At 41.4% G+C, this 70,285-nt stretch overlaps 7 protein-coding genes, 1 non-coding gene and 1 pseudogene across 14 annotated transcripts in view; 4 read left to right on the top strand and 5 right to left on the bottom strand.

The window, feature by feature from the left end:
* Positions 1–27, top strand: part of LOC4347161 (20 kDa chaperonin, chloroplastic) — a 4,297-nt gene extending 4,270 nt beyond the window's left edge. The window contains exon 5 of the mRNA XM_015795685.3: positions 1–27. This exon is cut by the window's left edge and continues 467 nt beyond it. The gene's annotated coding sequence lies outside the window, so the exon portion shown is untranslated.
* Positions 28–5,239: 5,212 nt separating this feature from the next.
* Positions 5,240–6,982, top strand: LOC107278099 (uncharacterized). The gene has a single exon (XM_015755721.3). It carries the CDS (start codon positions 5,480–5,482, stop codon positions 6,545–6,547), a length of 1,068 nt encoding a protein of 355 aa, XP_015611207.2. The 5' UTR covers positions 5,240–5,479; the 3' UTR covers positions 6,548–6,982.
* A 217-nt stretch (positions 6,983–7,199) lies between these two features.
* On the bottom strand, positions 7,200–11,610 carry LOC4347160 (probable ethanolamine kinase). The gene is made up of 11 exons (XM_015795663.3): positions 11,210–11,610; positions 10,869–10,960; positions 10,340–10,446; positions 9,860–9,965; positions 9,479–9,601; positions 9,064–9,155; positions 8,741–8,825; positions 8,518–8,623; positions 8,370–8,436; positions 7,786–7,878; positions 7,200–7,647 (listed from the first exon to the last, which is right to left on the bottom strand). The coding sequence occupies exons 1-11, from the start codon at positions 11,374–11,376 to the stop codon at positions 7,519–7,521; spliced, it is 1,167 nt and encodes a 388-aa protein (XP_015651149.1). The 5' UTR covers positions 11,377–11,610; the 3' UTR covers positions 7,200–7,518.
* Positions 11,611–22,307: 10,697 nt separating this feature from the next.
* LOC136351715 (uncharacterized) lies at positions 22,308–24,947 on the top strand (annotated as a pseudogene).
* Positions 24,948–25,478: 531 nt separating this feature from the next.
* Positions 25,479–32,347, bottom strand: LOC107278859 (uncharacterized). The gene is made up of 7 exons (XM_015755719.3): positions 31,660–32,347; positions 31,328–31,584; positions 30,552–31,233; positions 30,275–30,478; positions 29,452–30,186; positions 29,154–29,368; positions 25,479–25,721 (listed from the first exon to the last, which is right to left on the bottom strand). Exons 1-7 carry the CDS (start codon positions 32,345–32,347, stop codon positions 25,479–25,481), a joined length of 3,024 nt encoding a protein of 1,007 aa, XP_015611205.3.
* A 2,191-nt stretch (positions 32,348–34,538) lies between these two features.
* LOC4347159 (uncharacterized) lies at positions 34,539–35,641 on the top strand. Its single transcript, XM_015755529.3, has one exon. It carries the CDS (start codon positions 34,741–34,743, stop codon positions 35,434–35,436), a length of 696 nt encoding a protein of 231 aa, XP_015611015.1. The 5' UTR covers positions 34,539–34,740; the 3' UTR covers positions 35,437–35,641.
* Positions 35,642–39,432: 3,791 nt separating this feature from the next.
* On the bottom strand, positions 39,433–50,378 carry LOC4347158 (respiratory burst oxidase homolog protein E). Its single transcript, XM_015756954.3, has 14 exons — positions 49,528–50,378; positions 49,235–49,394; positions 49,011–49,059; positions 48,732–48,845; positions 48,045–48,569; positions 46,034–46,465; positions 42,378–42,473; positions 41,278–41,393; positions 41,011–41,181; positions 40,764–40,923; positions 40,490–40,675; positions 40,251–40,379; positions 40,088–40,166; positions 39,433–39,969 (listed from the first exon to the last, which is right to left on the bottom strand). Exons 1-14 carry the CDS (start codon positions 50,222–50,224, stop codon positions 39,860–39,862), a joined length of 3,024 nt encoding a protein of 1,007 aa, XP_015612440.1. The 5' UTR covers positions 50,225–50,378; the 3' UTR covers positions 39,433–39,859.
* A 2,704-nt stretch (positions 50,379–53,082) lies between these two features.
* On the bottom strand, positions 53,083–65,542 carry LOC4347157 (uncharacterized). Of its 7 annotated transcripts, XR_001540187.3 has the most exons (11): positions 65,344–65,542; positions 64,757–64,821; positions 64,352–64,419; positions 61,877–61,983; positions 61,537–61,586; positions 61,381–61,463; positions 61,215–61,307; positions 59,024–59,239; positions 55,516–55,593; positions 54,751–54,805; positions 53,083–54,668 (listed from the first exon to the last, which is right to left on the bottom strand). XR_001540187.3 is itself a non-coding variant. In XM_015757212.3 (8 exons), the coding sequence occupies exons 1-8, from the start codon at positions 65,399–65,401 to the stop codon at positions 59,146–59,148; spliced, it is 618 nt and encodes a 205-aa protein (XP_015612698.1). In that variant the 5' UTR covers positions 65,402–65,542; the 3' UTR covers positions 58,288–59,145. The 7 variants fall into 7 exon arrangements, 3 of the variants coding, with proteins under 3 accessions (XP_015612698.1, XP_015612700.1, XP_015612701.1); XR_010734861.1 differs by having other exon boundaries at positions 53,083–54,805; positions 55,516–55,849; XR_010734862.1 differs by having other exon boundaries at positions 53,083–54,805; positions 59,024–59,209.
* Positions 65,543–66,942: 1,400 nt separating this feature from the next.
* Positions 66,943–67,015, bottom strand: TRNAA-CGC (transfer RNA alanine (anticodon CGC)). Its single transcript has one exon. It is a non-coding gene; the product is annotated as a tRNA-Ala (tRNA).
* Positions 67,016–70,285: the final 3,270 nt, after the last annotated feature.

The following is a 70,285-nucleotide window of genomic DNA, read 5'->3' as shown; positions in this document are numbered from 1 at the left end:
AATTTGCAGCAATTGGTGTTGCCCTCATCAGGTCGGTTGGTGAAAAATTACTCCATTGTAGATAATGCTAAAGAGTTTTGGTAAACAAAGTTGTCTCATAAACAAAACGGCTATATGGAATGTTTATGCTGTATCACCCAACTTGAGCTCGAGTTGACGAGCCTAACTCGTCTTTGCAGCAGCAGTGGTAAGTGAATCTGAACGACAGAGTCCAACCAAGACGATGTTATCTAATAGCACGCACAAACAACAGGTTAGAGTCAAAATTCTCTGCTCATACCTGACGACCTTGGCACTAAGTCGGAATTTATCAAAGGACTGCGAGCCATCTTGCCAGTCCGTTTTCACACAGGACCGTGCATGAATAAATTTAAGGCCTACAAGACACATAAAATTTGTTGATAGAAATTATAAAAACGTGTCATAGCTAAAAAAAACATTCTAAGAAAATTAGTAATTCGCTTGAGGATACTTTATACTCAATTGGAGTGAGAAATTATTCCAAAATACAATAATGCCCTTTTTTAAGATAATGGAAGCTTTATTTAGACTCAGTTAATTACATCAAAATGATACAATCAAATTGAGTCACCCCCGGCCTCTGCATAAAAAGTACACAGCCAAAAAAGAAGAAAGAAACAACTAGAACATCTCCCAAGCACAAAAGTTTAACAGAAACATATATCTTAGTGGCTATCAATCCGTAGACTAGACCGCCACCCATGCTCCTGGGTAAAAAAAACTCCTGTGCCGCCTGTCGAGATACCACCGTATATCTTAGTGGCTATCAATCCGTAGACTAGACCGCTACCCATGCTCCTGGGTAAAAAACTCCTGTACCACCTGGTCCAAACGTCGAGATACCACCATAATAGTATCCCGCAGTTCCGGTTGGAGGAGGATAGCCCAGGTACGTAGCCACTAGGTAACTAAGGTGATAACCTGCAAAGAAGAAGACACCATCTTGTTATAAAAAATTACTCCATTCCTGCTTAGCCAAATGGACCAACACAGAGCTGTTGCACCCATCAAAAGCAGATTCCTCATTTCTTTGGGGGACATATGATAGCCAACTCCCAAACATATGACCAACATTGCGAGGAGGTTTCAGATTAGAAGCCAAATGAATTACAGACAACACCAAGCGAGATAAGAGGCATTGAAAGAATAAATGTTGGATAGTTTCATCCTTGTGACAGAAACAACATGTCTTGCTGCCTTTCCATTTTCTCTTAGCAAGGTTGTCCTTGGTGAGGATTACGCCCCGGCGTAAATACCAAAGGAAGATTATAACTTTTAGGGGTACTTTCACCTTCCAAATCTGTCTATTGATATTCGGAACCCCAGTATGTGTTAGAGCTAGATAATGAGATTTGACCGAGAAGACCCCATTCGGGGTGAGGTTCTAGTGAAACTCATCTTGCTCCTGTACCAGAACCAAATCAGCTATGCGAGGCAATAGGTTATGCCAAGCAGCTAGTTTTGCACCAATTAAATCCCGTCGCCATGAAAGGCACGGAGGATTGGTTTGGAAAATCTGTGCGATAGTCGACTGTTTATGCCTAACTATGTTATATAGACAAGGATACTGTTCTCTTAACGAGGCATTACCCAACCATTTGTCTTCCCAGAACCTAACTTGGGAGCCGTCCCTAATCTTGAAGGATCCAAAACGGAAAAAGTCCTGTTTAACCTTCATAAGACTAGCCCAAAAATGTGAATCCCCCGCTTTCCAATAGGCTTGAGATAAAGGTTGTGATCCCAAATATTTATTGCGTAGCAGTTGTTGCCATATTCCATCGGTGGTAAGTAGTTTGTATAACCACTTACTAATCAACTCTTTATTCTTTATCTCGAGGTCATGAATTCCTAGCCCCCCTGTTCTTTGGGACGGCAAATAATGTCCCACTTAGCAAGCCAGTATTTCTTCTTATGTCCATCCCCTTGCCAATAAAACCTAGATCGAAGGTAATCAAGTTTTTTAAGTACCCCACTAGGAATTGCAAGGAATGACATCATATACATTGGGAGACTGCTAAGTACTGAGTTAATCAAAGTAAGTCGTCCTCCCAACGAAAGAAGTTTTCCTTTCCAGCTACTCAATTTCTTCTCAAATCTCTCGACCACTTCTTTCCATTCCACATTTCTCAACTTCCTATAATGGATCGGAATGCCCAGATAACGGAATGGGAAGTTGCCGACCTGGCAGCCAAAGAGCTGGTTGTATTGATCACTATAATCAAGTACTTCACCAAAACAATACAGTTCACTTTTATGAAAATTGATCTTAAGACCCGACAACTGCTCGAAAGCTAGAAGCACTAACTTCATGTTCGGAGCTTTTTCAAGGTCATGATTCATAAACAGCACCGTGGCATCGGCATATTGTAGAATGGAGAGTCCCCCCATCAATCAAATGTGGTATGACTCCATCAATTTGCCCTTGTGTTTTGGCTCTGTTTATCAATGTGGCTAGCATATCAGCGATAAAGTTGAATAGGATTGGGGAGAGAGGGTCTCCTTGCCGAAGGCCCTTTTTAGTCTGAAAAAAAGGCCTGACGTCATCATTGACTTTGACTGCCACGCTTCCCCCGGAAATGAAAGACTCAATCCAATATATCCACTTGGGCGAAAAACCTTTCATACGCAGAGTTTATAGCAGAAAAGGCCATTTAACCTTGTCATACGCCTTTTCGAAGTCAATTTTGAATATCACCCCACTCAACTTCTTCCTATGTAGTTCATGAACTGTTTCATGTATGATGACGACTCCATCTAAAATGTTTCGTCCACGCATGAAAGCTGTTTGGGTCGGGTTCACTAAATGGTCAGCAACCGAGCTAATTCGGTTTGTAGCCACCTTAGTGAATATTTTATAGCTGACATTTAACAAGCATATGGGTCTGTATTGTTGGATTTGATTTGCTTCTTTGACTTTTGGAACTAGAGTAAGTACCCCAAAATTTAGTCCGAAAATTGGGAGGCTACCAGTATGGAATTCATTAAAAAGGTTCATCAGGTCATGCTTAATAACGTCCCAAAATTTTTGGTAAAATTCAGCTGGGAAACCATCTGGTCCAGGAGCTTTATTATGCTCCATCGCAAAGATGGCTTCTTTCACTTCTTCTTCCGAAAAAGGAGCAGTAAGAAAATCATTTTCAGCTTGTGAAACTTGAGCCATATCACCAATTATGGACTCATCAAGCGAAAACGAGTTCTCCTCTGGTGGTCCAAAAAGTTTCCTATAAAAACTTGTAATATAAGTTTTCAAGGCCTCAACCCCCTCAATTTTCCCTTCATCCTGGTCTAGGAAAAAGATCCTCTTCTTCCTATGTTTACCGTTGGCTATCAAGTTAAAATATTTTGTGTTGTTATCTCGTAAGAGTACGTCCGAGACTTTCGAGCGTTGGTACCATTTAATCTCCTCCTCACGGAGTAGACTTGCCAAAGAATCCCTCGATTGATCAAGAAGAATTCTTTCTTGATCCGAAAGGAGTCGTACCTCTGCTGCGATGTCTAGAGAATCAATTGTGTTTTGCAAATTTGCCTTTTTCTGCTTAAAGACGCCATTGGTATGAGTAGCCCAACCTCTAAGATGGCGACGTAAAGCGCTCATCTTGTTATTCCATCTTTGGACCGCATTACGACCCTTGACTGGTTTGTTCCATATCTCGAGAACACGATCATAGAAGTCATCACGTAGAAACCAACTCAGTTCCAATTTAAACTGTTTAATGTTTCCCGTGAAGGTCGCTTCCCCTGTGTCAAGGAGCAAAGGCGTGTGGTCTGATACCCCTCTGTCAAGAGCATGAACCGAAACTAGGGGGTACTTGGATTCCCATTCCGTTGATGTGAGGACATTGTCTAGTTTCTCATAAGTAGGAATGGGAAGCGAATTTGCCCATGTAAATTGCCTACCCGAAAGAGCGAAGGTCAAAAGCTTATGATATGAGGATGCTGTGAAGATAGAAGATGATGTATACTAACGACGTACTTAGGGTAATGGTAGACTTAGAGCTGTATAATTTCCAAATTTTCAATACAATGTCATGTTTGAAGCCTATGGTTTTAGTGGTATTTACGGATATTAGAAGAATTTTTCTCCCCAAGTAAGTCGAAAGAGTGCTTCAGTAAATTATTATTTTTTTAGCGTGTCTTTTAGCCATGATACATTTTTACGATGTTTATCAGCAATTACATAAAATTTAGGTGTCTTGCAGCAAAACTTTTCTAAATTTAATTACCACAAGAATCGGTTGTACTATGATATTTTGCAACTCATGTATTTTCCAATCTATTAATAGAGGTTGAGATCGAGATATCCCCTTTACTTGCTTCAAAGATCTAGGAATTATCACGTTAATTAAAGAAAAATAAAAATAATAAAAGGACATGCATGTTTTGATCGATTATAACAGTGTATAGTGATCTTATATAGTTGTATTTACCGAAACAGAAATAAAAAGTTGTATATCAAATTCAGTTGTACTTTTTTGAATCCTAGTTTCATGCAAAAGTGTGCCCCAAGCTCGACTACAAGGAAGTCCTGAACGTCCCAATCAGTCAATGCGATTATGCGATGCTGCTTGTGATACAGTAAAGAACAAAAACTCGCTCTTCAAGCCAGTGCAGCAGGAGGGAGCATCATGTCGAGCAAGGTGCCGCAGGAGTGACAAAAATCTGACTAGTCGAGACGCCGGAGCTTGGCCAAGTCGACGCGACGCACGCCGCCAACTTTGCTGCCAATCAACGGATCGACCAACCCGGTCAAGCCCCCAACGTCATCCCCATCGGCGACCGGATCAAAAGGCCACCAAACAACCAAACTCACACGCCCGCTCTCTTTTAAGATTCATATTTTATATTTTATGTTGTCATATTTTGAACTGTCAAATGATACATTTTATTTAAAAAACATTATGTATGGAAGTAAATCTATTTTCAATATTTATAACAATTAAGATTTAATTAATCATATGTTAAAGATTTCTTTGTTTTTTATTTCCTAATGTTGTTTTCATCTTTATTTTCATTTTCAGTAGAAACTAATACTAGACTTGAAAATGGTCACGGAAATTCTCGATGGACCGAACGCCGTTTCCGTATAAGGGGTACCATTTCCAACGGTACCTTTTTAGTAATTTTTAAATTTTGTTTTTTCTAATTTCTTTCTACATCATATTAATATTGACACTAGGTAATTTAAATAATAAATATGATCAATTATTGGCTGATCGAACGTTGTTTACGAAGAGATGCTACCGATTCTAACCGTTTTCCCCCATCTAACACCAGTACACCACTGCCGCGTACCAAAATCCCACCGGTTTTATTGCTCGCCGCACACAGCCGCGTATAAGAGGCAAAGGGTCCTCGCGGCGCGGCTCCACACGGCTCGGGCACGGGTGATCTGCTCGTTTTTTTTTTTTACGGGTGTGTTTGTTTCCCTCTGCTTTTCGCGCGCGCGCGCGAGAGAGAGATGGCGGGACGCGGGCACGCCGCGCTGTGGGTGAAGCTGTACGAGCTTGAGCTGCAGCTCAGGCTCATGCGCGCCGCGCGCGGGGAGGAGGGCGCGGCGGCTGCGGCGGACGACGACGACGAGGTCGGCGACGTCGCGTCGCGCGCGGGCGCGGAGGGCGCGTGCCGCGGCAGGCAGTACGATGCCTACATGCGCCGCCGCGACGCCAGGCGCCACACGACGGGTGGCGTCGCCGCGGCGGCGTCGGAGCGGCAGACGACCCGGCCGCGGGGCGGCGCTCGAGCCGCCGGCGGCGGCGGCGGCGGTAGGTTGAGCCCGCTTGCTCTCAACTGCGCCGCCGCTCAGGTGAAGAGGTCGCCGCCGGGGGTGTCTACTCCGACCACCCCGAGGAAGGAGAGTTCGGCCGTGGTGCTGCCCAGGGCGAGGACGGTGAACACCGGCGCGGCCGCGGCGAAGCCGGCGCACCGGAGGCGGAGCAGCCTCGGGGCGGTGCCGTCCGACTTCGGCGACTGCGTCACGCCGCGGCCGTTCCTCCGGCGCGGCAGCGGCACGGGCGGCGCCACGACGACGACGTCGACGACGCCGCGGCTGCGTGCGCCGCCGACGCCGAGGGTGCACGACGTCCCACCGATCAGCGACGCGGCCACGGCCAGCCCGAGGCGACCTCCTCCTCCGCGAGACCAGCTCGCGCAGGCGGCGGCGCGTCGCCGCCACCACTCCCGGTCCGTGTCGGAGCTTCCACTCCACCACCACCACACGGCGGCGCTGGACTCCCCGAGGTCGGCGGTGGAGCTGCCATCGCCGCAGCCGCTACGGGCGAGGAAGCAGTGGGGAAGCCCGGAGACGACGACGACGCCGCCGACGCCGCGGGCGATCCTCTCCTCCGCCGGCGGCGACTCGCACAAGGATTTCGCCAAGGGGATCAAGAAGCTGCTCAGCTTCGTGAGGAAGAGCAGCAGCAAGAACGGCGGCGACCAGCAGCATTCCCCGGCGCGTCCGGCCGCCGGAAAGCCCGTGATGGGCACGGGATGGCCCGCCGCCGCGGCGGCGCCAGCGGTGACAGCTTAGCTCAGCTTGCTCCCGTATTGATGGCGCCATGGCTGCGGCTAGCTTGGAGGTGGTTCGCCATGACGCAGCCAGCTGGCATCTTCGGATGAGGCGTACGTGGCGCGCGTAGGCCACGCGACCCGTGACAAACGCCATGGAAGGCATCACCGCATCACGCATTGAGGTGGATCGAGGAAGCTGATCAGTGGCTACGTTTTCCGCTTGATCTACGAATTACGATGAAGAGTGCCCGTTGATCGTTGAGTGATCTGTGTTTTGCTCAAGAAAGTTTGTTTTTTTGGTTGTTTGTTGTTGTGTGTGGTTTTGCACTCCGCTGGTTAATTTGTACATAATGTTGCTTGGAAGAATCTTTTGGTAAATCTACTATCACGGCCAATGTTTCTTGGTACTGATCATGTGAATTTAAAAATTAGCACTGTGAATCTTAAGTTTGCAGTTGCATGGTGGTAATTATATCCCCAAATCCCTCATTTCAAAAAAAAAAAGGGGAAAGAAAAAAGATATCCTCAAATCAGTCCCGGTCACGGTCAGCTGCCGTGCAAACGAAAAGCACCATCGAAATTAAGTGCACCACTCCAGTGGCGGTGGAGATCGCGCACAGTAATGTACGGCGACAACCGGTGCATTGCTGTACAAAGCCAAGATGCAAAAATAGCCAAACACGAGGCAACGATCGCATTGCCATCGGCATGTCAGGTGAATGCCCAATAGGCACACAACAAATGCTTACTACTACATGATGTACGAAAGGGGCCAAAGGGCTTATGTTTATTACAAACAACCAGTTGTCTACTACGATCATACTATATTTTTTTTCTACCGGGCGAAGCATATGCCTCCTGCAGGAACAAAAAAACTAAACAGGAAGAATTTCAGAACGAGATTAACTACCATGATACGAGTTTTGACAACAACAGCTGATCAGAGTGTTCTCCATGAATAAGCTGGGGGCGGTAGCTCCAAAGCTCGATCTAGCCATTTTTCAATGCGGAGAGGGAGCTTTCTGCCAAGGAGAGGCATGACTCCCTCTGTTTCTTGTATTCGTCGTACCGTAGAAAAAAGTATCCAAGATAGTCGAAATCAATGGGGGATACCTTTGCCTGCATCCAAATGGCAATTATATGTTCCAAGTTCCATTATAATGGGGTGCATGGCAGTAAAGTCAATTGCTACAAGAACAACTTGAAAAGACTTGAAACTGAATGTTGTGTCTGTAGCAAAAGGAGGGTAGTGCTCACCTGAATAAGAGCCCACAACGCCCAGTAAATGTGTGATGCTAATCTATAGGTGTTTGTTTCCACATAAAGGGCATCCAGATCTTGCAGTTGGACCTTCCAGTTAGAAATAAACCAAATAAGAATTTTAAATACAACAAGTGCATTGTGGTGAGATAACATCAGATAAAAAATTGCACGATGTTCTTCTACATTCAAAAGAATACACATATTTTCTTAAAGCAATACTTCAAATGTTTTCCAACCACCTTTAACGCTAAGCATCATACAATCCTTTCAGAAAAGTAATATGAGCAGTTCACGTTAATTAGACAAGTATAAATGGCAATTACATGTAGCACGTAAGCATGTGTTACTGATTTTAATTTAAACAAGCAATGACACTACTTATAGCATGGCTCGACACTACTTATGACTAACACCAAATTTACAATGGGTTCACCATATGACTCGACACTACTTATGACTAACACCAAATTTACAATGGGTTCACCATATGACTCGACCTTGTAAGAAAAGCTAGCAACACCATGTATTAATTCCGTTTGTTTTGCTTCACAAGAGGACAACCTATCATATTAACATACCTCACTTGGCCTATCAGGTTGAAGATAGTTCCTGAAGAAGTGGTATTGAGAATTTTTATCTGGATACCTAGAACAGGCAACAAAATACTGAGCAACATGATGACAATAAGTTTTATTGGAGAATTCAACCAGTAAGAAGATAACTTACAAGCTATAGTCGCAATCATAGCCTGCATATTCATTGAAATGGTTTGCAATATCATAACCACGGTAGCTGTACGACCCATACTCGAAATCAATGAAGTAGAGCTTTTCTGGCAAAAAGACAAACACATATAGCCACCTATTCAGTTTTGCAAGTATAGAATATAAAATGAAAAAAATATATTAAATATCGAAATATAAACAATGCAAGTGAACTCGGTGCTTGCCTTCCAAATCATTCAACATCAAATTGCCTGAAAGCAAGTCATTGTGTGAAAAAACTACAGGAGCATGCAGAAGGTCTGACAGATCCTATAAGAAAAGAAAGACGTATTTTATACATGGACAACAAAGCCATAAAATTTGATATACACATGTATCGTATTATAAAGTATTGCCTTATGAATATGAGCCCTTCTATGGTGAAGGAAAAATATGAACAAAAGTGGCTCTTTGAATAAGATGAAACTGATTGCTCCAAGCATCCATAGTACCTAACAGTAAAAATAAAATAAAAACAACACAAAATCTAGATTCATTTGCAAGGTACCTTAAGTTCTTTAACTTCATCTTGTATTTTTCTAAAAGAGATTGTTTCATATCTCTTCTGCTTCTCCTTATCCTCAAACTCCAATATCGAAGCTGTGAGAAGTATTTGACAGAACGTAAGAACATAGATGCCATAGAAGCAGCTAGATGGTAGCATTATGTTAGCACCTAGTTTGGATTTTGTCTGATCCATTTGTCACGTGATGTTTCAAATTGGTAAACCCAGATTTTCTTTTGTTTCTCTGTTTATTTTTACTTTGCTCTGAAAATTATACCCTTATTTCTTTCTTTGTTTATTTTTACTTCGCTCTGAACATTATACACTTTCAACAGAAGCAAGGAGTATCTCCTTTATCAAAAAAAAAAAGCTAACTAAGTAACAAACTTGAATGTATGATATATCATTGGAAGGGTACCTTTTTTCATGAACTTGAATATATCATCCCATAGCTGTGGTTCTTTTGATCCTGGTATATCAACTTGATGGAATCTGCGAATCTCTTTGGCAATCTCAGCTGCTATTCTAGGTTCCTTCATGTCTAGAAAACAAAGTAATGAATATTTACAAGCAAATTGCAAGAAGCATTTTTCAAGACTTTTGCAAATCTAAAGTGTAAAATAACTTAGCAAACTATGTATAATTCCAACTAAAAACCCACAAAACCTTTTGAACTAGCATTTCAGATCACTAGTTTACAATATTCTAGGTAATAAATGAAAAAAGAGAAAGATGATATTAGACAATATAACAGTGAGAAAGAGCCCACCCCATCCACGAATAACAATAATATGCTTACCTGAAGGAGTTAATGTTCGTGCATAGATGAATGACTGGACCATTCCATTTTCAAATGTTCCAAGTAGCTGAGCCCCAAACCCTGCAGCTGAGAGATGTGGTATAGCCTAAACATGACGGTAATAGATGTATGCATTAGGGAACAATTTACACCAGAAAATAGTGGGTATTTCTTTGACATAATGGATGTTGTGCTGGTCGCAGTATAAGATAACATTTGTTTATAATTGATGTTGCTTTTCTATATCAAATCACTGTAGAAGACGCTGTGGAAAATACAAAGTTTAATAATACATTAAAAACCCTTACAAGCCCCCTTGAATATTTGAAAAAACAATGAGGTGCTTTGAGCTTGCTGTAAAAAAATGCACCAAATAAAATAAAGCAGGACTAACAGATGAACCAATTGCACAGCCATGAAGGAACATTATAGGACATGATATGCACGCATCATCAATAATCACACTATTCAAATGCTCACCTGCAATTCCCTCTTCCGATCAATCACCAAGTCTGTATTTGGGCCATACAAACGAACTGTCACAGAAGACTTGTTACCCTTGCCATCTTCTGCGGACACCTTCAGCACTGCAAGCAGTAAATTACAGTTGTGGTTTCCACTAAGTTTTTGGTAAATTGGTAGTATTTTCAGTGACAGAAGGTTATATAATTTTCTATAGCAAACAACATAAGATAAGATGATTTAGGCATTAGAAAAAAAATGCAAGTAATGGTAAAAGAGTTTCTTGATCCCACAAAAGTTCAGAAATGCAATTAAGTTTTCAGAATTCAGAAATGCAATCAAGTTCTGTTGATGGCCATAATGTTATGTCTGCCGCTATCCAAATTACTTTAAAATGTGCCTAACACCAAATTTCCCTTGTTTGTGCAGCAGCCCTGGCCTATGTTTTCCTCTACTTACAACGAGTTGCTCAGGTGAAACAGGAAGAAGAAAAAAAAATTCAGGACAACGCGACAAGCCATGAAACTGCCAAGGAGCAGGGACTCACACATATTCGTGATGCCGCCAGACACCGTCTCGATCGAGAAGCGCGAGCTGTCCAGCGATGACCACCCCCTCACCAATTCCTTGCAGATACCTCTGCACAATCGCGCGAACATTCCTCGCGTGAGAAACAAAAACCAAATTGAAGACAGACAACGAACTCCCGCGATTCCCTTGAGCCTTTTCTCTAAAAAAAAATAAAATAAAATAAAAACACCCGCGATTCCTCCAACTCAGCGCCCGCACCGCACCGCACCCACTCACTCACGAACGCATCAATCAGAACGAAACGAAACAAAATCCCAGAAGCAAATTCGAAGAGAGGGGGGGATCAGGGGTACTCGCATGATGCGGGGCGTCATCTCCGGGAGCGGCAGCGCTATGTCCACGGACGCGCCCGACGCCGGCACGTCCCCCGGCGCAGGCGCCACCACCGCCGCGATCGCCGCCTCCCCTTCCACGCCGCCCCCCACCGCCGCCGCCCCGCTCCAGCTCCGCCCCTCCGATCCCATGCCCCCCCTCCCCCGCGCGACCCGCTCCTTCCCTCGCGCGTGGCGTGGCGGAAGCTCGAGCTATTCCTGGACACCCGAGGCGAAGGCGTCACTCGAGTACTCGACTCGATTCGATTTCGGATATCTTTTTGCTGCTTCAAATCGGGGGCGTTTCGATTCGATTCGAGGAGGAGTCCGGCTCGGCGGCTCGCTCGATGTGGTCCGAGACGAGACGAGGCCAAGAGGTGTGGGAGTGGGAGAAGGAAGGGATCCAAAACACGGGACACCTTTATACTGTCCACTAGCCGCACCCCGCGTGGTGGGGGGAAGGGATCCACGTCAGCTCTGGCCCCTCGCACCACGCGTGCCGCCGACCTACTACTACCGGGTTGGCGTGCGCGTGTGTCCCACTGGAGGGTGGGGCCCGATCCCGTGTGGGGCCCACATGACGGTGGGAGAGGGATGAGGACGGTTGTGTGTGTTTTTGGGGTGGGGGGGGGGGGGGGATCTGCTCACGTTTCGTGTGGGCCCGCGGTCTGATCCCCTCTTCCCTCTCCCCGTCTTGTTCGTCCAACTTGCTGTCTGTATAGTTTTGGTATTCAGGAGTGGTGGGTAGAGAAAATTGATTTGTTAGTGTCATAATATATCTATTGGTGTTACAGTATACTAGTTATATTAAAATTATGGTGTTATAATATATGGATAAGCAGTTTTGCTATAGGTTTTACTAAAAGTCGTCGGTGTCGCCTGACACCGGTCATTACTCTATAGATCCGTCCATGGTGTTCAAGATTTTTTTTCATTGCATGAACACCAGTATACGACACCATGTGCACTGTGCACCCACGTCACACGTACTCTCTTCCCTCCGTTAAAAAAAATCCAATCTATAACCCCTAATACAATAAATCTGAACAACTCTTTGTCCAGATTCGTTGTAGGTTAAATTCTTTCCTAGGTTGGTGTTTTTGGGACGAAGAGTGATAAATATATATACTCCCTGTTATGAAATATAAACAATTATGTAGGAAAAATTCTCTTTTACACATACTTTAGGCTGTGTTTGAGGAGAAGGAGAGAGAAGATTAGGAAGATACGCAAAACGAGATGAGCCATTAGCGTATGATTAATTGAGTATTAGCTATTTTAAACTTCAAAAATGGATTAATATGATTTTTTTAAGCAACTTTTCTATAGAAACTTTTTATAAAAAATACACCGTTTAGTAGTTTAGGAAGCGTGCGCGCGGAAAACGAAATAAACAAACTCCCTATCACCCCAGAACGAACGCAGCCTAGTGGTCACAATTTTGAATTTCAATTTGCTTAGATTCTCTTACCAAATAGTATCCCGTTGGTTAAAAATATATGGGTTTTCATGCATTGGAAACAATATCTTAAAATTATTTATATGTGGTATGAATTTTGAATGCTATAAATACTTATACTTCAGAAAATGGGTGAGTAGTTGAGTGTCTATATGACACCATGGATAACAAATGGTGATATATATTTAATTTATATTTATAATCGTGACTTATCTACAATGATTCGGTCAAAAATCTATTGCAAACTGGATATGTTATCCGTGTTTATGGATAACATATGATGACGCGGCTTGAATGCTGAACCTTTCTAAGAACAATTTGTGGCTAGAAACTGCCTAGCTAAATGCTACTACCTTCATCCCATAATAATTATATTTTTATTATCCAAATTTATCCTAAAATAATTATTGCGATAGAGTACCAATTGCCATCAGTCACCTCTCATTCAAAAAAAATTCTATATTTTACCCTCAACTATCTTCATACTCTTATATATAAACCATTCAATGAGGACATCATACTCCTTCTTCTTAAAATTTAATATATGCTAAACAATCTAAAATTATAATTATTTTGGGACGGGGTAATTGAATTTAATTCCATCGTCTGAAAAAATCTAATCTATTAGGATACGGAGTAATTCCTCCGTTTTTTAAAATATGACGCCGTTGACTTTTTAAGAGACGTTTAAACCATTCATCTTATTAAAAATTTATGTAATTATCATTTATTTTAATTGTGATTTGATTTATTGTCAAATGTTCTTTAAGCACAACTTAAATTATTTTTATATTTATTTTTTTTAAGTAAGACGAATGGTCAAACGTATATAAATAAAAAAAAACTTAACGGTGTTATATATTGAAAACCAGAGGTAGTGATAGATTACAAGGATTCGAGTAGGCATAAGGACCCGAGTAGGCATACGACGAAAACAACAAGCCACAAACTTGGACGCCATGCATGATGCTAATTAACCCAAAAACGTCGTTGTCTTATTCAGTTGCTTGTGTGATAGTTCCATCGATTTTTTTTTAAAAGAAATTTAAGACTATCGTCAAAACATTCTAACATCATCGGAAAGGTTATTGGATCATCCAACCAACTTACGTGCTTTTCAACGTTTCGGGCGTTTTGGCCGGCACGCTAATACGCTATACGTCCCTCTCAACTAAAAAGATCGATTTCCACGGATACTTTGATGAAATCAACAAGCAAGTCAATGTTAATTAGGCCGGAAAATATTGTACGGTGCAGTACGGAACTAGAGGTTCAACTCACCAAGCAAAATTGCATGCCAGATATATTACCAGGACAGTGATGACTAACGAGGCTTTGTTAATTAGGTCGCCAGATTTCCGGCCTCTCCTCAGGCGACATGCATCAGTCAACGGTTGCCGAATTTTTTATTTATAATAATTAATAATATTTAAATTAAATAATTAGTAATTCCTTGTGAGTATTTACCAAAATAAGAAGGACGCTATTCTAAACAGCTTCCGCATCAGGACGCTCGTGTAAACAGCGTCCGCGGATGGACGCTAATCCAAACGACGTCCAGACCGGTGTAGCCACTTCAAATGCAGCGAACCGAGCGAAAGAAAAAAAAGGAAGAAAATTACGGCGGCGCTAGGGTAGGTTGCCGCCGCCGCCGTTGCCTCCTTCCACCGTTTGCCTCAACAGTGGGAGGCTGTAGCAGACGCCCGCCCCCGGGAGGCCCTCACGACCGCCCGCATCGATTCCAGATGACGCTGCCATTGGCGGCTTCCAATTTGGGAGGCCGAAGGTTGTTGTCCTCCCCGGAGGCTGCTGCTGCTATCTGCTCGACTCCTAGGAGACCGTTGAATTCCATTATCCTAATAAAGTACGAATGAACACAATGTATACAGCAGCTGATCAATGGTAATTAGCTAAACGTATGCATGGGCACCTGTTGCCTCCCACCGAAAGATATAAGTAGATCAATGTGAAAGACATGCATGTCTTGCAGTTCACCTGTCGCCGGCGAGCAGCCAACGAACTTGCCGCTCAAGACGTTGTGGCTGGATTGATGGCGCTGAGTAATGGACAAATCCAAGGCGCCGGCGTCGACAAGGACAGTAACAGTGGCGACGTGGTTTGCAGGGTGAAGTGCACGGAATACAGCCCCGATCGAAGGCGAATACGACGACACCGGTGATCCCTGACCCTAGCTAGGTTGAACAACTTTTGTTTCAACTAGAAAGATAGCCCGCGCACATGCGCGGACACCTTCTTATATAATGAGTGAAATTTTATTATGAATATTTATGTGTGGGTGTTTTTTATTAAAATATTTTTTATTATATTATAAAGCTAAATGTATTTTGTGTGATTTGAGTGCTGATTATTTTCTTATAATTACCCTTGTAACATTTAAATTCTAAAATAAAATTACTTGAGAACATGTGGTTTTGAATTGATGAGAAAATATTGTGTCGAAACAAAGGAGGTGGTTCCTATAAGAAAATTCAGGATATTTAACTCCTCAGTAGGATATCTTACAACCAAAGATATCCAATAATATCAATTTTTTGATTGATTGTATTATATATATATATATATATATATATATATATATATATATATATATATATTCATTCAAACAGAACTCGTAAAATGTTTGAATTTTTCTATTTACAGTGGGTTTTAAATCTAGCAACATTTGCTCAATTTCCAATTGTAAAGGCCGCCTCAAGGTTGTTTCAGTGTTAAGATTCCTAGGTGCAACCCACATGCTTATTGGTATGATGTTCAACTGGCCACACATTTATTTTTAACCTATTGTCTATATTGCTAGATGAATACCTATTATGATTAGTGACTTCATAGATCATATGTGTAATTGGGATGCTATGATCATCTTTCTTATGAATATTTATTTATCTCCTAATAAGATCGTTTTAAAAGTATCAAGGTCAATTTGTATAGGTACATAGCCCTCATAGGCATGTTAAGAGAAATTAATTAAGTTAGTAGAAAGTCGTTAGACGCCTGACAGGATATAAGTAATAGATGGAGGTCCATTTGTGTCTTTTTTACATATAGATAATTTTAATTTCAGTTGATAAGGAGATAAAAAATAGAGAGAAAAGAATGGCGCACGCTGTATGCGAGCAGGGAGGAAGGGAGATTTCGGATGTTCTTTTTCTAAATGATTAATCTAACAAACTAAAATTATGTGTTAGATGTTTAAGTCGAAGCTGATGGTCGAATGTTTTGTTTTCTTGTCAGAATTTTTACGATTTTCTCTTATTTAAGAGAACGGCGTAATATCTTAATAGAGTATTTTCTCCGATTTAAGAGAACGATATAATATCTTAGAAGCATTTATAAGATGCGTACTTTTTACTGTGTTACAATGTGGGGGGGGCTATTTTTTTAATATTACTCATATATCTGTTCATTTTACTTTTATTAGATATAATTTAATTATTATCAAGTTATATACGATAACAAAAATATATATCATTAATTTTTATAGTTTTAAAATTGCTTAAATGACACGCAAAAGTCAGAAAATGTAGCCCCAATTAATGTGACATTTCTCTCTTTACAGTTGAATTAAAGAGGACATGAGTTTTAAAATGTAAAATATCTAAAGACATAAAGCAGATCAAATATTAGCATTATAATTTAGATGCTGCATTTGCTTAATTGTTTGGCATACAATTTTTGCTTTTCTAAAAGAATGAAAATAGGAGAAAAAGTAGGTGAAAAAAGGGGTGAAAGAATTAGGAGGGGGGGTTGAGCAGACGTACGTACGTACGTACATGCAATTGCCAACAGGCCGAGGTGGGCCTAGGGATAAGGATATGTTTTTTTTCTAATAAATCTAATGGTTACAAATAATGGTCCACAAAATTTAATAAAAATCAACGGTTATACGTTGTGTCCTTTTAAGAATTTCTCTAATTTATAGGATGCCACGTGGCGGCTTAGGAGCATTTATAGGATGCCACGTGGAGGCTTAGGAGCGTTTGTAGGAAGTTTAGTGTTGATTAATTTTTTATTGTAAATCCTTATGTGGAAGACTTTTAAGGAAAAAGTCTGAATTACACCCTTAAATAATAAGAACGGTACGAATTGTCCCGGTTATATATAATCTGATCTCTCACCATCGTTCGCAAACATATAAACTAATATATTTTTTGTTTTGTTTTTTATTTTATTATACATCTGATTTACCTATGTATGTTCATGGGTAATATACGATAGAATAATCTATATTGTCAAAATTATTTGTCCTAATTATTAACATTATATAGATGAGAATGACATAATTAAAAAGATATAATGTGGTTCTATGCGGCATTTTCGATGATATGTGTATATGTTTTTTCTAGCAAATACTAAGCACATACTTTTTCCTTTTTTTGGAGACAAATATTTTTTCTCTTAGGGTAGGTGTGTGTATGTGTATTTATATGATGGGTGAGCACACGTTTATATATGCGCTCGTGATTGCTTTTTTTTTAAGGAAACATGATTGCCTTATACATCATTAGTAAAAAAATACTTTCAAAAAATTTAGCGAGATGGCGTGAAGCGGTGCTGCGGCCGCGTGAATTCTTTGACAAACTTGCCAAGGGTGGTTGCTACTCATATGCACAATTTAAGGAAAATCTCAGAGCCACAAAGAAAGAAAGAAAAAACTACTCGATGGAGCTGATCTTGTACACATTCTTCTTTTTTTTCCTTTATGACATCTCTTGCGTAGATATAGATATAAAATAATGGTTGAAAATAATATATCCACGGGTTATGTATAAATAAGTAGCTAGATTTTATTTTTTATATATAGGATGACCCTTATATATATACAGTACGTACTCATGGGTGTATACAACCATTTTTCTATATATTTTTTCTTAGATAAGCACGGGATATGCAATATTTGATACTTAATTAATCTTGCGCTGATGGCATGCTTTGTTTCGCGTGTCCTAGATAAGCTCATCCAATGAGATAGACCGAATGAAGCTTAAGAGATAAAAGGGCATCCACATGGTGTAAAAAATATATATGGTTGTTAATTTTCCAAAAAAAAATATGAATACAGAAACATAGAATATATGAAAATACATTATTGATAAATTTAATAATGTCATTTGGATATATCAGTATTACACAATAGGGAGTGAGTAAATTTTTAAAATGCTACTCAAAATTTAAATTGTTTTTTAATTATAAGTCCAATTTAATTGTGATATACAATCATATAGTCTATAATGTTAATTATTAATATTTTTTATGGATGTTTCAATGAGATGCGCTATTTACAATAAAACTTAAAATAATATATATTTTTACAACTTAAAACATATGGTTAACATGAACTTTTTAGTTTTTCATCTAATCTAAGTATATAAGAAGGAAAAAGAAAAGGACATAGAGGGGATATGTACATACATCGGACATACGGACGTACAGGTCCAGGGGACACGGCCGAGTAACGTGGGATTAATTTTAGATATATTGATTTGTTTTTTTAAAATAAAGATCTAGTGGTTAAAAATAATGGGTCCACCAGATTAAATGAAAACCGATGGTTGGATGTTAAAGCTCCATGTGCCGATCTAGGAGCGTTTGTAGGAGCGCCACGTGGCGGCTTAAGAGCGTTTGTAGAAAGTTTAATGGACTTTTAGTATATAATAGATAGATAATAGATAGATATATGCTTCTCTTAGTGTATTGGTGTGTATTGGTGGCGTAGTGATGGTCTGACTGCACCAGGAAGGTGGACGTTGTTTCTAGTAGCGTCCATGTGTGGACGCTGTTTGAATGAGCGTCCAAGTCTGGACGCTGTTTCTACCCGTATCCATCCTATTTTGGTTAATCCTCCTAGAGAATTACTAATTATTTAATTTAAATATTACTTATTATTATAAATAAAAAATTCGGCAACGGTTGAGACCTCTATAGTCTCATCTTTTCGCTATACTTATATTTATAAGTCAAAATTTGTTTTTTTAAAAAAAAACTTTAAATTTGAGTTGATTTTAAAGGTTTTTTTATCTTAGTTCATTTTTCAGCCTTTACTTTTACTTTTAGATCGCTAATCTATTCATAAATTATTTTTCGTTTGCAAATATACCGTTAAACGATGACACCCATATTTCTCGATTTATATATGTATATTAATTAAAATTAACTTAGAGTTCGACGTGTATGTATACATAGGATATTTAATACTTCCTCCGTTTCACAATGTAAGTCATTCTAGCATTTGTCTAGATTCATTAACATCAATATGAATGTGGAAAATGCTAGAATGACTTACATTGTGAAACAGAGGGAGTATCACTTATGGCAAAGCTTTTATAACACTACAAGGTACGTTTCGTTTTCTTTTCTCTCTTTCATTTATATTTCTCGTACATTTTGGGTTCAAATTGCACAAAATCTTATGAGTTTTGACGTGTTGCAAATAACCACACAAGTATTGCACTTCTATAGTTTTGTAAAATCATATTGTTAAGTCATTTTTCTTTGAGTTACTACACATATAAATTCTAAACTTAGATCCGAAACTTATGACTTATGATGTATCGTCTATATTTGCAGAGTAGTCATCTAAGGTGGTGTTAACGTAAAACGAGGTGGTATTAACGTATGATTGATTGAGTTTTAATTATTACAAACTTGAAAAATATATTAATATGATATTTTAGAGTAACTTTTATATAGAAAGTTTTCGCACGAAACACACCGTTTAACAGGTTGAAAAGCGTGTCATGAAAAATCTAAAATTTCATCCAACTATTGTTGGAGAAATGAATGGGACCTAAGTTTATTATTTTGTATTGTGCTATAATAATTAGTTAACTTATTTATTAATGGTATGGTTTTGTGAAATCATAAGATCATGATACCTAGGGTTATATACTACTGCGAAAACGATTTTGCTATCCATCTCCCGTGTGATTTTTTCTATGGCATTTCACACTTTTTTTTTGGCCGCACGCTATGCACCACTTGTGATGTGAGCTGCAGCTCACGGTCACGGCCTGTGTCAGCTAGCCCACGCGTGCACCATGATAGAGAAACATGGTGGTAAGGTGGCCTCTGACCGGCGAGCCGGCCGCCGGCAGTACGACCAACGCTATTCGGCGAGCGACACCGTCCCTCTCGTCGTCGTGAAATATAAATTACAATCCTATATAACTAAATTTACATTTATAAATTTAGTTGATATGACATATAAGTGCACTGTAATTTTGATAAAACTAATGTGTAAGTAAATATGTATTTGTTATTTTCTTTAAAATATAAAATTACAGTTCTATATAACTAAAATTACATTTGTAATTTCGGTTGATATGACATGTAAGTGCACTGTAATTTTGGTATAAGTAAATATGTATTTGTTATTTTTTAAAAAATATAAAATTACAGTCTTATATAACTAAAATTACATTTTAAAATATAAAATTACAGTCCTACGTAACTAAAATTACATTTGTAAATTCAGTTGATATGACATGTAAGTGCACTGTAATTTTTGATAAAAATAATGTGTAAGTAAATATGTATTTTTTTTTATTTTCTTTTGTAGTTCGTTGGATGTAAATATAAAGGTAGAAAAAATATGGGTGATTTTTTTTTATAAATCACACGACAAATGGATAGACAGACCCCTGCGAAAATTACTGTGATTTTATCTAATTCAAACCATAATACACCGATCGAGTTCTATGAAATTTAATTGAAAAAGAAGTGCTTTGAGGCAGCTCACTAGTCAGCGGGCCTGGCACGTACGGCGGCATGATGGGCTATTGGGCCGTAGGGCGGCCAGATTCGGGTCTGTTGAGCTTTACTTATTGGGCTTAAGTGACACCCTGCTGCATTGGGCTTGTACAACCTTTACTCAGTTCAAGGGCTGATTTGGTTTGAGACCTAAATTAGGCTTACAAATATTTGGTAATTTCAATAGTGTTTAGTGTCTATTTGGCTTGAAGTCAAATTTTGGCATGCCTAAGAAAATAGACCATTTCAGTAGTGAATTTAGGCTATTTTGGCTTCAATCCAAACACAACTTTATCTTACCAAAATTAGTCATGTCAAAACTTGTCAAAATTTGACATTGACAAAATTTGGTAAGGTCTATTTAAGCCACAAACCAAACCAACCCTTAGATACTTTTGGGTCTTTAGCAAATTCAGATCTTTTATAACGTTCAGGTAGATTGTTGTAAAACTACTACTACTATTAATGCATCACTGGATCCATTTCTCCATCTCAAAAGTTGAATCGTAAGAAGATGTAGTAGAACATTCATGCTCTTCTCTTTATTCTAAAACAGTCACATAAGTAGGTAATGGACAAAGACGGAATAATATATAAGGTAGTAGACCTCAATCTATTTCCATCGTACAAAATGTCCCACCCTCTTTAGTGGTGTTCATTCTAACACACAAAACAAGAGAATCATTAGCACATGATTAATTGAATATTAATTATTATAAATTTAAAAATGAATTTTTTTGATATTTTAAAGCAACCTCTACTTAGAAAGTTTTCCGTACCGTTTTAGCAGTTTAAAAAACGTGTTAACAAAAATCGAGGTAAACTCGATTTGTATCTTAATAAGAAAAATAACGCCAACTTAGATGTCTCTGCTTTGATTGGGATTGGAAAATAAAAGTATTTCGTACTTCTGTATGATCAGTACTCCCTTTGTAAATTAAAAAGAAAAATCAATTTTTAGGGACGGATCCGACAGAAGTTTTTTTTTTAAAAAAAAAAACATAGGAAGTGTTTGTTTCACAACAGTGACGAGCTGCTCCGTGTACCTCCCGGCATGAGCACGACGCTGCTGACTCACACGTCCATTCGTTGCCTGGCGACTGGCGTTTCCAACTACTGGCAAGACCCGGCAGAGGAAGGCAGTTGAACGTTTGGCATCGGACCATCCGACGATCCCTGTCACTACTCCCACCCCGCCCCCCTCCAAAAAAAAAAAAAAAGATAAACTCTGGGTTTTCGTGTCCAACGTTTGATTGTCCGTCTTATATGAAAATTTTTTATAATTACTATTTTCATTGTTGTTAGATGATAAAATATGATTAATACTTTATACGTGACTTGTCTTTTTTTATAATTTTTTAAAATAAGACGGACGGTCAAACGTTGGACACGGAAATCCAGGGTTTTTCTTTTTTTTTGGACGGAGGGAGTATGTATCAATGTCAACGTCACGGTGTCAGCTCTCCATTTGAAAACGAAAAAATGGACATTAAGCCACGTTCAAAACTGGGCTTCGCCGGAATGCCATCCCGAAAACGGGATTCGCTAAAATGCCAGGATGAAGCGCGCCGCACTCGCCACTTTGCCATTTTCCTCCTTTTGCTCATTTTCGAAATGATTTTCCCTTCTATGCGAGTTGACATGACGAAATTGCCCCTGCGGTCGGGTAGAAAGGGGATCGAGATCCAGAGGTGGGTTTTTGGCCGTCTCTCTCTTCCTCCGCCGCTCCATCCTTTCTGCTCGTTGGCGAAGAAATCGATCTGGCCGTGGAGACGGCTCGTCGCGGAAGGAGTTCACCGTCGACACACCGCATGTAGGCGCCGCCGTCTCACTGCATCCCGGGGTGAGGGTGGCGAATATGGAGTGTATGTGGCAGGAACTCGTCGCCGGGTAAGTGAATCCATTCTCAAACCTTTGGCGATTTGAATGTTGTTGATGTTGCGAGTGTGGGCGAGTTCGTTGTAGTTTGCGCATCATTTAACTTGCGTACTTTTCTCTATCTTACTAGGCTCGAGGAGGAGCCTGAGCGTAGTTTAGATGTTGTAGTTGGTGATGCGGGAGCGGTAGATGCTGATGCAGGAGTTGAAACCATTTTCTATGTCGCATCTGATGGAGTTGTCGAAACAGCGCCACCTCAAGGGCCAGCTGTTGATGCACCTCCTGCAGTGGATTGGGATAGCCTAGAGGTTTTGGCCCAAAATGAGGAAGAAGGGAGGCTAGAAATAGTGGATGATGACAAGTTTTATGAGTTGTTGGGATTGAGGGCTGAGGATGAGCAAGCTGATAGGAATAGGCAGGCTGCTGGTGGAGAAGCAGCCCCAAATGCAGCTCAAAATGTTGAAGGAGGAGCCCCTGATGTCAATGTTGCTGGAGTAGGAGGCCCAGATGACATGGATGCTGCACTTCCAGTGGATGATTCAATTCCTGGTGAAAATGTGATGGCATATGACCCTGACAACCCTTGCATGGATCTTGGAACTGCATACCCCAGCATGGAGGAGTTTAGATTGGCAATGAGACAGTTTGCTATTAACAAAGAATTTGAATTGGATGTGGTGAAGACTGACCCAACAAGATATATAGGAGGTTGTAAAGTGGATGGTTGTGTTTGGCATATTGTTGGAAGTAGGCAGGCTGACTTGAAGACAATTAAGGTTAATTTGAATTTTGTTATTTATATTACTTTTATGGTTTGGTTTATAATGGATTTGTTCAATTAATTGGCAGGTGACTGTGTTGACAGATTTTCATACCTGTACATCTAGCAGCAGAAGGAGGACCACTACACCAACTACCAAATGGGTTGCTTCAAAGGCTGTGAAGATCTTAAAGACTAATCCAGGTATGGGCCCTAAAAGCTTGATGATAAGGTTGCAAGAGGATCACAAGTGTACAATTAAGTATGACACAGTTTGTAAGGGTAGACAGAGAGCTTTGTTAGAGTTGTATGGGTCATGGGAAGAAAGCTTCCACATGTTGTATAGGTGGAGAGCACAGGTCTTAAGGACTTGTCCTGGTAGTGTTGTAGAGATTGGCACCAAGGAGGTTGATGGCCGTGTGCACTTCCATAGATTTTTTTGTGCCCTTAAGCCTTGGATAGATGGTTTCTTAGAGGGTTGCAGACCATATATTAGTATAGATTCCACTGCTCTCAATGGAAGTTGGAATGGTCATATGGCTGCTGCAACAGGTATAGATGGACACAATTGGATGTACCCCTTAGCATTTGGTTTCATAGATGCTGAGACTGAGGATAACTGGGTATGGTTCATGCAACAATTGAAGACAGCTATAGGAGATGTTGATCCCTTAGCAATTTGTACTGATGCATGTAAAGGGCTAGAGAAAGCTGTGCATGATGTATTTAAAAAAGCTGAGCAGAGGGAGTGTTTTTGGCACCTAATGAAAAATTTTGTTAAAAGATTTGGTAGTGATGGCCACTCCCATATGTACCCAGCTGCTAGAACCTATAGGAAAACAGTGTGGCAAGAACACATGAAACATGTAATATCATGTCCTGGTGTGCTAGAGTGGCTTGAGACCTACCATCCTTTAAAGTGGATGAGAAGTGCATTCAACCCTGAAATCAAGTGTGATTATGTCACCAACAACCTTGCAGAGAGCTTCAATAACTAGATTAAGGATTATAAGGACCTACCTGTCTGTGTGTTAGCTGACAAGTATAGAGAAAAAGTGATGGTGCTATGGAATAAGAGAAGGAGGATAGCAGAGAGGATGACAGGGAAAATTTTACCTGCTGTCAACAAGCAACTGGTAGCAATGACAAGGGGATTAGGTTACCTCTCAGTTGTTAAAGCTGATAGTTTCACTGCTGAAGTTGTTGATAACAGCAGCATACATGGGAAGTACATTGTGAAAGCATGCCTGTAATATTGCTCTTGTGAGGAGTGGCAGCATACAGGGAAGCCCTGCCAGCATATACTGGCTTTGATTACTTCACAGCAGAGCAGAGATGTGCACATTGAAGATTTTGTTGATAGGTACTACACTGTGCAGATGTTTAGGAATGCATATAAGAGGGTAATTGAGCCTTTAGGTGACAGATCACACTGGCCAGAGGTTGATTTACCATGGGTCTTGGGTGCACCACTACCAAGGAAGACATCTGGTAGAAACAGAAAACTTAGGTTCAAGAGTTGTCTTGAAGGTGGAGGCAAGAAGAAAGCTAAGGTTACAGCTGAACCAACTGCTGCTGATAAGGGCAAGAGGCAACTGCTTAGAGGAAATAGGAGGTGCAAAGGTTGTGGAGAGTTGGGTCATACACAAAACAGCTACAAATGTGCACTCAATGGAACTAAGAAAATGTATAAATAAGTTTGCATCTTTAGTTCATTGTGCTCCACTGTTTGCTAACTTTTAATTTGTATGCAGGAAAAGGAAGCCTAGAAGGAATACTACCAAGTATGGCCACACATCTGAAATTCCAGGACCACCAAGAAGATCTCCAAGGAAGAAGCAGCCTATGCATTTGCAATGACAATCTGTAATAGCTTAGCTTGGCTTTTGGTTAAGACTTATCTGACAATATGTGACAGCCTATGCATTTGCAATGACTATGTTGTTGGAGATATTATGTCATTGTGCCCATTTACACAGCCTGGAATTGTTTTACTGCCTAGAATTGTTACACTGCATCATTTACTGCCTGAATGCACCACTGGCTATATACTGCCTGATTGTGCTGCTTGTGCTGCCAAAATACTGCCTGCCTGACATTGTGTTGTTTGATTCACATTTGCCAAACACATATTTTGAACACACAGCCAAAACACTGCACAAATTATATAACAATGCAACACCACATATTTTCTCCACATTCTCAAATAGCCATAAAGACTTGACATATATTAAACAGAAGGGTTTACAGCACATATATTACCAAATCAATCCATGGTTCTAGTACAGTAGGGTTGACAGCACAAATATTACCAAAATCAACACATCAAGCATTCCTACTACATCAAGTTTGCTTCACTGCGTTCCTATTACATCCATCATTTCAATTACATCATTTCATAAGCAAAACAAACACTCCCATCAGAACTAATATGCCTTGCCCTATGTTGATCAACACAAGAAGTTGCATCCACTTAGTTAGTTTATCCATCTTCCCTTCATCAACCCTGTCAGCTTCACCTGCTGCTGCTATTGCAACTGGGGTTGCAACTTCTTCATTGAAATCTAATTCCATTCCTTCTACCATTCTTTGGTAACTATCATACCACTTGAAAAACGTGCAAGCATCTGGAACCTATGAAAACAACAATACCAAATAAAATTAACTATGCATTCTGAAATTCCAACCATCTCATCTGAAATCAAATTAAGAGAATTCACTTACATATTGTTCATTCTTCTCGCATTTGAAAAACACCCGACCACCTTGCCTCCAGGATTTGCACTCCACTACTGCATTCCCACATCTTGGGCACTTCACAAGAGAAAGTCCACTGGGACCAAGAAGAAAACGAGAGAGTTGGCGCCCAGGACTACGAAAGGAACTACCTTGGGACATGTCCTCGCTACCTTAAGCAATTCTTCTCTCTGATGCCCGCGACGAGCTTCGGGGCCTGGGGATGGACGGCGGCTTTGTGCGTCAACTCCTCCTCGACCTGCCAGCTAGCCTCGACTAGCCGGACCAAAGATGCACGGCACGGCGGCGGCGCTCTGCAACGGCAAGGAGAGAGAGAGAGAGGCGACCGAGCGCACACGGCGAACACACGGGCTGGCTCAACCCCCTCTTGCTTTCAAGACCCGACCGCAGGGGCAATTCCGTCAGGTCAACTCGCATAGAAGGGAAAATCATTTCGAAAATAAGCAAAAGGAGGAAAATGGCAAAGTGGCAAGTGCGGCGCGCTTCATCCTGGCATTTTAGCGAATCCTGTTTTCGGGATGGCATTCTGGCGAAGCCCAGTTTTGAACGTGGCTTAATGTCCATTTTCTCTTTGAAAACAAGGCTTCGTTCGTTCCTGGGCGATGCAGGGGATTGAGAGAGAAAAGTATCTCGTTTTCCGCGCGCACGCTTCTCAAACTACTAAACGGTGTGTTTTTTTAAAAAAAAATTCTATAGGAAAGTTGTTTAAAAAAATCATATTAATCCATTTTTAAAGTTTAAAATAGTTAATACTTAATTAATCATGTGCTAATGGCTCACCTCATTTTGCGTATCTTCCCAATCCCCTTCTCCTCAAACACACCCAAAGTTGCCAATGTGACAATTCTGAAAATAGTTCGACCGCACATTCATGGTTAGATCTGAATATCTGATATCTTTCTCAAGAAACAATGCCTGGAACTGGAACCTGAACATATAAAAATTTACTAGTAAGGGTGAGATATATATATATATATATATATATATATATATATATATATATATATATATATATATATATATACACACACACACAGAGTGAGGGGGGTGTTTAGATGTCACATCGGATGTTTGGACCCTAATTTAGAGTATTAAATATAGACTAATAAAAAAACTAATTTCATAAATGAGAGCTAATCCGCGAGACGATTTTTTTAAGACTAATTAATCCATAATTATCAAAAGTTTACTGTAGCATCACATTGTCAAAATCATGGCGTAATTAGACTCAAAAGATTCGTCTCGCGAATTAGTTCAAGCTTATGGAATGGATTTTGTAATTAGTATATGTTTAATATTCCAAATTAATGTCTAAATATCCGATATGACAGGGACTTGAAATAAGTCCCTGAAAACCAAACAGCCCCAAGAAGGAATTCGAAGACAGGAGACACTGAAGTCTGAACCTACCTGCATGCCATACACAGCTATCTATCAGATCGATTTGGTAGCTTGCCTACCGGCCACCTCGACGAACGCTGTTGATCTTACGGGGTAATTTCGATACTATATGGGCAAATATATGTTACAAGTACTATCAATCGATCTGGTAGGTTAATATGACTTTGTTAGTTTGTTAGGCTTGTGGATGAAAGGATAATGGATGCAAGCAACCAAGTACTAAATCTTCTCAATAAAAGAAAAGAATTGCTACATAATATTGCCCCATTCTAAGCAGAAGGATGCATGGAAGACATCAGAATCTTATGCCGTAAAAATTCAGAAAATTTTTAGATCAAGCCATCAAATGCCTAGTTTATTTTTAAGACTATAAACATACCTGCTGCATACACACCGGCGATTGCACATTCTTCTTTTTCTTTTCTTTTTTTTTTTTGAACCGAAGCCAGGGTTAGCTGGTTTATATTAAGCAGGGTTTTACAGTTTGAAATAGATAAAACCAAAAAGAACTAAAAAAAGAACGAAAGTATCAAGAAAAAACGAGTAGTCCCGCAGATGTTGATCTATCGGGATATTCTCACGATATTGGTGCCGCACATAATCTACACATTTATCTCATCTGTTATTTTGGTCATTAGTTGAGGCAATTGAGTCTTCTGATTACGGAACGCTTTTTGTTTCGTTGGCACCAGATTCCCCAAGCCACCATCATATAAACTAATTTCATTGCCTCAGTTTTATGTTCCCCCCTTGGATGTCCCATTGATCCACCAGTCAAGGAGTGGCTCATCACCATCATGTTATTTAGTACCTCACATCCTAGCCATCATGAGATCTCCTTCCATACTTGCGTACGAAGGTGCAATCCTTGAAAAAAAAAACTCTTGTCCAGTTACAAGGTTTAATTACATAGTAAATTTGACCTAAAAAAAAAGTTGTCTGGTCATTGATGGATTTGCAGCCGATCTGCTATCCAGATTTTGTTTGTAAGAGAAGCCATGCAAAGTTTTTGTATTTTGATGGTGTCCATACTTTCCATATCAGCTTTGCAGTTGCTGAAACAATCCTCCCATTGAATTGTGCCATGTATGCCGATTTTGCTCTCTAAATATCGTTATTCGTCCATCGCCATTTTATGGTGTCTTCAACTCCTTCAACTAAGATGAAGTTGCTTCTTCATATATGTAGGAACATGCAGGGTTCACCTTACCGTTTTGGGGGGGGGGGGGGTTACCGACCCCCCGCGGTATGGTGGTTACCGCGGTAACCGTGCGGTTACCACGAAAAACCGCACAAATTTCGTTTCCAAATTTTTGAATTCAAAATCCACGGTATGGACACGGTAACCGCACGGTTTGGTACGGTAACCGCGGTAAGAGGACGGTAACCGCGATATGTTGGAACTGAAATAAGAAAAATGAAAAAAATAATAGAAAAAAACTAAAATGTGAGTATTTTAGTTAATTAAGATGTGGTTATACAACAGAAAAATTCGGCATGACCTACTCTATATTGTGGAGTTCAAATCAATACAATAATTCATAACATTATAACAACAATAACAATCATCAATCTCACATTTCAAAGCATAACGATGTCCACATGTAGGTCCAGAATAACAATACAGTCCAGAATAACAATATAGTCCACAATAACAATAGAGTCCACAGTATAATGTCCACGATTACAATTCTAGTTCGAATGAAAGGAAATAAACAAGGACATGCATAGCTACGCATTCCACTGATTATATGCCATATTGTACTCCTCTGTGGACATGAGCATCAAGCCATGTGAATGTAGCAACCCCGCCTTGTATTCCTCCCAACTTTGACCTGTCCATGATGATGTTGTTTGCCACTGAGCGTACAATTGAGCATACCACTAAGGCTCTTGCCATTCATACACCCATGTAGTAGCAGGATAATCAGAAGCTTGGGGACGGTTGTACACATACGTTGGATAGCCACTTTCAAAGCTAGAGGCACTGAATGAGCTAGAGCTATCCTGTTGTATGTCACTGAATTGTTGCTGTTGTCGGACTCCCGGTGCAATGGTAGTTCGTTGAGAGCTTGGAGCACCATGATCCTGGTCCTGAGTAGCATGAGTGAAGTCGCCCTCACCTGCAAATCAAAAAATTGAAAGAAAATTATCCAGTACTGAATTGGAAGATGAAGGTTGAAATTGCAACTGAATTATATCACACCAGTGAATTGAACGGGGCTGTGGTGATCTGATTGTTGGGTGTGACCCCTAGGAGGCATATTAGTAGTGCCTTGGCCTCCTTGACCATCGTCGTCGCCGTCATCTGTTTCAGTTCTTGAGCTACTATCATTGGACTCTTGGTACTCTGGGCTTCCTTGGGTCTCTTCATCGCTATCAACACTAGTCGATCGTGGACCCTTGCCCTTTACCTTTTTAGATGGACGTGCTTTTGGCGGCTTTCGAGTCTTCCTTTTCCCAATATGAGTGTCACCTACATTCGTATCAGCCCACTCAGCAATACTAGAAGCTCCCGTGGTCCTTCGCAGGTCATCCAAGTTGACTAGGTCAGACACAAGTTGACTAGGCAGGGGAGCGTCACTCTCAGCTGAATCTTCATCTAGTTCGGGGCAAGCATTAGAGCGAGCATTGTCCATCCAGGCACTGATATGATTGTTAGTTTCATAGAATGAGAGGTCCGCTAATCTTTGAAGGGGATCATCGTCCTCCACCCTAATTTGGGCATTTGCTTGCTGAATTCGAAGGCGAAGGTTGTAGTTCACGTACACTAGCTTGTTGAGCTTCTTGTGGGTAAGTCTATTACGGACCTTCGTATGTACGAATGCGAATGTGCTCCAATTCCTTTCACATCCACTGGAGGAGCAACATTGACCAACCAAACGCAACGCAAGCTTCTTCAAATTCGGCGTGTCTGAGGCGAACATAGACCACCATTGTGCTGCAAAAGCCAAGTAACATGTCATTTCATAATTCTGAATACATCAAGATCAATTAGATATATCATAGTTCCATGATTAGAAACATACCAGGTGAAGTTTTCCCATCTATGGCCATCCTTCTTGCTAGTACCCTCCCAAATTCACCCGTCTTACGTCGGTACATCTCAACCTCCAGCAAAGCGGCGGCAGCCGTATCGATATCCATCATCCACTCGAATGCCTGTCGGAGGTCTTGGAAGACAGTAGCACTTGGAGAATACGCGTAGTGCGTCCTAGGGTTCAATGCGGCAGCTACAAAACATGGCACAGGTTAAGTAAGAGTTACATAATATGCCATGTGGATTATGTTATGACCAATATTTACCGGCATTGATGAGATTCTCATTGGTTAGGTCGTGCATCCTTCTGTTCACGATCTCCATGTATGCTTCAAACTTGTCCCTTTGATTCGCAAAAAGACTGTCGTACTCCATTTTGAGCAACTGATATCTCAAAAGTACCTCACTCAAATTGGGGTTCTTGTCCTCGTCAGCAAACCGAAGGAATGAGTACATAGGTTGGACAGAATTCACTACTGCCTCTAAGTTCTCCCACCAAGACAGACTAGATAGACATGCATGTGCATATCTACCTTCCAAAGTCCCACTAAATTTGCTTTGCATGAAGACAGAGGAAGCCATCCATTGCATGAAAAGATCTCGCTTCCTAAGGAAACTCTGGAGAAACATGTAGTTTGTTCCGAACCTTGTAGCATTCCACTTAACCAGTTCACCACCTATAGCTAAGACCATCATAGCATGCAACTTGTTATGATTGTATAGCCATCTGCAAATTTTCCTAGCACTCTCAATCACCATTTCGTGGTCTGGCATTTTCCCAACCTCCTTAAGCATCAAGTTAACTGTGTGTGCCACACAAGGTTGCCACACAATTGTCTTGTATTCTTGCCGTAGTAGTCTGCACGCCTTCTTGTAGTTAGAGCCATTGTCAGTGATAATTTGAACAACATGCTCCGAGCCTATTTCGCGTACCACCTTCCTTATCTCCTGCATTGGTAGATAACATAATAAAAATTAGTCCATGCCCCTAACACTGACGATAACAGGTGATGAAGTAATTTGTTGCATGAACCATACATACCTTCAGCACAAAGTTAGCATCCTGGCTTTGCCCGGTTGCATCAATGGACTTGTGGAAAAACATTATTCCATTGCAGTATATCAGAAAATTGATGACCGACATACTCGTCGGACCTGTCCAAGAATCACACATTATAGTAACACCGTACTCATCCCAATCCTTCTTGAACCTATCAAATTGCTTCTTCGCATCCTTCTCTGTAGAATCAAGATATTTTCCATCTATCTCGTTACCAGTTGGAGAAGGTACACTTTCACCTACAATTGACGTATGAAATAAGTAGTGCGCAATGAGTTAGAAAAAAAGAAGTTCCTTAATAGATGCATACGTACCCCACTTTTGTGTCTCCCGAACGGCGCTCACAAAGTATGGATTATCGGCGTTTCTACCAGGAATGCCGGCGGTAAAGAAGAACCTTGCCCATGACTCACCAATGGCTTGCCTAGCTTGCTTCCCTTTCTTTGTGAAGAATCCTGTGTCAATGCGTGGCTGCACAGGGGCCTTGGCAGATGCTAGGTTGTAATCTCTCACAGCAGGTGACTCCCTATGAGACGTAGCCCTTCGTAGCATATTGGTAATTGGGTTACTTCTACCTTTCCGTGCCTCCGGCTGAGCGGATCCACTCCCACCGCCATGCTCATAAGTGCCACCACGCTCCTCAACATCCCTCCTAAAGTTTTCGTCTTGTCGTGAGGCTGCAATGGCTGCTTCCATTTGTTCCTCCTCGTCGGCATCACCTGTTAGGTCATAATAGTTGACCCTTGCTGCTTCAACCCTTCTTCCGCTATCACTCTTACGCTGGTCACCTGCATCTTTTATCCTGTCCAACTCACGGCAGAAGAACTCACGGACATCCGGAGGCACTGAATTGCAATATGTAACCCCCTTCCCTCTTGCAGCCAAGTGTTGCTTTAGTCTTGTTGCCCCACCACCGCCCCTCTTTGTATGGCAATACTTACAGCGCCATCCAGGTGGGATATTCTCCCCGTGCTCCCACACAGGGTCCCTACTATCTGACATCTCCACCCTGTATCAAATGCATGAGAAATTATCACTGCTAATTATAAACATACCTCCCATTATGCAATAATACGACGTAATTATATGTACACTGGTAAGCATGCATCCAAATTCTTCCATACTATGACGTATTTAATTTAACCTATATGTACATAGACCAAAGCAATCAAATATACTTCACATGCATGGTTTTAGCCAAGCACGGGCAACCAAATGCCGAAATAAACTCATATTCCCAATGTATTTCACATGCATATTGGTAAAAATATGTTCTATTGACCTAAATCCCTAAATATGTCCATGCATATCACAGTAAAAAATACCATACCACGGTTCAAGCCACGGTAACCACGGTAGGGTGGACGGTTACCACGGTTTTCACACGATTACCGCGCATACGTATATCGTCTCATAGATTACGAAGCCGACGATAACCGTACAAAACCGCACGGTTACCGCTCCTAACCGCGCGAAAACCTTCAAAACGGAGGGATTACCTCTTGCCCGTCGACCCAGGCGGTTACCGTCGCGTACCGCGCGGTTACCGCCGCTTACCGCGCGGGAACCGGCCTCGCCGGCGCAGAGGCGGCGGATCTGGCGCGGAGGCGGCGGATCTGGCGCGGGCGCACGCCGTCGCCCCTTCGGTCCTGAGCGCAGCTACGCGAGAGAGGGGAAAAACGGTGGGATTCGCCAGAGAAACGAAGCAGAGGCTTCCAAAGATATTTTCCTCCCATTGTGGGCCTTATTGGGCCTCGTGAAGAGTGCATACTTGGCCCATTCCATTTAATCTTTTTTCTTTTTTATAATTCACAATAGGTTTTGCGCTCAAATTTGAATTTACCTGCATCTTTTTGATGAAATTTTTTCACCATAACAACATACAAAACAAGCTTTACATCCATGATTTTTTTTTATTTTTTTCGATTATTTTTCAAATTTTTGAATTTGAGCAAAATTTGCCCAAACCCTACCGCCGGTTTTCGTTACCGACCCTCCACGGTAAGCCCGGTAACCGCGGTTACCGCGCGGTTACCGGCGAGAAAGTGAACCCTGGGAACATGTCGAAGGGTGCACCTTCTAACCCACATTTAAAAAGATGTATACCAAAGGCAGCTCACTAGCCTGACTAAAACGGCAAGAATCTGACACTACGAACATCAAACTTTTTACAGCATATAGTATTTTTCAGCTTTTCAGGTCCTCACTATACAAACGATGAAGTCGACATGTTCTAATCTGTCAATGCTATCATGATTTGATTAATTCCATGACTGTTGCATGGCATCTAATCAATTAGGGGAGTTAATGAGGTCTGCTTTAAGATTTATGGTCCTGTAGAGAGGGAGATGAGGTCTTTGCAATATAATTTCGTTCCAAACAACGTAACCAAACTCCTGGCTAAAACAACTCTATTTGCACAGTAACCCCACTGCCACACATCACAGATTTACATATCTCGACGGATGGATACATATGCCTCGGCGATCTTAGCCCACAGAAACCGGGAAGTATAGATCTCAGAGCCCCGGGAAAATCTGGGCCATCCACGTGTCCTCCCGTCGACCACGAGCCGAAAACGACGCTCTCACGCTGGTGTCATGTAGCTTTTTTTTTTCCCATTTGGAGAAACGGTATCTCAAAAAGCATCTCCCGACGTCGATTCCCAGCATCTCCTTGTTTGATCCCCAATGATGCCACTCCTGTAGGATCTCTGCCTGCCCTGTTACGGTTGACAGCTAATTACCTTGATTCGTTTGTGTGTTTTACAAGTACAAACCTGAAACCTCATGTTTTGTGTAGCTAATTAAGTAAGGGATAGCTTTAATAGCTCGATTTTGAGCTATATGATGCTTTGCTATATGTTCAAGAAAACCAGTGGCAAACACTTCATTAATGCCATGCTAAAAGACACTAAACATAAGCTATTACTAGTTTACTATTATTACCTCATTCCAAAATATAACAAGTTTTAATTATATATCTGAATAAGTGTAGTTGTTTGATAGCCATCTATAACACGGTCTTTACCTACTTTTTTTGGTTTTATCACTAACATGTCTACAAAACACTTAAATGGCCGTTGCTTAAAACAGAGTCATCATCCTGTGTTCAATAATCAACTTTATAGGTCTAATTTTGAACTAAAAACTTGTTTATAATCCCAAGTACCTGCTTACAAAAACTAATAAATCGCCGTGCAACTTTTTTAAAAAAATATAGTTAAAACAAAATGAATGGCTCAATGCGTGCACTTCCATTCGGAGACCTATATATAAACACACGCACACACTTATCAGTTCTCACCCAAGCCTACCCTCCTCAAAGACCAAATCCTCCTCTCGAACAACCGCCGGAGCCAACCACCGCCGCCGCGCCACCGCGCGCCGGAGAATATGGAGCTCCTCGACATGGTGCCCGCGGACGCCATCGCGCTCCGCCTCTACTCCCTCCCGGCGGCGGCGGCGGCCGTCGGCTCGCTCTGGGCGTGGCTCGTCGCCGCCCTCGCCGCCGCCGTCGGCCTGTGGCGCATCCGCGCCGCCGCCGGTGTCCGTAGCGCCCTCGTGGACGACGACGACTACAAGCAGCGCAAGGCGAAGCAGCCGCGCGGTGCTCTGCGGCCTGCCGGCGTCGGCGAGGCACGGCCGGCTCGCGCCGAGGCGGCGGAGTCGGAGGCGACGACGCCGACCTCCCCGAGCGAGCCGAGCACGCCTTCCAAGGTCCGGTTCACGGCGTACTACGGCGGCGAGGGGGACGGCGCCGACGAGGGAGTCGTGGACAGCGTCAGGAGATGCGTGGACAACGACGGCGACGGCGAGGGGGAGACGCCGACGGCGCCGGTGAGGCGGACGGCGTCGGGGAGGAGGAGGTGGTCGACGACGACGACGACGACGACGGCGCCATTCATGGCGACGCCGTGGGAGGAGAGGGAGATGGCCGTGAGGAGGAGGGGAGACCTGGGGTGGTACCGCCACCTCGACATGGCGGCGCTCGACGGAAGCGTCGTCCGGCTGTGGGACGGCGAGGTCACGGCGGCGTCGCCGGGGCGGCGCGGCCGGAGGGCATTATCGGAATTGCACCTCTCATTGTAGAGACATGGCTCAGTGTGTATATTGTGGTGTAGGACTATTGGATGGTTATTACCATGGTTGGTGTATATGACAATTTTGCCCCTGGGCTTGTCATACCCTAGCAGTATGGCTGAGGGGTAATGGCCCCTCGTATGAGGACATAAATGGAAATTTGGCAAATGCCACTGGTTATCCTTTGCTTCTGAATTCCAATTCCAAATTTTTACACTCTGCCACTTAATCCTCATTCCTTTTCTTTCTCTGAATGTTTATCTGATAACTGAAGCTATCCTTCTTAATGCATTCATGGTTTAGCTTCTTTTCTTAATTATTTATCACCAATTAGTTATTCCCTATTGATGATCATTTTTAATGAAGTCTGCTGATAGAGAATGGTTAGACTATGCATGTAGATGAACTTGCCAAATGATATAATCTGCTTATAGATTCAGATAAGACTGTACTCTACTCTAAGAGGAAAAAAATTATTTGGATCAATTAACATAAGCATCATGGTTGTTTGGTAAGGACACCAGTTGACACGGCATGATTTGCAGATAATATTATACAATTATGGTGATGTGTGGACCAAGCCGGCTTATTAGTTCCGCAATTAAAGTTGCTAAACAAATTGGCTGCCTTTTCCCAACTGATCAACTCTGAATGAATTTAGTGAACCACCTTGGAAGATGGTAGTGGCAGGCAATGCTCCATGCTTTTCTCTGATCATCTCTAGAATAATAAAACATTTTAAAGAGCGAAATAACAATGTAGCACCAGACAGAAGTACAGTCCAAGACACGCATATTATTGTGTTCGAGAGAAATGTGGCTATGATTTTTTGAGGTTAATTGTCCTTATTTGGTGTTAAGCTATGTAAGCACTTCTTTTCTACAAGAAAAAGACAAGTAGATAAAAATCAGTGATAATTGCATTAGTACTAGAAACACTAACTTTATGCCTATATTCCAAATTAGATATGAAATCCGACAGGTATTAATTCCATTTTGCTGATATCCCGGCACAATCTATAGCAGGTATCACCTTGATTTTGCCATACCCTCTCAAGGCTCAAGCCTCAATTACTCATAATTTTGGTGGTGGAGGACAAAACAACAACATGGGTTGCTTTCCATTGGATATAAAAGTTTCGATAATAAAGTAAATGATTTAGTAATAGTGGTCTGAACTATTCTAGCATGGATTCATAATTAACTGATAACGACGGGCTTGGAACCTGGGCTATAATTTAAATTGATGTTCTCCGATTGATAGTGATATATGTTACAACGAGTAATACCACGAGAATATGCTTCACATATACTTGGAAGTTTAACTCAACAAAATGATTGTTCAGACTCGGGTTTAGGTTTATTCTAGTGAAGATGCAAAGCATCTTTCAGATTCAGTGTACATTGCAGGAGGCAAATTGAACTTGGATTCACTGAACAAATGTGGCATATCTACCACTTCTATTGACTGTCCAAGAAAACTTTGATCCTGAAAATTGTTCGGACTTGGAAGTTGGGACCCAAAACCTTTTTAAGTTGCAAAGCTAAAGTTAGCAACAATGATAGATATACATCGGTCAGAATACTGCCAGGATAATCCGCAAAAGTTAGCAACATTAATGATAAATATACTATTAGAATTTGGAGCAGTTGAACGTCAGGTGAGGATTATTTTTTTCTGAAAGAAGTCATCAGACGAGGATAATAACTTTTCTCAAGTATATGGGTGCAAACAAACTAAAGCCATATACAACATCATACTGCCATTTCTTCAGGCAACAAACTAAAGCTATGCATTGGCTTCAGAAGAAGAAGAAGATCAAAGGAGAGGCAGAGTTCAGTTGCCGAGTTGCTTTCGTCTCTCGTATCATATCATTCCAGTGGACAAATCGATCGGCAAACTGCCGGTATGGCGCCCGGACGACGTCGGTGTCTCGTAGCAGATGTGTGGTCACCGGCTCAAAAAAAAAAAAAAATTGTGTGTAGTGCACTGTTCTTCAAAAATCTGAATAGCAACAAGCCAAACACGCCTCGTAGTTTTTGAGAGACAAACTTCCATTATTCGCCGCATCGTTGCCTACTCCAGATAGCAACTTCTAATGGGCATGTTTGGTCAGGGGAAATTTGGAGAGAATTATATTCCAACATTTTACTATTTACTGTGGATTTCCTATGTTGGAAAGAAATATCGGAGGAGATTTTTTTCAAAAATTTCCCAAATAGGAGAAATTTGCATTCATTGGTATAGATGGCCAAAAGGCCCGCCCGGCACGGCCCGGCCCAGGCACGGCCAAGCACGGCCCACCAGCCATCGGGCCAGCACGGCCCGATCGTCACTTCGTGCCGGGCCGTGCCAGCCCATGGGCTGCGCCTCCCGCCCAGGCACGGCCCACCAGCCGTCGGGCCGTGCCGGGCCGGCCTGAAGGCGCGGGTGGCCTATTGTGTCTTTTTCTAAATAAGTCTATTTTTCCGTCCCTCCTTTTTGGGCTGACATATATATATATATATATATATATATATATATATATATATATATATATATATATATATATATATATATATATATATATATATATATATATATATATATATATATATATATATATATATATATATATATATATATATATATATATATATATATAGTGAAAATAAGTCTATTTTTCATCCCTCCTCTTTGGGCTGACATATATATAGCTAAATAAGTCTATTTTACATCCCTATTCTTTCGACCGTGGCATACAATATATCTATTTTTACTCCCCAATGTTTATGTCTAGGGCCTGGCTTGCGGCCCATCGTGCCGTGCCGACCCGGCCCAACGTGCCGGTGGAGAGGCCTAGGCACGGCCCGGTGGTCGGGACGGGCAGGCACGGGCCCGACCCCTGACGGGCCGTGCCGTGCTTGGGCCAGGCCAAAACGCCGTGCCGTGGGCCGGGCCATCGGGCCTCGGGCCTTTTGGCCATCTATATTCATTGGCGACTCGTGTTGTTTTTATTAAAACAAAGATGAGCTTATGTCCTTAAAAGTCTTCTCTTTTCTTTTACTATCTAAAAATTGCCACAAGTTTTTGAGCGAAAAACTTTCAAATGTAATAATATTGTTCTACCATAACTATACTACAACTAAAATATAGCTTGTATATAAGTATTTTTTAAAAATATGCAACTTCTTATGCATAAATCATAGAAGTTATAATGTACAATTATGACTACTACGTTGTAACTCATTGTAACTACGTAATATAGTTATTGTAACTCACAATAACTAAAATGTGTCTAGTGTAGCACAAATCTTGGCGCATCATCGTACGGTCGAAAATTCGAAAACCAGGGAAGGAAAAAAATTGTAATTTTTCTAGCAAATCCGTCTTTTTTTTTCTTTTCCGTATCAGGAAGCCCAACCCAGTTTGGGCTTAGACGTCATATCTCCGGACGAGGCCGCGAAAGCGAACAGGCGTGCAGCCCAAGAGAGCTCGGAACATGTAGACCCAATGAACCGGAGGTATTACGATGAACGTACATCCCACAATGTCCTGTACAAGAGTATGAATCTTCGGCCACGAAATCTCCCCAACGTACCAGAGGACATGGAGAGAGGGGGAGGTTAGAGGAAGAAGAAATAGCCCTGACATGTAGGGTTCACATGGGTCTCACTCGCCATGTCGGCTGAAACCGAACACTATACTGCTTAGGACCTCAGGTACATCGGTTTTACAAGTTGAAGGACACGTTATATCTGGTATTGCTGTTCGGGAACGTAATTTAAACTCGGTGTCAAGATAAGGGACCAAAGTGAACTTATTCCACGTGCGGCCCATTGAGCCCAGGAACGGTATTGCTGGGCACGTGTGGCCCAAGAACCTTTTTCCGTTGTGGGCCCACTGGAACACTTCGCGTGGCTGGCCCACATTGTGCAACTTCCTCCATCCCTGCGACGCACATGGGCCGGGCCGAAATCACATAGGCCCACATCGCAGGGAAGAAGATTCACACAGGCTTTCACATCACTGGTAATGGTTGCTGCCGAATTTTATTGCCAACTGGAGCTTATTAGCTGCTGAATACTAGCTGATAGAGAGGATGTTTTTTTGAACGGTGCATGGTACTGTAAACTATAATTGTAAACTAAACTATACTGTGTAGTGTATATATCTGTATGATGATGTCTATAGCGAAAATTAGCAACGCTTTTTTACCCTGCATTTTCCCCTGCTTGTTAATTATATATAAATCGCTATTACCTACCCTGTATACTGTGTGCTCCTTTATATATACTATATGTACAGTTCCAGATCAGGAAGAGAGGTCAGCTTTGCTTTGCTTCTGTGCAAAAAATTTTCTTCTTCGTCTTCGTCTTCTTTAGTTACCGTACCTAATGCTATGGAGATCAGGAGAAGCTATATCCTTTTTCTTTTTACTTCTATGAGAAATTCAGAAGTACTCCTTGTGGAAATGGAAGCGAGTCCCCGTCCTGTGGCTCATCTCGTGGGACAGGGTCTTCAGCTCCTTGGCTAGCGTCGGCGCGCCGCAGTAGAAAACTCCTGCGTTTTTCGTCAGAAAACCAAACCATTCGTGTCAGAGAATTTTCGAGGAACACATGCATATTGATCATGCCAGCAATTGATGCAATTGGATAGGTTTACTGGGAGAGAGATTTACCAACTGTTGAATTGGGGTGCTTGGAGGCAATCCTGGTGAAGACTTCTTTCCAGTTTGGTCTTGCAAAATGTGTCCTCACCTGTTGAGTACAGAGTGGATGTTCAGTTAACAGAATCTACTTGTAAGAGGAGACTCTGTATCTACTTCTCCTTTAGATCTTTACCCTTGTGCCTGAGACGATGTCAACACCATGCTTGGCATGGTTCAGAGCTTGCACCATGGACAGCAGAGTTGTCCGCGCATCGCGCTCCTCGTAAACGCTCGTCAGATAATTGTGCAGCTCTATCACACCCTGGTTCAAATTGAATAACGAGTTGATCATGAACACTGTCAATATACTGCTGGCCTATCAGTAGTCTGAAAATACGGATTGATAGCAGTATTTCTCCCTGCATTTCCTACCTTCTTGTCCATTTCAGCAACCTCATTCATCACTCCTTTGAACCACTCAAATGACAATGGCTCCCGGGTAACCCAGTAAAAATGTGCGCGGCTTGTTCTGTATGCCCTCTTCTTGTTGCTACTTGCTGTTGACACACTGAAGCTGTTGGCACTGTCCTCAGATCTACTGGTCTCCATTGCCAAGTCCTAATAGTTGTGCAAAAACAATGTGAGCTGGTATGAAGCAGAAGCATGTTAGTGGTAGAAATGGCAACAGCATAGGATGGAGTAATACCATCAGCTCTTCAGCTAGCTTAATATTGTTAAGTAGGTCCCTCAGGATGCTGATGAATGGTGTCGCCCCGATCCCGAGGCCGACAAGAAGCAGCACGTCGTAGTTTCTGAAATCCTGTGCAGGGGCGCCATAGGGACCGTCGACGAGCAATCTTGGTAAGCTGTGATATATAGAACCAAAAACAATTTTCAGTTTATTGTCTTTCAGGAATATAAGGAAGATGTCATGGAAATGGTGATGGGCTGACCTTCTTGGTTCTGTGGCGCCTAGCTCGCTGAATGAAGCTCTTCTGTTAAGGTGTGGCGAGAAGTAGTTCTCGACGAATATGCGCTTCAGCTCCTGTGTCCAGTCTCCGTTTGTTCGGATGTGAACACTGAGGTAGTCATCTCCAGGAGCTGAAGTGATGGAGAAGGGATGCCTGAAACAAACACAGTGAATCAGCACTTGAATTACTATACTATAAGCTGTGAGTAACTCGATGAGAACCGGTGAATTAATGGAGAGTTGTACAAACCATTCGAAGGGAGAAATTGTGGGACACTGAAGAAATATGTACTGTCCACTTCTATATCGAAATCCGTAGGGCTTTGACATTGTTATGGTCAATACATTTCCAGGTAGAAGGCAGACCTGAGCGAATCAATTTACATAAGAAAATATGTCTTTAGATTGGTTTCATGTAGTAAACATTATGGTAAATGAAAAAAAAAATACTGTGCACAGTATTTTCTCTTTAATCGTGATAACTTTCAATTATAAGGTTAATATGCTTAAATATTCCTTTATTTTACATTACTAAAATGATTGTAGCACTCTCGAGAAATGTTTCTTGCAACACAACGTTTTAGGATACCTTGGGTCAAAATTTCAAAAGTTTAGCTGCCTATATTATTATTCTAAATATTTATATGTGACATAGGAAAATGACATGTTAATATTTGTCTTGAAATTAATATTATAGCTTACCCTAGGTTTAAGAAAAGCATTAAAATAGGATCAGTAGTAAAATCATGTGTTGGGGATTGGGTATGTAACACAACCCTTTGTGACCAGAATCTCCGTAGAACAGAGCCTAACAAAAAGTTGCTACTATGTTCCTATACATGGGAGCACTGAAGACAGAATAGACTAATCGACAATTAAGCAAAACCGTGGACCTCAAAGACATGAAAGTCTTTAGAGAGCGACATGCATTTTCTGAAGGACCGAAATGTTCAAGTAAGGTCTATTTTTATTGTTGGTGAACTAGTAGTGGCAATATGACTTGTATCCCACAATGGCACAACATTCTCCATTTCTCCTTTACTTTCAACAAACAAAAAACCATTCTACTGCTATCACCAAACCTGCACTCTCCACTCCATGTTATTACAATGATGGATCCAAGACTTTGGAACTCGTAATGGATCTCTAATTAGGATCTGTGCAAGTTGTCTATGACAGCTCCTTTTTCTATTTTAATATTTACACTGGTCGATTAATCATGTACTAGGCAGTAAAGTAGATCAATCAGCACTAATGAAATAGCATAAAACTTTTTAGAGGTGCAGAAAAGTCAATCAATTAGTATTAGAAACTACAAAAAGTTTATGCCATTTACAGTTACCAAATTACCTTCAAGATTTTGACAGCATAAGCATTTGACCGCAAGGCTCGTAGCATCCTTTCACCGACATACAGCATCAATGGAACAGAAATGTACATCCATGTCTGAAAAAAATGCAACAAGATTCCTCAATGTTAAAGCTCTGCGTTGTTCCTAACCTGAACTTCGCCTTTTATTACACAAAATTGTTTGAAAAGAAAATTTTCCCACATGATATCATTCCAAAAGAGATAAGAGAAAGATAAGCTGCATTAAAATAACAAATTGAACCACTCGTTTTGGCACTTGGCAGCTGTCAGATTCTTTGGTGCTTCGAGAATTGCACAATAAAATGTGTTTACATCGAATATAATATATAAAATTATACTGATAAACATGTGGACCGACTACCATGTGCGTTCTGGAGACCAGTGTGTACTTTCTGACAAATGAACCTTCTGTATTGTGCAAATAGTACTAGGCATTCTGTTAATCTACAGCAGAACATACATGTTTGTCAAATAGGCCAAGCTGGCTCTTGACTATACTAGCAAAACAATTTTAAAAATTCGAGAATGCACCTAATCAAGAGGATTTCGAACAGCCTTTCCTCATGGATAACTGCATATATATATGACACCTCAATTCAGCAACCATCACAAAAAAAAAGAGACAAATTGGAACCATGAAAAACGCACCATAAAACGCCCATTCCTCTTGAATGCCAGGTGGTCCTCCTCCCATCCAACAAAAAGAAAAGTTTCATAAAAGAACTCAAAAAAAAAAAAAAAGTTCATGCCACAAGCTGCCATGAACTGCACGGGAAGTTTCACTGTCAAATTCTAGGGGCAGAGATGAGATGGCGACCAGTGCAGGTCACTCTTTCGCCTTTCACTAGCTAGACAGCCTCTTTAATCGGATCCGATCCCCTATAGATGCCACTGCCACCACCCCATGATCTCCTTTACAACTAAGAGCCTCTTGGCCCCTCCTAGATCAACATAGCACGGCAATAATTCTCGCCGTCTCGTACGTCTCATCACCACATGTGACAAGGGACACGAACGCATTAAGCTTCACATTTTTAGTCGTTGTTAAGTGGTGGTCACTGATCAAGAAAGCTAAGTAACACTACTACTGCTGCTGCTGCTAATGCTGCTTAATTAACTCAGGGAGTTTGGTGAGATGGCAATGGGCACCAAGCTAGGCCGGCCATAAAATTTAGTGGCCATGATAGATAGATAAAAAGTCTTCGAGGCATGGCATGCATCCACATGTAGAAGCAGCCAGGAGAGTAGTAGCAATGGAGGTGACGAGTTCGTGGCAAAATGTGAGAAAGCTAGCTGCATTAGGCCGGTTGCAGTAGGTGAGCTGGATTATACTAATCGTGGGGGGCATGTGATTAAGGGTCAAAGACTCAAAGCACAGTGGCAAAGAAAGGTAGTAGTACTACTAGCACCAGCAGTAGTATACTGTTAGAGTAGAAACAATCAAGCAAGCAACCAAACAGGAGAAGTTTCATGCTGAATCCATCATTGTAACCTTCATGGTTAAGGCAAGAACTGAAAGCTCGTCGCTTGCAGATTTGGGCTGTCTCCTGACGAAAGATCATGATGTGACCTAGTGGTAAAAATCATTGTAACCGCCTACCTCATGTAAATGTGGGGTAAAGTTTGCTGGCTTTTGAGCTTTGGATGATACTACTACTATCCATTAATTATTCAGACATTCAGTGAAACAATATTGTTCAGATTTCAGAGATGGATGACTAACATCGGTGCTCCATTCTGTAAAGCAGGAAGCATTCACAGCCATTCATGGCATTTAATAGATCTAGCCTGTCTATGATGATTATATTGATTAGTCTTAGCGATCCCCACCTATTTTATCAACACCCAAATCCAAATGAAAATGCCCTGTAAAGCAGTGGCAACTAGATCCACCAACAAATGTAGGACCATGATCAATAAAAATCCGTTAGTAAAAGTGTTTCATCATCGTCTACTACGTCCAGTGTTGGATTAAGCTTACGCAGAACTGACGCCACCTCTCAGCAAGTGCGTAGTAAGTTTCCATCGTAACACTACGCGAATATATTATCGTCATAGACACCCTGACTTTACTATCAAACTCTAATTAGTACTATTTTTTATCAATCAAGTTGTAGGCTTGTAGGTACTTAAAAGACACAAATATTACTTGTAAAATAATTAGTAAAACATTCCATATTTTTTATGTTTTGAAAAATATTGATATCAAACTTTTATAATTTTAACTATCCGTAACTTTAAAATTCTGGTTTAAAAGCATTAGAACAATAGATTTTTTTTCTTATAAAGTACCTTGTGGTTAAAACCACACATACATATCACCACGCCAGCAAACACATTTCTCTACTAATTAAAAAAGAAGGTCATCTTCTTTCCACCCCTTTCTCCCACTTCGTACTCAAAACCAATTCCCTCCCGTAAAAACTAATTTCTAAAAAAAAACAATGTAAAAACTAATCTACCCACTCTGTCTAAATCCTTCTGCTAAACTGAATAAAAGAAGATGTTGCAACACACGAGCTTGCAACAAAAGTTGGATGAAGATTAAGATTTTCGTAACTCGCTTTTCAAACTGCTAAACGATACGTTTCGTGCGAAACCTTCTATATGAAAGTTGCTCTAAAATATCATATTAATCTATTTTTCAAGTTTATAATAATTAAAACTCAATCAATCATTCATTAATATCATCTCATATTACGTAAAAAACTTAACATTTATATTTATCTTCATGAGAAAAAGAACACCACGTTGAAACAACGGTATTATTTCTGTCATTTCTGTCTTGACATGGCTACATGGCGGCCTGGAACGGGTAGGTACAAGGGGCCGCAGAAACAGCACGGCCACCTGGCGACCTTGGAGACCACCGGCAAACTTACATTTATACACACGTCAGGGGAAGAGGCTCTAGAGTCTGGACGACTCGACTCGTACTCCGCCAACACATGTACTCCACCGTGACAACTCACAGCAACTTCAACACTGGAGTACACAGCTGTGGACCGGTCTCGACCTGCCCCCCCTACGCCGCTGCCTACCTCGACACGGCCTATTTATGATCAGGGACACAATCACACAACTACGCCATCCTTGACCATCACGAGCAAGACACAGGACAGCACAGTAGGTCGATCTGGTGCCCGGCTGGCTAGCAACCACGGCGACTCTGCACTGCACAGGTCACCTAAATAATCTGACTATTTTCTTTTCGTACTTACAAAAAATAAATAGAGCTCTTTTAAGGCAAAAAAAGATTTTTTTTCTCGGTTTGACTTTGTCTCGACTCACTCTCTCAAGTCTCAAAAACATTCCTCTCTTTTCTTTTTGGGCACCGTTGCTGTCACGAGTCATGTTGTCACTCACTGCAACGAGAGGTAACGAACGCTTCTAGAGGGGATGGCAACATAAAGCAGCAGAGGAAAAACACCCTGAAAACGCCCCTTCCCAAACGAAAGCGAGCCCACCGGGTGGACCCCAAATGCTTTTGCACGCGCCGCCCGGACCAAACAGAAAACCGTCACCCTCACCGTTTTAAAAAAAAAACCCAAAAAATCCGTAACGGATTCAAGCAAAAAAAAGGAAAAAATATAAAATAATTGGATATTTTTAAGGATGTTTGTGATGGCACATACCGTTTTCAAATACCAGCGACGGACGAGGAAGAGGAAGTACCCATGGGCGATAAGAAGAGCGTAGACGATGCCGAGGAGGTGGTGGGAGTACCAGAAGGCGTTGAACCCCGCGAGGCGGTTGAACGGCGAGGGGAGCCGCGCTACCGTGGGGAGGACGGTGGCGGCTGCGCCACCGCCGCTGCCACCCTTCTCGCCCTTGCGGAACGGGTGGGTGGCCAGCGTGAAGGAGACGGTCATGAGCACCACCATGGCGACCCCCGTGATGCCCTCCACGCCCGAGAGGAGCCCCACGTAGGTCGGCTTCTCCGGCCCGAACGCGTCCGCCACCAGCCGGTACTCCTCCGGCCCCGACGCGATCAGCCTCGGGAAATCGCACGCCAGATGGTTCCCCGCGTGCAGCGTGATCCCCACCACGATCGCCGTCGCAATCATCTGCAACAAAAAAAATTATTTGTTACTATTATCTTTACATTTTTCACCATTTACAAATAAAACAATAATATTGTTTTGTTCATAGTTCTACATGTCATCCTCAAGAAACTTGTAATTCTTCGATTTGAGTGTGTTTAGTTACCAGAAGTTTCTAACACGGGGACATGGGTGGGTGACTGGGTGTCCACTTCGCAAGAGGTAGCTTGTCGGTCTCTGGACTAATTTTGACCCTTGACTTTTGGCGATTACTGAACAGTACAAGTAGAACACCGTAGTCGTACCATGTGTGGGGGCAAGGGATCTTCTGCGGCGACCGTGGATTTTGGCAGCAAGTAGTAGTAGAGCAAAATGATAGGGCGGGCAGCATGTAACATGGGAGGGGGTAGCTGACCAGTGCGACATGGGACCCAGACAGCCGAAGTATACAGTACGCTAAGCCATTCTACTCCTCTCTCCACTCTCCAGGGATAAAAAGTCTCGAGCTACCACATGGGAGGCAAAGCGCGGAGGCCAATTTCACACGGGATCCCGGAGAGAGAGAGCCGGTGGGCTCCACGTGGCCGGCCAATCATTGCCCGCCACGTTACCCCTCCAAACATGACGCACCGCCGACGACGGCGACCGCTCAACCAACCGCCGCGTCGCCGCTGTATCCCGGCGACAGTAGCTTCTACTCCATCCGTTTCAGGTAAGTTTCAGGTTACGAGAGTCAAACTGTTTTAATTAAAGTTTTAAGTTTAATTAAATTTATAGATAACTTTAACTAAAATTAAAATGTTTTATAAAGAGAATATATACTTACCAAACAGTAGCTTCTACTCTATCCGTTTCATGTAAGTTTTCAAACTGTTTTAAGTTTAATTAAGTTTATAGATAATTTTAACCAAAGTCAAAACGTAAAGTATATACTTACCATACATAGTAAAAAAAAAGAAAAAAAGAACAAGTGAAGAGAGTTTAACCGCATGACACGTTACACACTTACTCTCCATCCCATTTTAAATGCAGTTATAAATTTATGTACTCCATCCATCCCATAATATAGTAACTAGGACTGGATGAGATATTTTATAGTACTACCTCTATTTTTTAATAGATGACGCCGTTGACTTTTTCTCACATGTTTGACCATTCGTCTTATTCAAAAAATTTACGTAATTATAATTTATTTTGTTATGAGTTGTTTTATCACTCATAGTACTTTAAGTGTGATTTATATCTTATACATTTGTATAAAATTTTTTGAATAAGACGAATGGTCAAACATGTGAGAAAAAGTCAACGGCGTCATCTATTAAAAAACAGAGGGAGTATAACGAATCTGAACATATTGACGGTATATCTTACTTGAAATTTTTTTGACCTATTTTTAAAATATTTAATAAACTTTTTAAATTAGATAGACGATTAAAATTTAAATATCTTATTTTTAACCTATTTAATATTTTTTTTAAATATAAGATAGATAGTTAAAATTTAAATATACAAATTCTGACTGTATTTAAAATGGGACATACGACTGTATTTAAAAGGAGACGGAGAGTGTTATTTAGGCGGGAGGGGATTTAATTGAATTTACCTTGTGGAAGGTGATGTTGTCGTCGAAGGGGACGAAGAAGCGGGCCCAGGAGGAGCGGAGCCACGTCAGCGTGTTGCGGCAGACGGGGAGGAGGACGAGCGCCATGTTGAGCTTGAGCGTCTCGGCGGCGCCCTTCGCCGTCGGGAGGCAGTACCCCATCACCCGGAACGCCGGCGTGCGCCGGTACTGCACGAACTTCCACACGAACAGCGACGCCATGGCGGCGAACCACAGCGCCACCACCCACGCCCGCCGCCAGTTCTCCTCCGCCGCCACCCTCACCCTCGCCGCCGCCTTCCTCACCCCCCACCCTCCCCTCCTCCCCTCCTGCTGCTGCTGCTGCTGCTGCCCCCCTCTCGCCGCCACCGCCGCGTGCGCTCCTCCGCCTGTTGCTGCTGCCGCCCCCGCCGCCACGGCGGCGCCGCCGAGGTTCTGGCTCCACTGGGCGCCGCTCGCCGTGCTCAGCGGCCGGCTGTAATTCATGTAGCTGTCGCGCTGGAGCAGCAGCGCCTCCAGCTGCCACAGCTGGCGGACACAAACGAGGAAGACGACGAGACACGTGTCATCACGCCGGAGCCCACCAAAAAGACAAAGCTCTAAACATATACGTACACTATACGTATATACGTATACGGCCAAGAGATAGAGAAAAAAAGAAAAAAAATAAATACGCATCAGTGCACGCACCTCAATGTAGCCGAGGTTCTCCGGGTCGAGCTCCTCCATGATGAGCGACGCGTACTCCTCCGCTTGCTCCTTCAGCTTCGCCAGCTTGTTCGCCGACGCGCTCAGGACGATCAGCTGCGAGTGACAGTTAATTACCGCAGTAAAAAAAATGGAGAATTGGTTAGTGATCGGATTAGAAATTTAGGCAACTGGGTGCCCACAGGAAGAAGCTTCTGATGATTAGTGAGAGAGAAGGTAAAAGAGAAAAAGAAAGTTTAAAACGTGTTTAAACAAAGTCACCTCCTGTACTTCCTCCCTCGTTATCCTCCCATCCACGTTGGTGTCCACCCTGAATTTTGGGGCCAAGAACGCAACAAGAAGCATTATCAAGAATCTGTGACTACCACAATGGGCATCGGGATTCGGGACGGATGGATCGATTGATCCGTTACGTGCGATCCGGTGAAAAAGAAAATGTAAATTTTGATGGGGGGAAGGGGGTAGAATTCGGGTTGAGTACATACATGTCGAAGAAGATCTGGAGGCGCGCGTCGAAGCTCTGGTCGGAGATCTGGAGCCAGAAGTCGTAGAGCTCCTCTCTGGTGATCCGCTCCAGATTCTGTCGCCGCCGCCGCGCCAGCGCGTCGAAGATGCCGACGGCGAACTCCTTGGAGTCCACCATTCCTGCGGGTTTGATAATGGGTTTCAATTGATTGAGATGGGCATGCGAGGCCAATAAACGTCGCGATAATGGTGGATAGGATCATGGTGGTGGTGAATGGAATTGGTGGAATTGTGTGTGTTTGGTGTTTGATACCGATGCATTCGCCGAAGTCGTCGCGGGAGAGGAGGCCGTCGCGGGCGAGGGCGTTGAAGCGGTCCTCGACGCGGCGCCAGAGCTCGGCGGCCTGGACGGTGCCGGTGGTGCGGCTGATGAAGCGGAGGCCCTTGAGGGCGCGCTTGGCGCCGGTGCTGGAGCGGTTGAGGCGGGCCTGGATGCGGCGGCGCTCGCGCGCCGCCATGGCCGCCTCGCGCTGCAGCTCCGCGGGCGTCGGCGGGCGCGGCGACGGCGAGGGGGACGGCGAGCGCAGCCACGCGAACTTCTTCCGTATCCGCGACGACGTCGACGAGCACCGGCTCAGGCTCCGCGCTCCCCCGCCCCCCTCCGGCGTGCGCAGCGGCGGCGGCAGCGGCTGTGGCATCTGCCCGCCGCCGCCGCCGTAGAGAGTGGCGCTGGTGGGAGTGACGCTGCGCACGACCATGGACTCCTCGTCGAGCTCCAGCATGACCTCGACGAGGTCCCCCTGGTCGGCGAGGAATGCCGGCAGCATACCACCCCCTCCACTCCCGGCCGCCGCCGCCGCCGCGGCGAAGAACTCATCGCCATAGGCGGTGGTGTATGACTCGTTGTCGGAGGTGTCGGTGTTGGTGGTCTGGTCGTCGGCGAGGTAGTCCGCGATGCGCCTATGGCCACTCCGCCGCGCGGCGTTGCTCCCGCGCGACGGCGTCCACATGCCCGCCGGGGCGCCCGCGCCCGCGCCCACGCCACGCCGCGCCCGCGCCGCGCCACGGGAGTGTCTGTCTACAAGGGCAAAGCAAGCGAGACTGCGAGAGAGAGAGAGAGCAACGCGACGCGCGGTCGTTGGTTGCGTTGCGCGTCCTTCCTTCCCCCCCCCCCCCCCCCCCTACTAGGATATATACTAGTAGTACTAAATACGTATAATGCGACTATCCCGTGGGCGCGGCCGCTGCCTGCGCGCGGCGCGGTGCGGTGCGGAGTGCGGTGATTTCGTCTCCGTCTCGCGCAATCGCGCGGTGTTTTTCTCGTTTTTCTGCGGGGTTGGTGCGGGGAGAGGCTCGCGTCCACGGCTCGGCGCGCGCGGTTGGGTTGGGTTGGGTTTTTGGCTGTGGACGACACGCGAGAAATGAGCTCCGCGGGACACGAGTGCGTGCGGTGACGACTGATGACTGACGAGACGCGTTCGGTGAAGGAAAAAAAACCTCGGAGCCTTGCGGTTTTTGGCGGTGTAGCGGGGTGGGGAATCCAAGGTGCCGTACTGACATTAGTTGGGGTTGGGCCGAGACATGTTCACAGGGCATCATCAAACTTGAAATTAGATCATCTAACTTATTGTCCTTATATGGGTCTCACAATTTATGAAAACATTATATCACAAAAGGTTTTTCCTTTAATTCGGGGGTATGTCTTTCTTTTTTGGGGGTTGAATGGAGTGAAATGGAATGCTGAATTGTACGAGAATATAAACGGATTAATTGACTATTTTAAGGTTAAGAAATGAATTTTGAATTTGAATTGATATTTCAAGAACTTTTTTTGCATCGCAGCATTTAGGATCTCGGGAAGTATGCGTGTTGTTATATTCCATTGTAATGTAGTAGCGAGTTGCCACTCTTTGTGTGCACCTTGTCACTTTGCTGTGAGTGTTATTGGTACCATCTTAGTGTGATGAGTTGATTGGAGACGGTGAGCAGCTGTCAGGTGCTAAACTCCAGCGTTCAGACTTCGGTTAGGCGTGCCTGTACATAATGTTCTCTCTGATCATCGGTCCAAGAACATCTGGAAACAATAATTAATACAAGAGACATGTGATGTTTCTGAAGCCATTTATGAGTACCTAATGTGGGCCAACACTATTTTGCATTTGCAGAATCGCTTCTGGTCTCAATACATACACTCTCAGTTGCTATCGTCCTCGCTGGGTTTAGTTCTCCCCTGGGCTCTGAAGGGGACTCATCTTTTTGTCTACATTAGATGTGGCGCATGTGTGTTATTTCAGAGCCAGAAATGACTCTGAAATATGATACCTACAGTCGAGGATCAATGTTCAGAACTTCAGACTCCAGGATTTTCAGAGATCGCCCTTCTAGAAGCTCAAGATCTCCTTTTTTTTTTCTCACTGGCCTACATGAAGGCTACGTATCCTTTCTTAAGCATTAGATCCACATCGAAATTTCTGGTTAATTAAACATTTAAACCCTGTGGATTATTCGGTTATGACTGATGAACAGTTACTAATTGCTAGGTCGCTAACAATGACATGATATGATATTATTAGTCACTACTTTTCTCCCAAAATATAAAAGACTATAGTTATTTACCCAGATATTATACTTCTTTGAGTACATAGTCAAAGTCTTGTACATTTTGAGATGAAGGTAGGGTGTGTTTAGTTCACACCAAAATTAAAAGTTTGGTTGAAATTGGAACGATGTGACTGAAAAGTTAGAAGTTTGTATATATAGGAAAATTTTGATGTGATGAAAAAGTTAAAAGTTTAAAGAAAAATTTTGGAACTAAACTCGGCCGTAGTAGCTAGGAAGCATCGGTAAAGGACAGCCTACGTGTGTCACATGGTTGGAGATGAGGACGGTGACGGCCACCGCCGCGCACACGAAGAGCCAGTCGCCGGAGTAGCCACCGGCAGGAGCTAGCAGCAGCTGTGTACAACACGTACTCCGGCGAGGTAGGTGAGAGTTCAGTGTACTTCCACACACCGAATTGACCGACGACGAAAGCGATGACTTAGGTCGACCTAAGCAGCTAAGCCAAGGGTTTGTTAGCCAGTGATGGATGCAGCAACGCACCACACTACTACTGGTTCAGTGCACCGTGTAGAACACGGCTGCATTGCAGATGTTGATGCCTGATCTCTTTTTTTTTTCTCGGTCTCTCGGTCTCAGTCTCGCCTTTTAGGGCTGGTTTGGTTTGAGGTCTAAATTAGGTTTACTAATATTTAATATTTCAATAGTGTTTAGTGTCTATTTGGTTTGAAGCCAAATTTTGGCATGTCTAAGAAAATAGGTCATTTCAATAGTGAACTTAAGCTATTTTAGTTTCAATCCAAACACAACTTTGTCTTACCAAAATTAGTCATGCCAAAACATGTCAAAATTTGGCACTGACAAAATTTGGGAAGGCCAATTTAGCCACAAACCAAACCAATCCTTATTCTTTTTCTTCTCTAATCTTTTATTTAATTATTTGGCCGAAGCGAATAGTCGCTCATATAAACGCACGCACATACCGTTATGTGTTGGCAGGACTTCCAAGAATCCAATATGGCAAAGTGGCCTCCTGATTCAGTGGCCTAATTAGCTGGTTCATGAAGGATGATGAGTTAAACTGAATTCCTCAGCATTAGAACATTATTATCATGGGTCCTTCTAGAAGCTTCTGAGGGAGGATATATACTAGTAGTGGTAGCATTAAACAACTCGCAAGTACAGTACACTCCATCTCTCTCTGAAGCTAAACCTGAGGCTCCCTTTCCAAGTGCACAGGGAAGACAATTAATCCTAACGAACCTGATAGATCATGTAGGAGCATGAAAGATTCCGATTGAGATGATCAGAAACGAATCAAAGATTTACTAAACACACCCTAAGTGCAGTGATTGATCAGTACAGTACAGAAGAGTACAGACAGTTGAAGAGCAGAATGCAATGGCACTAAAGTGAAAGCGAGAGGGCACTACTGCTGCTACTTCTACCACTATTTGGCGTCAATACCGTACTTTGCACGTTGATGACTCGACTCCCCGACCAAATTCGTGGCTCAGATTGAATCTTTTTCATCGTTTCCAGGGGCTCTCATTGCAACTGTGTTAAGATTAGATACCTGGTTTTACCTTGAAGTCAAGTCTAGCTCAGCTGTCACCCCTAGCTTTTGTATTTGGAGCCTGGCACTTTCCATTGATTAACCCGTCTGTTTCTTCTTAATTTGTACACCCTGGAGATTAAAAAAAAAGGATTGGTGCAGGCTAGGTGGCCACTGATGACTGACCCATATCATGCAGAACTTGACTCTGTGCAGGGCTTCGGATAGTGTCATATTAGTGGAGGAATTCATGCTTAAAAAAATGTAATGAGGAGGATAAGAGTTTGAGGTTGATGCATTGCGCTTAATTTTTTAGACAGTTCTGGAATAATAGTTATGGAAAGAAGCTATGTATTTCGTTGACAAATCAAATTGTGGTTAGACAATTTTTCAAGGCTCCTTTTGAATGCATTAATTTTATAGGATTTTCGTAGGAATTAATTAAGTTCATGTAAAATTCCTATTAGAATTCCTGTTCAAAGGAGATTTTACCCAATGTTGTTTCTCCTGATATTGGGTGTGTTCGCTTGCGGCTGCTGCTATGGTTATGGTAGAAATTGTATGTAGTCACTGTTGGCTGCCATCTAGTCACACCGAACAAGCCCATTTTCAATATTTTTTTCATTTGTAACTTAGCAATTATATATAAAAAAAAATCTTAAAACAATTTCATCGAACATAGTCCACCTTGACAAAGAACAGAGTCTAAGAGCTCTCTTGACATTATTTTAATTATCTACTACTTAAAAGCGGAATAGTCCGTCCATTCCTCTCCACATCGCATGAAACACACAACTACCTCCCCTACCTCCCCCCTAAAAAAAGCAGCTGGTTAGCCAAAAAACCGATTGCAATGCAAAGTCATGTCAGCTAGTTTCTAAAAAGATGTATTTCATTTTTGAATTTAAGAAAATTAATCCTAAATTAGTTTTAGGGGTTATTTTCATTGCCCATACTTATTTTCATGATTTCTAAGAAGACAAAGAGGTTATACCTAAAAGTTAATATTAAAAATTATATTTTAAAATTTTGGCCTTTCAGAAAAAAAAAAGATAATGATGAGGGGGAGAGAGTGAGAGAATAGAGGAGGAGAGAGAGGACGGCATTAAGGCTCCAAATGCTCCCATCCCATTGGCTGATGGAATGAAATGGCCGATGGACAGCGAAGGCATGGCCGATAACAGCCCGGCCATTTCCCATGACCCCATCACTTTTAACATTGGGAATGCATGATCAATTGATCATATCCCCAACTAATTAGAAAGTGCCATCCCCTGGCTAAAGCCACTGTCCGTTTAACTGCATCACGCGCTTCTCGTAACCTGAAATCCTGCCCAAAACTTCAGAGAAAAAGGAGGCTTATTTTACAGCTTGCAGCAGATTCAGACTGTGATCAGTATGTAATAGACGTTGCGCAATGACCTGCAGGCTAGGAAATCAATCGCCGATTCACTATAGCTGTCCATGAAATAAATACCTGCATGTGAAAATCAATATGAACAATTTTTTTGGAGACGGTGTACGTATATATCTAGCAACTTCTATGATGCGTCAGGGAGAGGAGAGAGATATTGAGGCTTGCATTCAAGTGTTTTTATGGAGGACACTTTCTGCCCGGATCTAACGGCAAAGACATCATAATTCAGCAAAATTTCGCCCATACAAATGCATAAATTTGACAATCTGTCCCATTTCCAGAATCCAGACGTGAACCTGAAAGAGCCACAATGCGATAGTGTGCCAAGCTAAAGCAATCCTAGTGTATATTGTAGGCATCACTCACTTATGGCATGACATTTAATAGGTAGTATTATACTACAATATTGTTATTAGCTGGAGAAATTTCAACAGTTGATTTATAAATTTTACTACAATTAGATTTTTTACTAGTAATAATCGAGATGATAATACAAATAAGGGAAAATTAGAACCATACCATTATAATTTTGCAAAATTTGAAATATGTCATCATGACCCACATGTCATTGACTCATGTGGGTCCTACATGTCATTGATATACCGATGATATATCTCAAACTTTGCAAAATTATAATGGCATGGTTCCAATTTTACCAAATAAATAAATATGATTCATTGGATTGGAAAAGATGATCGGTCTAGATTATATATCTGCTATTAGTATAGACCATAATAAAGTATCTCATTACTATATAAGTGAGAAATCACCTGTCTAATCCTTTTTGCGATGAACCAACTAATCGATGTGTAAAACTGACGCAATACAGAGAAATGCATGCCCATCAACTGCAAATTGAGAATGACAATTTTAATTTGAAAGACAAAGTGACAAATTAACTGATAAGGTTCTAGATGACATTGAAAAAATTGGACGCGTGAGCTTATAAATTAGAAAGCTTAAGAAAGAATATATGTCCTTGAATATTCGTTTTGTTTTTTTATTACCGAATTATTATATGCTTATGCAAAGGCTGCTGATTTGAGTTGCTGATCTCTTTGGACTTTGGTTCGGTATGGAGGTAGCAGGTGAAGCTAAGCACATCTGCGCTGTGTATATAAAAAGTCAGTAGGTGAAACCATACGTGTAGTACTCCCTTAACAATAAGATATAGTACACCGGTACATGTCTCATCTTCTCTTCACTCTTCACTCGTTTAGTTAATGTTGTCAATGAATTTATAATTAGTTTGACCATCATTTGAAAGGGATAGTCTATTTGTCCTTGTTCTAAGTTGTTCATCCTTTTTATTTGCGAACCAGAGCATTTCTAGGTGCTGAAGGCAAATATGTGAAAATTCAGGGGGAAAAAAATGAGACCTATATATGTTCCTGTGCAAATCATGTTTCTTTTTCTTGCAAAAGTCCTTCATATATATGGTATTTGTCTAAGCATTCCCTTAGTGTTTTTTTGAGAGAATTTTTCTTTGGAGAAAGTATAATACGCAGAATTGAACTGTTAGTATGTATCTATACAATGAAAAGGACCATATTTAGTTCTAAAAAGTAGTAATTATTCTGCACGACAAGCGAATGGGTAGTTGGTCGGGATTTGTAGACTACAAGCAAAAGGCACATTCGGTGAATGTACTAATAGTTTTAGGGTCAAATAAGGACACTGTTTCATTAATCTAGTAGTTGAAGGCCAATCTGTGAGAGGATTGGTACTACTGATCACTCTTATATGTCATGTCTTGGATTCTGTCTTACTTTTTTAAGGCAAGGATTTTGTCTTAGTAGCTAACTGGAATTGTACCATCAGTCATTTATGTTAGGATGTTATTACTCTCTCCATTTAATAATATAAGACGGATTTTATTTCATTAGAACAAAGCTTTAACTAACAACTATTTTACTGATATTATCATCTATGTGATAAAAAAATTAATTATAAGAAAGTATTTTTTTTGTTAATATAAATATAATAGTAACAAAAAATTATGTCATAATAGAGTAATTGTTAGTCATAGTCTTATCCTAATGAAATAAAATACGTCTTATAATTTTCAACGGATGGTATTGCAATAAATGAAAGATAGATCATGGATAATGCCTACAAGAAATACGATGTATTTAGTTTTTGACATATTTATAACAAAAGGACATGCATGCTACCTTCTCAATGAAGTCTTGGATGTAAGTGGCATGAGATATGCGAAACTCTGTTTTTTCTTGAAAAAAATTGTGTAACACTCAGTGGCGACATTTCTCATCCTTTTGTTTTTAATTTCAGAGGCCAGTGGTTGGTAATTAGTGGCAGGATCTGATGCACTTTCCCCCTCTGTTTTCTTATAATATTTCTGCTCATCTTTTGAGCAAAAGAAATGAAAGTCATGGTTCCTTTCTAGTTTCTACGCTTGCCGGAAACTTGTAGTGCAACCAGAAGTTTGCTGCCCATTCAGGTATCCATCTTTCTATTTATTTATTTCTATCTGCTTTTCTTGGCACGCATCTAGAAAGGCAATAATAATACACCCGTCAAAGCCATCCAATGATAATTGCCGTAAAATGACAGGGTGGTTGTTAAGAAGTTAATTAATTGCCGAATCATTGGGGTGACAAATTATGATCAACTCAGCTCATTGTCTCTCTTATGGAAGTCTAGAGTAAACTCCAAAGTTTACCTGTGTGCCAGGAATTTCTACACGCCCCAATCAACCAAGTCCAGGACTAAATTTTCTTAATTATACCCCCCAATCAACCAAGTCCAGGACTAAATTTTCTTAATTATACCCCCCAATCAACCAAGTCCAGGACTAAATTTTCTTAATTATGAGAACATCGGACTCCAAGGTGACCTGCTTGGTAGGGATCTTATTTTCTTCTGCAAACTATAGCCTAAGACACGTGATCTAAATTATAAAGAAATGAATAACTCCAGCTTGGCTTGAAGTAAGGGTGTAAGTGGCTAACCAATGAAACCCACTTATAGACTAAAATAACCCACGAACCTGTTTATTTTTGACCCATAAGTGAGCTCACATGAAAAACAAAAAAACGACTGATACACAAAAATTCTCGGACAGTTGTGTGTGCTCCTTCTAACATCCTGACATCTACCCCAAGAACATCCACATCGTCACACTGGCAGTGAAAATGTAGAGAGCTTAAGGAGGTACTAACCACTCGTTGATCGCTAAACATTACTAGTATAATAATTAATTGCTATTAAATCCAACGCTGCACGGCCGATTGACAGAGTGCAACTTGGGTGGCTAGGCGGCAACTGATCCATCGAACGAACAACGGCCTCCTTGGAACTCTATAAACTTTGCCGTGATCGATGGATTTAACGTTTACCAACCACGGATTACGTAGCAATCGGGCTAATAGCATCTTCAACTCTCTCTCTCTCTCTCTCTCTCTCTCTCTATATATATATATATATATATATATATATATATATATATATATATATATATATATATATAGAGAGAGAGAGAGAGAGAGAGATGTCACTTTCAGATCTTCAGTCCCAGAAAAAAAAACTGAACATGTAAGTAATTATGCATTAAGATCATACACATGGTAAATCACTCATTCTTTTTTTTTTCAGTATAGTAGGCTAGCAACCTTTGCTCAACGTGGTGAATCAAATCGTATTGACCTAGTTTTTATCTAAGAAAACCGTTTAACTCAAGTGACAGAGATGGTAAAAAGGTGTTTCTCAAAAAAAAAAAAAAAGAGAGATGATAAAAAGTACAAGCACTTCATTGTCATGGTAGGTAATCGATCGCTAAAGGTGAAAAAAATAAATGCACAAAGTTGGTAAGAATTTCACTTCTAAACGACGACTACGGGCTTCGACAGTCATTTTCCGTGTAAATTTGAAAGAGAACCAGAGAAAAAGGAATATTAGATGCGGAGGGCAATGATAGGGCAGAGAACACCAGCAGAAGGCAGAGAGTCAAATATACAAGCCCTCCATCCTTTTTGCAAACCACAAATGACATCTTCATTCAATATAAAAGAAGGAAAATTTATAGCATTTGAAAAACATGACATCTTTTTCTCAGGCTTAGCTATTGATGAAGGGTGATCACGGAAGGTAGCATAACCCCATGTAACAAAACAATGCCCTGAAATACCCTATCCGGAGAGTTATGTTCCCTTGTTCAACTTAAGGCTTAAAATGTTTATAAAATGCTTATTCAGACATTATTTGTTTTCTGAAAGTAGTCCACTATATAATTAAAAAAAAATCAGAGGAGTAACATACCTTCTTATGACGAGGAAAATTCCATTTCTTTCTCATACTGCTCTTACTCTTACTTACCATATCACTGACACCGTAACAGGATCTCTTGGCAAATCAGACTGATAGAAGCATTCCACCTGTTGTTAATGACAGAACGTTGCTGGATGGTATTTCTCAAACCAAATTGCAGTGAGCTGACAATGCAGTCTGCGCAAAAAGTATGCAATGGTGGTTGTCCTGTCATTAACCACTCGATGAAACAGGAATCATGAAATTAACTTCGGAGGGACGTGCAGATTGCAACAGGAAGGAGATAAAACATATGAGAAAGATAAATGCACCAGAAAGCCCAAACCAGAACCCTATAAATCAACTGCTTTTATCAAACCAGGATTTGCTTCTAGATGAGATTGTCATCAACAATGCCAGAACCTTTGCTAGCCAAATCAACTGTACAATAAACAACAGTGGAAGTACAAAACAAAGCACACCATTAAAATCAACTCGTGGATACAATAAAGCCAGCACGTCCACAATTGGGGTGCTGTCAGCGATAGTAAGCGTCATACCATTATGACCAATATTCTAATGAAATAATAAAATCTTGTATGTGTCAAAATCATGAGCTCTGACCATAGGACAAATCTGAGGAGCGAAAGCGAGACTACAAGAGCAACCAGAGGAGATATAAAATATGACACAACAATTTGGCAATAGCGAAAGAGGCTTTTCAGCTGGTAGTTGGACTTCAGATATCAGCAGCTCGAAAAGAAATAGAAGCACTCATAGAAGAGATGACTCAATCTGATATCTAAATAAAAACAATGACAGGGAGCATCCCTGCTCACAGGGAAATTGGTCCATTTCATTAGGACGTTTTTTTTTATCAAGGCATGTCACCTTTCAGTATCAACAAAGTTTTCCAAGGCCCATATGGGCAATGTAATTAGGGAAGCAAAAAGAGGTAAAAAGATGAAACAGTGCCATTGGTTTTGCAAATCAGATAACACAACGAAAATAAGCACCATCTTTTGCAGGCTTACTGGGGAAGTACTAGATAGCTGTTTCAGTTATAAACTTACTCTTTTCACTTCCTTGGATCCCTCACGTAGTTAAGTTATTAAAACAACTCATCTCCAGGTCAGAATGTTGCATTTGTAAAAGTCACCAAATAATGGTGATGCAAACAATTTAATGGACTTTAATTTATATGGTGCACCACACTATTCAATAACCATTGGACCTATCTTTTCAGCCTCTTTTGGGGAGTTTTACCAATTCTTTCTGGAACTGATCGGTTTCATATGGAAGTCCTCTTCCAAATGGGACCTTAAATTGGATGGTCAATGACAAAAGTTAGGAAATTAATTTAAGAACAAATAAACCATATCTTCTTTCTAGGATCCTGGATAAGATGGCAACCTACTCTTTTGGATAATGGTTTGCTATATGCACACTTACCCTCAACTGCCTCGTGGTGTGGCTTTCGTCATCTCATAACATCAACAACATATGTTCAGCAAAAGGTGATGTTTCCAAACAGAATCATGTTTCGTAACACAAACATGACGACAAAAATAGACTTCTGACAGGTCAGGCTCAAATTATTGAAATAAAAATATCATTTACTGCCAACAACCTATACATAATATCCCCGCAAAAAAAAATAACCTATACATAATAGGTACATATAACAGCTGATTCCACTATATATTCAAGTATTAACCTAGATATGCCACAGTGCCACACAGATGACATGTAATAGGAACACCATCCTAACTTGAGACAAAGGGCAAAAGTGAAAAGATTCAACAGTTTAAAGTTGTAGATTGGAAGGTTTCAAAACTCAGGGTTGAAAAGTGTATAGCTGACAGAGTTCAGGGTTAAATTTTAGCCTTTTCCATGCATAAATGAAGAACAAAAAATGGAATAAGTAGCCATATTTTTCACCACAAAAGGTTTCAATGAATAATCCATATTTCTAATTGATTTTACTTGTGTTGTTTTACAAAGCAATTTGGCATATTTGCCATCGAAAAAAGAGAGAAGGGAAGTTATCAATTATCATAGATATTAAGTGTTTGTTTTCTGTAGAATAGAAATTCAAGATTGAGGATACGCCAATAACTATATCTCGTATTCTACAAAACTGGAGTCATCCAACATCCACCTTTCATGATTTTGTTGAAATCAGTGTGATTTCGCAACATACCCATCAACTGCAAAATTTCTCGTAGCTGATGGCAGTGCCAATCGCATTCCATCAAGCTCAGGGCTTGCAATCACTTGGCAACCAAGACGGGATCTAAAAAAACAAGATTAAATTAGTTAAATAAAAGTAGTAAATTCAAAAGGATTGAGAAAGAAGATAATCGTACGTCTCTGTAAGCCCAAATGCAAGGTCCAGCATATCGTTCTCCTCATCCACAGGATCTTCCAATTTGTTGTAGTAGTCAACATCCTGAAGAGAACTTTCTTATCAAACTACACTTTTACCATCCAATCCAATTGAACCTTTAAGAATAACATCATACCGTTACAATCACATGGCATGTCGAACATGCAAGAGAGCCCTCACATGCCCCTGTTATCATGACAACAGGGGGCAATTCAGATGATATATTAGAAAAAATACAGTTATTTTAGTGGTACCAGAAATGGAGCTAGGAAAATCATTTTTGTACTTCAATAAGACAGATCAACATAACAGAATAGTTAAGGTGGCACGGTGACAATGCCAAGGCTCAGAATGATAGGTATAACAGAACGATAGATTTTGTCCAACACAACATGAAACATGCACAAGCATAAATGTACTTAAAAATTGATTTAAATCAAAATGAGCAAACATTAAGACTCGGCATTTCAAATGACCTTCAAGTTCTATGTCATTCTCATGTGCTGCCTCTAGCATTGACATTCCTATAGGTACTTTAACAAGCTTTTCCTCGCCATCCTTATCAACAAAAGTCACAGATATCCTGCAAATTAAATTATAATATTTGATATTCAAGTTCAAATTGTAGAATAAAACAACATGGACTTTATAACCAAAATCACACATGAGCCAACAGATAAAAAACAGTAGCGCCCCATTGGAATGACATTTATGCTCACTGTAAAACATGTAATGTGTCATGTACTTAAATTCAGAAAGTTGACATGCTGAGAAAAATTCAAATAGGCAGCAACGTGAAGCAAGTAGACCTCAAACGAATACCCTATGCTCATCAAAAAAGAGATGGACCAGTAAAACTGCAAAAATCGCAAACCTTTTTACCTAAATTAAGTTTGTGACACAAGCTTCAGGATAAATTCCATACATGATATGGAATAGACACTCATAATGGCCTTGCTGGTGTTCAAAAGGTCAACAGCACAATCTATACTTAGACAGCATACATTCACAGTTGCATGGAGTAAGAGTAATTGCATTATTCAGTGAGGATGAACCACACTCATATTCAGAATAATATGAAGTGAACACACTCTGCATCTTTGGAGGAAAGTTGGCTTCAAAATAAAAGGAGAAAAGAAAAAAAAAACTTGCGGGAAGATGGGCATCAAAGGAGACGATTACCAAGGCTAAGCACATTTTGAGGTTGACAGCATATGTAAACATGAAAATCATACAGAGAAATCCCATAACCATGTCAAGTCCAATGGAAGTGGTAGAATCACCCAGGCAAGATGATGGCTTCTAGGTTGACCAATGCTGCATCATGTAAGAACTTGAGAAACAATTTTGGAGCAGGAAACCCATATGGGCCTCCCAATTACCCGTTTTATTCCGTTAATCCCACCTATTTATATTTCTAATTGAGCCCCCATATAATGTTTAACATCTCATTCTTCTACTCTCTTTGCTCCCTAATAGTTGCCTCTATGACAACACACAGAAAGTAGAATTGCATAACTCCAATATAGACAAAGATGATACTCATGTGCAGAAGGGCAGAATTATACAAGCTCTACCTCTAAAGAGATCTGATAATACAAGACCAAGGCTAGTTAACTAAACTAGTAAACTACCATTGATTATACAATTTCGTTCTTGCCCCTACTTTGATGTCCAATATTGATTTTGCCCCTGTTTTTTAGGGTTTTCGTTTTTACCCCTACTTTTTTGAAACGAAACAACCGTTTGCCCCTGTTCCGTTAATTCTTCCTAACGGTGTTAAATGTGTGTGTGTGTTTGGAGGGGGGGGTTAAAAAGACAAGTATACCCTTAGATATTTTCCCGTACTTTTGACATAATCAAAATACAAATCTATTGATGCAATACTCTATCAGTAATTTAATTTGTCAACAATTTGTGAAAGTTTGCCAAGATTTGGATCAAATTTGAAAGTGGTGTACAAAAGTACCGGAAATATCTAAGGGTATACTTGGTCCTTTTTACCCCACATTTAACACCATTAGCAAGAACTAACGGAACAGGGGCAAATGGCTGTTTCGTTTCAAAAACGTAGGGGCAAAAACGAAAACCCTAAAAACATGGGCAAAATCAATATTGGACATCAAAGTAGGGGAAAGAACGAAATTGCCCCTAAACTAAAAGAGTTGAATGATAATGGAATGTTTTTAAGTGCCTCCTATTCTTGAGTGGTACTTAACTATTCATCTTGGAGAAGTTTTATCTGAAGTTTGCCAACTTCCAAACCAAAAGCATTCCCAAAGGCCCAAAAGCTTCATAAACATGAATGCCGTTCATGTTAATTACCAGATTTACAGACATCACCAGAGTAAATTTGTGTTCCAGAAAGTAATCTACAAATAGCATATCAAACTTTTTTGTCACAAACCTAGATATATATCTAACTTAGGCTCATTTCTTTTTGGCTACTAGCTACTAGATTATCGTTGGCACGGTTCCCAAGCTGCTAAACAGTGTGATTTTTGAAAAAAAAAATATTTAGAAGTTTCTACAAATCTAAAATAAATATATTTTTCAAATTTATAATAGCTAATACTTAATTAATTAATCATGATCTAATTGAGTGTCTTGTCAGGTAAGAAACCCGGTTAATTGGCTGAAACATTGAAATTAACACACCCTTAGGGCCCATTTGAAACAGATTATTAACTGCATTATTGTCTTGGATTATCCACTTGATTATAGGGATAAATTAAAATATTTCAAGAAATAAACTTAACAAATAGCTTAGAACATGTGGTCTAGGCACACAGTAGAAGAAATATTTTTGAGAAAACATATTTTTAGAGGCATGGAGCAAATAATCTGCAGAAATAATCCTGTGAATTAGTTGAAAAGAATGGGGCCTAGCTTAAAATGGATAACGAGTTACACTGGTCAAGCCCACAGAGTTAATACTTAATACAACTTACTTAGCTTCTGACTCGCTGCTCCTATCACTGGATGTAGCATTTGTGTTCGAACAGAAGAAAGTCTTCCCCTGAAAAGCATTTCCTTTGTCATTACCATTTAGAGAATATGTAAAAGTCAGAAAACCGCATGTTTCATGCTTTAGTTGTACAAAATTCCGGGTTTACAGGCGAGTGGCACTTAACCCCATGTTTTAAGCTGCAAGAGATCCAGTTAGGAAAGCTTAAACGGCATAAAAGACACACAAATTTGCGACCAGCCTAGTAGTGACTACACAACCTAACTAGTGTTTCTACAGTAAGGTAAGGGCACATGTAGACCAATTTTCAGAGCACCAAGGAAATGAATTCTCACCAACACAAACCCTAATAGATGTTATAGAGATCAAGAGCTGTAACAGAACTAACCAAATGGTTCACATGAGAGGTAACAGCTTCTGCTTCGTGCCTCCTTGAAGCGAGTGAATTTTGACCTGATAAGTAACAGTGCATAATAATTCAAGCAGTGAAAACAGAGAGAAGGCGACCAAATCAAACTTCCAAAAATGCAAATTCTCTTTTCAATCAAACACCTCGAAGAAATCTACAGAATAAGTAACTCATGCCCAGATCCCAAACTCCAATTAATTCCATGGCAAACACACAAGGCAGCAGCCCAGTCTCTTGTCTTCCCAAAGCTAGCGAGCAAGTGAGAGCTAGGCGGAAACCACCATAACTCTTTATCTCCAATACGTATACAGCCAAACCCTACGCCATCCTTTGCATCCCGATGATCTCGAGCTCAAATCGCTGTAGCATGCGCGGCAGATTTTCCGGAGATTCACGATGAGGGAGGGAGAGGAGAGAGACGGAGCAAGCGGAGCCCGAACCATGCCATTCTAGACCGTGCGGCGCACGAGGCGGCGACGCCAACCACACCGACAACAACAACGACGAGGACGACGACGACGACGACAAGCGGAACCGCCGCGGTGGGGAGGAAGGGGGGATCTCACCTGGCGCAGTGGCGCGGCGCAGGGCATGGAGCCCCAGGCGGGAGACCCTCGCCAGCATCCCGACACCCGCCCGGAGCAACCGGTGCAAGCGGCGGCGGCGACGGCGACGGCGGCGGCGGCGGCGGATTTGGTGGTGCCGTGTGGGGGAATCGCCGCGGCGCCGGCGAGGCGAAGTCGCGAGGCGGAGGAGACGAGGTGCGGCTTTTGCTCGGCTCTCGCCTCGAGGAGAAGGGAATCGTGAAGCTGGGCCGGATGAATGTACTTGGGCCGGAGGTACGGCTGCACAGGACATATATTGGGCCAGGCCGTGATTTCAGAAGGCTCGAGGGGGAGCAAGTTAAAGTGTTTAACGGGCCTAAATGGGCCAAATTCTGGCCCACCGACGGGAAATTGGCCGAGAGGTTAGGCCTGCCAAACAAGGCCGAGGAAAGGGGGCTGCTAGCTGGCGCGGGAGCCCCACTCCCCCTCCCTTTAGGGAGTGTTTGCAATCCCATGTTCCCAACCCCTCTTACTCGTTTTCTGCGCGCACGCTTTTCAAACTACTAAATGGTGCGTTTTTTTGTAAAAAGTTTCTATACGAAAGTTGCTTTAAAAAATCATATTGATCTATTTTTGAAAAAAAAAAGCAAATACTTAATTAATCACGCGCTAATGGACCGCTCTGTTGCGAGGAGTTTAGTTCCCAACTTCCCATCTCCGAACACAGCCTGAGTCTTCTCTTAACTAACTAAATTACTTAATATAATTAACACTAATAATAGTAATTAAGAAAGATTCTGAAGATTTTTTTACTAACAGATTGAAAATTTTTTAAGTTAGATTTGAAAACTTTCAATTTAAGTTTTAAATTTTAAAAACTTCAACTCAAATTTGAAAACTTTTAACTTGACATTTGAAAACTTTAAACTCAGATTTGAAAACTTTCGACTTGAGATTTGGAAACTTTCAACTCAGATTCGAAAACTTTCAACTCGAGAATCGAGATTCGAAAACTTTCAAGTCCAGATTTGAAAATTTTGGAAACTTTCAATTTGAGATTTGAAAACTTTCAACTCGAGATTCGAAAACTTTCAAATCAAGATTTGAAAAATTTGAAAATTTTCAAAATCGAGATTTGAAACTTTCAACTCGAGATTTGAAAACTTTCAAGTTCAGATTTGAAAATTTTCAACTCAAAAATTAAAAACTTTCAAACTCAAAACATGCTAAAGATTAAAAAATCAAAAAAAGTGGAAAAAAAGGAAAGAAAACGAAAAAAAGGAAAAAAAAAGTGGAGAGACACGCGCACGCCGGCGCAGCGGCGTTGGGCCTTCTGGACCCGAAACGCGCGCGCGTATTAGTTTTTCCGCGAGGAAAGGTCAGCAAAGATTCGGTTACTTTTTGGAGTTTTAACAAGGATTCATAACCCTCTAAAGAAAGTCATATGTTTACATACCTCCTGTGTGAGTGGCGACGAAAATGAACCAGCGAACCAAGCAACAGATTTTTTTTTTAGATAAAGAAGCAACAGATATACTGACAGACAAGCCTGCAATCGATCTGAAACTGAAATGCGACATTTGTGAGATTGATTAAAACAAAAAACCAAAAATTGGAGAATGGAGACGCGGGGAATCGAACCCCGTGCCTCTCGCATGCGAAGCGAGCGCTCTACCATATGAGCTACGTCCCCATCGTGTCATCTGTTCTTGTACAAATTATCAAGGCAACATCTGTAGCCACCCTCGAAGGCACGTTAACGCCCAGAAAAAAAAAAGAGCTCGGATGATGAGCGTACAACGTGCTTTGCCTCCATTATTCTGTTTGTACCGGCCGGCCGGTCACATGCGCGCAGGCTGCGTTGGCGGAACACCAGAAGCCCAAGGAACGAACGAAAGCTGCCGCGCGCGGGACCAGAGACGGTGCCGATCGAGTACGTGCCGCCGATCGAGGCACCGACCGGGACAGATACCACCACCGTGGGAAACAGGGGGGGGTTCTAGAGACGAGAGGGGCAGGTCACAGGTGGCCAGCCGCGCGGCGCCCGATCCCCAACACAACCGTCTGCACCGTACTCCCTCCATACCCACAAAACAAGTAGTTTAGAACAAGATTGTACTTACTAAGGAGTGATTAATCAGGGGCTATTCTTCCCTGTCTGCCCCTATTAAATAAGGGTGTGGGTGCATTCATTTGAGAAACAAACATAGCTCAAATGGCTAGTACAGTGAGGTTTGAAGGCTTAGTGCCTGGGTTCGATTCCTGGTGGGCTTGTTTTATTTTGCTGATTTTACATGGTGCTCGTTTGGGCGCTTGTCAACGGTGTCCAGCGCGTCGACGGAGCCCGGCGCCTCGACGTACTCCAGCGACTCGACGTACTCCATCATGGCGCTCGGCAGCCGGGCGGCGAGGAAGAGAGACACGCGTGTGCGAGCGGCGAGCTTGTGCGAGCGACGTGCGTGTGCCATTAATCACGTCCATTCAGTTTAAGGCGGCATTAATCACGTCGCCTCGTTTCTTGCCTCGCCGCTCGTCGCTCGGCTCTCGCATCAGGGGCAAACGCGTCCAAACTATATACTACTGAGAAACGACGACTTGTTTTGTGAAAATGGGCCAAGAGCCTAGAACGACTTGTTTTGTTGGTATGGGGGAGTACGTTCGTGCAACGCGCGTTAGCGTACACTGTACCCGGCGCTTTTGCTCGCCAAGCCAAACGCCACGAGCGCACGGGGACGCGCGCCGATCGAGTCCGTGTGTTGTTTTTGTGGGTGGGTGATCGGTGGCCAGTGGGTGGTGGTACACCAGTATCCAAAGTGTACCATGATCCAACGCAACGCAACGGCGTACGGTGCATCCGTACGTACATACATACATATATATATATATATATATATATATATATATATATATATATATATATATATATATATATATATATATATATATATATATATATATATAACATTAAAAGACAGTAATACTGCTAAAATAATTCAACTAAGAGATGCCATAACTAATTTTGGAAATAAATATACAGTAAGATTGCCTTTCAAAGAAACACTATTCAAAAACACTATTCAGTTTACTGTTTAAATTACTGTTCAATACTGTTCACTTCGAGAGATATTTTAACTTTAGGATCTTTGCAGGGTGGCGAATCCTATTTAGACAGCCTCAGAAGCTTGTTTCAGAGCAAAGCTTCTAAGCGCGCTCTCACCCTCCATTCCACCATTCTTAGTAGTAGTGACTTTAGCCTACCTTGCATAGTATATTGAAGCAAGGAGTTGTGTTATAACGCTGTGTAAGGTAAGAACAACTTGCTTATACCTACCTTCGGGTTTCCCGAAAGGGAAAACCGTATGTAAGCTTATCTGTTTAATATGAAGTAATTTTCCTTAAGTATTCCTACACGTTTGTTCTAGACAAGTGTTTATGCTAAGGACCCTATAGGAGAAACCTCTTCGGTTTGTTCTCGTTTTTAGCCTGCATCTTGCATAGGCGTCTGGAGAATCGGTATCCGTAGAGAAGTGTTCCCTTCAGGTGGAACTGCCTAGGGAGACGATAAACTCTTAGCTAGAACAAGTGTGACTTGGAATATCTTTTTAAGTTGCTTCTAAAAAGACAGATAGGTGAGGCATACGGTGAGCACCGAGTAGGACTTTACATCATCTGAAACAAGCTTCTGAGGCTGTCTAAATAGGATTCGCCACCCTGCAAAGATCCTAAAGTTAAAATATCTCTCGAAGTGAACAGTATTGAACAGTAATTTAAACAGTAAACTGAATAGTGTTTTTGAATAGTAATCAGCCGAATAAACAGTAAACTGAATAGTATTCAGCCGAATAAATAGTGTTTTTGAACAGTGTTTTTTGTCCGAAGCACAAGTGTGGTATCACAAGTGTAAACACTATTTATCTGTTCACTATTTTCTTCATTATTTTCTGATGTTGGCATTATATCATTCATTAGATGGAAATATTCAGCAAGACTGTTTAATATTGATAGCATATAGCCTTTTTCTTCCCTCTTATTATTGTATTGATACCAGAAATTATCTAAAATGCATTCTTGGACTTCATCTAATATTATGTGGGTTTTTGGCTTAAACTTATAGGTATTCGGTGGGAATACTTTGAGCTTATTGTCTTCTCCAAACGTGAAGAACTCAACTCCATTATAATTCATGGACTTCTTCATTCCTGCAAAATAGGCAATCGCGAGAGTAGATCAGGTAAATGATTATCTTTTCCCTTAATATGTTCAAATATAACTTTATATCCGTTGCCAGTAATGATATCTTCAAATAAAATCCACCTCCTAGTGGAACTCTTCTTGCTATTAAGCTGATTATAATATCTACATATAGCTTCGCAATCTGTTCTAACCGTAAATTCTTTGAACCCTAAATATAACCTAAAGGCATTTATCGCATTGATTATTGCAAGTATTTCTCTATCTGTATTGCCTACGGTTTTTAATTTATAGCTTCCAGAAGCATACCTACAAACTTTTTCTTCTGACTTAGATGAATATTTAGTAGGCCTTTGTTTTAATACAGCACCCCAACCAAGCTGCGATGCATCAGTTTCAATAATAAAGTAACTCTCTTCTAATGGTAATTCTAGAGGTTTTAATTCTTTCACCCTCTCTTTTATTAATCTTACTAATTTGATGTCTTCAGAATTAAAATATCTCTGACCATTTTTTCTTAATTTAGCATATAACGGTCCTGCTAACTTTGCTAAATTATTGATGTGATTTCTAGCATAATTTACAAGCCCTAAGAATTGCTGTAATTTCTTTTTATCATTCATAGCATCAGGAAATTCTAAAATTTTCTTAGCAATATGTTCTTGCAAATGAATTTTGCCCTCTCCTATTTCATGTCCAAGGAAGTTAATTTTTTCTTTGCATATTTCCATTTTCTTTTTGGATAATATTAACCCATTTTGTTCCACCTTTC

Source organism: Oryza sativa, chromosome 9, assembly GCF_034140825.1.
Source record: "Oryza sativa Japonica Group chromosome 9, ASM3414082v1".
Classification (NCBI taxonomy): domain Eukaryota; kingdom Viridiplantae; phylum Streptophyta; class Magnoliopsida; order Poales; family Poaceae; genus Oryza; species Oryza sativa.
Note: the sequence above shows the minus strand (reverse complement) of the source record. Positions and strands in the feature narration are given on the sequence as shown.

What these genes read in the sequence shown, in the direction of transcription:
- LOC107278099 (XM_015755721.3), top strand. Translation starts at nt 5,480, where the DNA reads ATGGCGGGACGCGGGCACGCCGCGCTGTGGGTGAAGCTGTACGAGCTT.
- LOC4347160 (XM_015795663.3), bottom strand. Translation starts at nt 11,376, where the DNA reads ATGGGATCGGAGGGGCGGAGCTGGAGCGGGGCGGCGGCGGTGGGGGGC. An exon ending in ATCGGAAGAGGGAATTGCAG is followed by an intron (nt 9,966 to 10,339) that starts GTGAGCATTTGA and finishes CGTCATGTTTAG; the next exon opens with GCTATACCACATCTCTCAGC. An exon ending in ATTCAAGTTCATGAAAAAAG is followed by an intron (nt 9,156 to 9,478) that starts GTACCCTTCCAA and finishes TACTTCTCACAG; the next exon opens with CTTCGATATTGGAGTTTGAG.
- LOC107278859 (XM_015755719.3), bottom strand. Translation starts at nt 32,347, where the DNA reads ATGTCAGATAGTAGGGACCCTGTGTGGGAGCACGGGGAGAATATCCCA. An exon ending in AGATGGGAAAACTTCACCTG is followed by an intron (nt 30,187 to 30,274) that starts GTATGTTTCTAA and finishes TGGCTTTTGCAG; the next exon opens with CACAATGGTGGTCTATGTTC. An exon ending in CAGCCCCGTTCAATTCACTG is followed by an intron (nt 29,369 to 29,451) that starts GTGTGATATAAT and finishes TTTGATTTGCAG; the next exon opens with GTGAGGGCGACTTCACTCAT.
- LOC4347159 (XM_015755529.3), top strand. Translation starts at nt 34,741, where the DNA reads ATGGAGCTCCTCGACATGGTGCCCGCGGACGCCATCGCGCTCCGCCTC.
- LOC4347158 (XM_015756954.3), bottom strand. Translation starts at nt 50,224, where the DNA reads ATGTGGACGCCGTCGCGCGGGAGCAACGCCGCGCGGCGGAGTGGCCAT. An exon ending in GTCGCTGGTATTTGAAAACG is followed by an intron (nt 42,474 to 46,033) that starts GTATGTGCCATC and finishes CATTTTTTTCAG; the next exon opens with ACATGGATGTACATTTCTGT. An exon ending in ATGCTGTCAAAATCTTGAAG is followed by an intron (nt 41,394 to 42,377) that starts GTAATTTGGTAA and finishes TGATTCGCTCAG; the next exon opens with GTCTGCCTTCTACCTGGAAA.
- LOC4347157 (XM_015757212.3), bottom strand. Translation starts at nt 65,401, where the DNA reads ATGCTGGCGAGGGTCTCCCGCCTGGGGCTCCATGCCCTGCGCCGCGCC. An exon ending in AGCAGCGAGTCAGAAGCTAA is followed by an intron (nt 61,984 to 64,351) that starts GTAAGTTGTATT and finishes TTTAATTTGCAG; the next exon opens with GATATCTGTGACTTTTGTTG. An exon ending in GCATTTGGGCTTACAGAGAC is followed by an intron (nt 61,308 to 61,380) that starts GTACGATTATCT and finishes TTGTTTTTTTAG; the next exon opens with ATCCCGTCTTGGTTGCCAAG.